Source organism: Drosophila takahashii, unplaced genomic scaffold, assembly GCF_030179915.1.
Source record: "Drosophila takahashii strain IR98-3 E-12201 unplaced genomic scaffold, DtakHiC1v2 scaffold_181, whole genome shotgun sequence".
NCBI lineage: Eukaryota > Metazoa > Arthropoda > Insecta > Diptera > Drosophilidae > Drosophila > Drosophila takahashii.
The window spans coordinates 702-65939 of record NW_027221679.1 but is presented as its reverse complement, the minus strand read 5'-3'; the positions used below and the strand labels follow the sequence as shown (position 1 = coordinate 65939).

The window sequence follows — 65238 nt, the reverse complement described above, 5'->3', positions numbered from 1 at the left end:
ACTCCTGTGGTGCCCTTCCGTCAATTCCTTAAGTTTCAGCTTTGGCACATACTTCCCCCAGCCCAAAAGCTTTGGGTTTCCCGGGAAGCGACTGAAGAGCGCATAAAAGTAGCTACACCCAATTGCTAGCTGGCATCGTTTATGGTTAGAACTAGGGCGGTATCTGATCGCCTTCGAACCTCTAACTTTCGTTCTTGATTAATGAAAACATCTTTGGCAAATGCTTTCGCTTAAGTTAGTCTTACGACGGTCCAAGAATTTCACCTCTCGCGTCGTAATACTAATGCCCCCAAACTGCTTCTATTAATCATTACCTCTTGATCTGAAACCAATGAAAGCAGAACAGGTCTTATTTCATTATCCCATGCCAGAATATTCAGGCATTTGAAGCCTGCTTTAAGCACTCTAATTTGTTCAAAGTAATTGTACCGGCCCACAATAACACTCGTTTAAGAGCACTAATGCAGGTTTTTAAATAGGAGGAACATATGAAAAAAACAAGTATTTAAACACATATAAGAACTCCACCGGTAATACGCTTACATACATAAAGGTATAGTACTAACCACAATTGTAAGTTGTACTACCCGTATGAAGCACAAGTTCAACTACGAACGTTTTAACGCGCAACAACTTTAATATACGCTATTGGAGCTGGAATTACCGCGGCTGCTGGCACCAGACTTGCCCTCCAATTGGTCCTTGTTAAAGGATTTAAAGTGTACTCATTCCAATTACAGGGCCTCGGATATGAGTCCTGTATTGTTATTTTTCGTCACTACCTCCCCGAGCTGGGAGTGGGTAATTTACGCGCCTGCTGCCTTCCTTAGATGTGGTAGCCGTTTCTCAGGCTCCCTCTCCGGAATCGAACCCTGATTCCCCGTTACCCGTTGCAACCATGGTAGTCCTAGATACTACCATCAAAAGTTGATAGGGCAGACATTTGAAAGATCTGTCGTCGGTACAAGACCATACGATCTGCATGTTATCTAGAGTTCAACCAATATAACGATCTTGCGATCGCTTGGTTTTAGCCTAATAAAAGCACATGTCCCATAAGGTTCATGTTTTAATTGCATGTATTAGCTCTAGAATTACCACAGTTATCCAAGTAACTGTTAACGATCTAAGGAACCATAACTGATATAATGAGCCTTTTGCGGTTTCACTTTTAATTCGTGTGTACTTAGACATGCATGGCTTAATCTTTGAGACAAGCATATAACTACTGGCAGGATCAACCAGAATAATGTTTTCGTTCATATTTCATTCATATTTTTTGAATAGAAATTAGTAATATAAATATAATAGATTTTATTTCCATTTTATATGTTCGGTTTTTCTTAATATTGATTTTAATTCAATATTTTTTTTTTGCTTTGTGAAATAATTCTATTTTAATTCGAATACGGCCATTTTTATATGGCATTCGTATACGTTCTTTATTTTTACTTGTTTCGCCACTAATATAACAAGTTTATAATTGATGTTAAAGAAAAAGTACAACTTTTTTATAACACAATTTTCAATATATATTGTTCTTTCTATAAGTTTTTTATATTATATATACATATTTCATTCTAAAATATCATTTTTGTTCAACATACATAATTATTGTATCCACACATGTACAATTTTTGTTTAACCAATATAAATATTGAGTTAAATCATTTGCATTTTGATGATAAATTTAAAATTTATCTTTTCCATATAACTCTCTGGTAATATATGATATAAAACCGAGCGCATATGAAATTATTTTGATCACTAATATTGCAATTATATTTTATTATAATGCTTTTTGTAAACACATTGTACCGGCAAGCGATACTCTGTGCCCAAACGACAGGGGATATAATAATTTAATATAAATTATCATATATACCTGCCACCAAAGATTAACGATAAAAGTCGGAAACAATTTGTTATTCTATATATAATAAACTTGACCTCTGTTTCACCTTATTATCATGGGTTTATAATATTAACCGCGTAGCCAAGTCTTAATTTCATTTAAGAAACAAATTTATACGGATAATATTTTGATTTTAATATATGTTGTTCTATTGATAACAAAAGTATATATTATAATTATTTTGTTCAATAGTAGATGGACTACTTACTGTACCATCCTTATTTTTTATTATTATTGATATACATTATATTGACAACAGCATATGATATTCATATGGTTTGTTCAATAATTATTGGTGGACAACCACTGACCATCCTATAGTAGTTTTTGGCCACGACGTCTAAATATCGAAATTATTTAATTCCGTTTGCCACCCATACGATAGATATTAACTATCTATAATAATAATGTGTACACATAAAATATTATATGTATATATATAGACCAACAGACAAGCACTTCACCCTATAGTAGTTTTTGGCCACGACGTCTATATATCGGGCATATTTAATTCTCTTTGCCACCCAACCAAAGATATTCACTTTTTTATATAAAGTATTATTTGATCATATTAATATAACCAATTATTTCTGCCATATTCATATAATTTCTTTATGAATTATTTTTTGGTCATATCCATATAATCTATATGCCGTATCCATATAATGAATACGGCATATCCATACAACTAGCCATATTTGTATGTCAATGTATATTTTATTATACATTTTTTTTCTTTATACATATAATATGGTATTTCCATATCGCTATAATTGAATTATATGTATAAGATATCATTTATATATAGCATTGCCAAAATAATATGATAAACATAAATTTTGAACAATACGGCCGGTCGGCGAGCACTGCCTCCCTATATATGTTTTTGGCCACGACGTCTAAATATTGGGTATTTTTCGTACTGCGGCCCCGGTGTATGTAAATTGGGCATATTTCGTACTGATGCCAACATATCTATATGACTCATTATTTTCTTCCATATCAATATAACTTCTTTTATTTCCATATTCAAGTAATTTCTTTATTTGCCATATCAATATAAAATATTTTTTGGTCATATTTATATAATCTATATGCCGTATCCATATAATGAATACGGCATATCCATACAACTAGCCATATTTGTATGTCAATGTATATTTTATTATACATTTTTTTTCTTTATACATATAATATGGTATTTCCATATCGCTATAATTGAATTATATGTATAAGATATCATTTATATATAGCATTGCCAAAATAATATGATAAACATAAATTTTGAACAATACGGCCGGTCGGCGAGCACTGCCTCCCTATATATGTTTTTGGCCACGACGTCTAAATATTGGGTATTTTTCGTACTGCGGCCCCGGTGTATGTAAATTGGGCATATTTCGTACTGATGCCAACATATCTATATGACTCATTATTTTCTTCCATATCAATATAACTTCTTTTATTTCCATATTCAAGTAATTTCTTTATTTGCCATATCAATATAAAATATTTTTTGGTCATATTTATATAATCTATATGCCGTATCCATATAATGAATACGGCATATCCATACAACTAGCCATATTTGTATGTCAATGTATATTTTATTATACATTTTTTTTTCTTTATACATATAATATGGTATTTCCATATCGCTATAATTGAATTATATGTATAAGATATCATTTATATATAGCATTGCCAAAATAATATGATAAACATAAATTTTGAACAATACGGCCGGTCGGCGAGCACTGCCTCCCTATATATGTTTTTGGCCACGACGTCTAAATATTGGGTATTTTTCGTACTGCGGCCCCGGTGTATGTAAATTGGGCATATTTCGTACTGATGCCAACATATCTATATGACTCATTATTTTCTTCCATATCAATATAACTTCTTTTATTTCCATATTCAAGTAATTTCTTTATTTGCCATATCAATATAAAATATTTTTTGGTCATATTTATATAATCTATATGCCGTATCCATATAATGAATACGGCATATCCATACAACTAGCCATATTTGTATGTCAATGTATATTTTATTATACATTTTTTTTCTTTATACATATAATATGGTATTTCCATATCGCTATAATTGAATTATATGTATAAGATATCATTTATATATAGCATTGCCAAAATAATATGAAAAACATAAATTTTGAACAATACGGCCGGTCGGCGAGCACTGCCTCCCTATATATGTTTTTGGCCACGACGTCTAAATATTGGGTATTTATCGTACTGCGGCTCCGGTGTATGTAAATTGGGCATATTTCGTACTGATGCCACCATATCCATATAACTTATTTTTTGTTCTATATCTATATATTAATTTTTTTCCATACCTATAACTATTAAACTAATTTTTTTCCATATCCATACTTGAACTTATTATTTTTCCCATATCCATATAACTCTTTTTTCCATATCCACACTAGAATTTAGTATTTATCCCATATCCATATAAATCATTATTTACCATATCAATATAAATAATATTTTTCCATATTCATACTAGAACTTATTATTTCTTTAATATTCATATAACTCAATATTTTTTTCATATCCATACTAGAACTTATTCTTTTTCCCATATCCATACTAGAACTTATAAATTTTCCCATATCATATAACTAATTTTTTTCATATCCATACTAGAACATTATATTTTTGCCATATCTATATAACTCATTTTATTCCATATCCATACTAGAACTTATTATTTCTTTAATATCCATATAACTTAATATTTTTCCATATCCATACCAGAACTTTTTATTTTCCCATATCCATAGAACTAATTTTTTTCATATCCATACTAGAACCTAATTTTCTTCCTATATCCATATAACTTATTATTTACTATTACAATATAATTAATTTTTTCCATATCCATACTAGAGCTTATTATCTCTTCAATATCCATAAAACTCAATATTTTTTTCATATCCATACTAGAACTGATTATTTTTCCCATATCCATACTAGAACTCAGTATTCTTCCCATATCCATACTACAACTTAGTATTTTTCCCATATGCATATAACTCATTATTTAGCATATCAATATAACTAATTTTTTTCCATATCCATACTAGAACTTATTATTTCTTTAATATCCATATAACTCAATATTTTTTTATATCCATACTAGAACTTATTATTTTTCCCATATCCATACTAGAACTTATAAATTTTCCCATATTCATATAACTAATTTTTTTCATATCCATACTAGAACATTAAATTTTTTCCCATATCTATATAACTCATTTTATTCAATATCAATACTAGAACTTATTATTTATTTAATATCCATATAACTCAATATTTTTTCATATCCATACTAGAACTTATCATTTTCCCATATTCATATAACTCATTTTTCCATATCCATACTAGAACTCTGTATTCTTTTCCATATCCATATAACTCATTTTTTTTTTCATATCCATACTAGAACTTATTATTTTTCCCATATCCACATAACTCATTTTTTTCATATCCATACTAGAACTTGTTATTTTTCCCATATCCATATAACTCATTTTTTTTCATATCCATACTAGAACTTAATATTATTTTCATATCCATATAACTCATGTTTGGACTTGGAATATTTTTATACACGTCACTAATAGGATGACGATTCAGTTGGCTACCTTAAGAGGTACATATACTTGCATATGTCTCTTACTTGTATGTTCGGACTTAGAATATTTTTATACACGTCACTAATAGGATGACGATTCAGTTGGCTACCTTAAGAGGTACATATACTTGCATATGTCTCTTACTTGTATGTTCGGACTTAGAATATTTTTATACACGTCACTAATAGGATGACGATTCAGTTGGCTACCTTAAGAGGTACATATACTTGCATATGTCTCTTATTTGCATGTTCGGACTTAGAATATTTTTATACGCGTCACTAATAGGATGACGATTCAGTTGGCTACCTTAAGAGGTACATATACTTGCATATGTCTCTTACTTGTATGTTCGGACTTAGAATATTTTTATACACGTCACTAATAGGATGACGATTCAGTTGGCTACCTTAAGAGGTACATATACTTGCATATGTCTCTTACTTGTATGTTCGGACTTAGAATATTTTATACACGTCACTAATAGGATGACGATTCAGTTGGCTACCTTAAGAGGTACATATACTTGCATATGTCTCTTACTTGTATGTTCGGACTTAGAATATTTGTATACACGTCACTAATAGGATGACGATTCAGTTGGCTACCTTAAGAAGTACATATACTTGCATATGTCTCTTATTTGCATGTTCGGACTTAGAATATTTTTATACGCGTCACTAATAGGATGACGATACATATGGCTACCATTGTTAAATATATTTAAATAAAATTTATTTAAATATAATTATTATTTTATATATATATTTTTATATATATATATATTCTGACTTAAAAAAGCCAAACAAAATAAACACAATTAAATTTATGTTTATTATCGAATCATCAAGCAAAGGATAAGCTTCAGTGGATCGCAGTATGGCAGCTGCTCAACCACTTACAACACCTTGCCTGTTACAAAAGTCGTTTACAATTGATTCTAGGCTTTGTCATTGTATTAAATAATGCTTTTATATGTAACTAGCGCGGCATCAGGTGATCGAAGATCCTCCCAATTTACTATGTTACAAATTACATTGGCATCACATCCATTGTCGTTTATAAAGTAAATTATAAACTTTAAATGGTTTAGAAGCCATACAATGCAAATTGCCCCTTATTTATCATTGCAGTCCAGCACGGATACGACCTTAGAGGCGTTCAGGCATAATCCAACGGACGTAGCGTCATACCACTGTTCGCTCGAACAAGTATTGTGCCATTGGTCCGTACCTGCGGTTCCTCTCGTACTACGCAGGAATGCTGTCGCAACAACGTTTTGTCATTAGTAGGGTAAAACTAACCTGTCTCACGACGGTCTAAACCCAGCTCACGTTCCCTTGCATGGGTGAACAATCCAACGCTTGGTGAATTTTGCTTCACAATGATAGGAAGAGCCGACATCGAAGGATCAAAAAGCGACGTCGCTATGAACGCTTGGCCGCCACAAGCCAGTTATCCCTATGGTAACTTTTCTGACACCTCTTGTTAAAAACTCTTTAAACCAAAAGGATCGATAGGCCGAGCTTTTGCTGTCCCTGTGTGTACTGAACACCGAGATCAAGTCAGCATTTGCCCTTTTGCTCTATGTGTGGTTTCTGTCCGCACTGAGCTGGCCTTGGGACACCTCCGTTATTATTTGAGAGATGTACCGCCCCAGTCAAACTCCCTACCTGGCAATGTCCTTGAATTGGATCATACCTGAGTAATTGGAGTTATACCAAATTTTCAAATCAAAATACATAAATGCACCGTTTTATTAAAGAATTTGTTTGCGATTATATAACAAACTCGTGATACTTTGATCAAGAAGCTTGCATCAAAACCCAATACCATAAGATATAATAAATATATCCGTATAATGGCTAGGAAATGATACACGTTCCATTTAATCAAGTAAGTAAGGAAACAATAAGAGTAGTGGTATTTCATTGACGATACCAAACCGAAGTCTAATATCTCCCACTTATTCTACACCTCTTATGTCTCCTTACACTGCCAGATTAGAGTCAAGCTCAAAAGGGTCTTCTTTCCCCGCTAATTATTCCAAGCCCGTTCCCTTGGCTGTGGTTTCGCTAGATAGTAGATAGGGACAGTAGGAATCTCGTTAATCCATTCATGCGCGTCACTAATTAGATGACGAGGCATTTGGCTACCTTAAGAGAGTCATAGTTACTCCCGCCGTTGACCCGCGCTTACTTGAATTTCTTCACTTTGACATTCAGAGCACTGGGCAGAAATCACATTGTGTCAACACCCGCTAGGGCCATCACAATGCTTTGTTTTAATTAGACAGTCGGATTCCCCAAGTCCGTGCCAGTTCTGAATTGATTGTTAATTGATAATCGTTATAATTAATAAGAACTAATTGGTTTGACCCAATTAGTATTCTTAAAAATTTTAGCAAGAAAGTTCCACAATTGGCTACGTAACTAACTATCCGGGGAACAAGTAACTAACATAAATGCTAGAAACTCTATTTACCCAGAACGAGCACATAAACCATGTTATTGTTTCCCAATCAAGCCCGACTATCTCAATCTTCAGAGCCAATCCTTATCCCGAAGTTACGGATCTAATTTGCCGACTTCCCTTACCTACATTATTCTATCGACTAGAGACTCTTCACCTTGGAGACCAGCTGCGGATATTGGTACGGCCTGTTGAGAAGTTTGCGTGTCCCCACCATAAATTTTCAAGGTCCGAGGAGAAAATATCGACACAACAGTATATGTCATGCTCTTCTAGCCCATCTACCATATCTCTCTGCGAAAGACTTCCATGGTAGTACGGCTATAAAACAGAAAAGAAAACTCTTCCGATATCTCTCGACGGCTTCTTTATGGTCGTTCCTGTTGCCAGGATGAGCACGAGGCCCATATTTAATAACAAACGGATACTCAACAGGTTACGGAATTGGAACCGTATTCCCTTTCGTTCAAAATTATTCAAGTATATTATATTAGCTTGATTTGTATATATTGCGTTTTTGGTTTTACTTGAAAATTTTCGGCTTTCGCCTTGAACTTAGGACCGACTAACTCGTGATCAACCACTGTTCACACGAAACCCTTCTCCACTTCAGTCCTCCAAGGTCTCATTCGATTATTTGCTACTACCACCAAGATCTGTACCAATGGCAGCTCCATGCAGGCTTACGCCAAACACTTCTACGCATACCATTGTACCTTCCTACTCACTAAAGTTTCAAAATTTATATCACAAGTAATATAAATCATCTACTTTAGCGGTAATGTATAGGTATACAACTTAAGCGCCATCCATTTTAAGGGCTAGTTGCTTCGGCAGGTGAGTTGTTACACACTCCTTAGCGGATTTCGACTTCCATGATCACCGTCCTGCTGTTTTAAGCAACCAACGCCTTTCATGGTATCTGCATGAGTTGTTAATTTGGGCACCGTAACATTACGTTTGGTTCATCCCACAGCGCCAGTTCTGCTTACCAAAAGTGGCCCACTGGGCACATTATATCATAACCTTAAACTTCATATCAAGAAAGTTAAGGTTCTTACCCATTTAAAGTTTGAGAATAGGTTAAGATCGTTTCGACCCTAAGGCCTCTAATCATTCGCTTTACCAGATAAGATTATTTTATATAATATTAAAATGCACCAGCTATCCTGAGGGAAACTTCGGAAGGAACCAGCTACTAGATGGTTCGATTGGTCTTTCGCCCCTATACTCAATTCTGACAATCGATTTGCACGTCAGAACTGTTTCGGTCTTCCATCAGGGTTTCCCCTGACTTCAACCTGATCAAGTATAGTTCACCATCTTTCGGGTCACAGCATATATGCTCAAGGTACGTTCCAGTTAGAGGCATAAATAATATAAATATCATTATACATAACTATATAGAACGCCCCGGGATTGTGTTAATTAGCTATAAATAGTTAAAAAACTAATCCCATTATTAGTCAAGTTAATTACGCTATTAGGTTTATATCCCAATAACTTGCACATATGTTAGACTCCTTGGTCCGTGTTTCAAGACGGGTCCCGAAGGTATCCTGAATCTTTCGCATTGTTAATCCTACAAGTGCATATAATAAACACAAAAATCAATGATAATCATGCCATTATATAATTCCGAAAAATTAACGCACTGTATTCATATAAATCTATCAGCACTTTATCAAATTAATAACATTTATTCTGTGTTAAAATGCAAGCAATTTAATTTGAATAAACTATAAGTTATATTTTATGATAAATTTGGTATGCTAATAGATTACAATGTCCTTATATGGAAAAAATGCACACTATTATCATAATATTGTTTAAATATTACAATTTTAATGATGAATTTTCCATAACGGATATTCAGGTTCATCGGGCTTAACCTCTAAGCAGTTTCACGTACTGTTTAACTCTCTATTCAGAGTTCTTTTCAACTTTCCCTCACGGTACTTGTTTACTATCGGTCTCATGGTTATATTTAGTTTTAGATGGAGTTTACCACCCACTTAGTGCTGCACTATCAAGCAACACGACTCTTTGGAAACATCATCTAGTAATCATTAACGTTATACGGGCCTGGCACCCTCTATGGGTAAATGGCCTCATTTAAGAAGGACTTAAATCGTTAATTTCTCATACTAGAATATTGACGCTCCATACACTGCATCTCACATTTGCCATATAGACAAAGTGACTTAGTGCTGAACTGATTTCTTTTCGCTCGCCGCTACTAAGAAAATCCTTGTTAGTTTCTTTTCCTCCCCTAATTAATATGCTTAAATTCAGGGGGTAGTCCCATATGAGTTGAGGTTGTATATAACTTTTATTTGCAATTAATTCTTTATATATAATGATAAAACATTTTATTAAATTCGTTTAAAGCTGACGTATATATATATTAATGGCATTTATTTGTAACGAATTAACGAAGAATAATAATATTGTCAACGTTTTTCATATTTCAAATCATTAATAAGAGACAATTCTAGATAATATTTTATGCTAGACATTTCTCAGTATTATTTGATTGAAAAAGAAAATATTCCTCTTCGTTTTTCTCAAAGTTTAATTACTATTGTGAGATAATGTTTTTCATATATTTGTTAATATTATGAATAAAATAATTAAATTATTTTTATCCAATAATATACCATATGCTTATAAAATTTTATTATAAAATTTGTATAAACAACTTAATTAGCATAGTCTTACAACCCTCAACCATATGTAGTCCAAGCAGCACTATAAAATTAATTAAAGTACATAACAGCATGGACTGCGATATGCGTTCAAAATGTCGATGTTCATGTGTCCTGCAGTTCACACGATGACGCACAGTTTGCTGCGTTCTTCATCGACCCATGAGCCGAGTGATCCACCGCTTAGAGTTTTATAATATTGGTTTTAAATTTGGTCAAATATGTTTTTATTGAAAGAAATTAAAAATACACCATTTTACTGGCATATATCAATTCCTTCAATAAATGTATTTATATACCTAAAATAAATGCTGCGAAATGTCTTAGTTTTATATAAACAATATATATCAAAGTATTATTTGTAATGGCATTTGTTTGTTAATATATATTGATAATTTTATATAAAACATTAACCTGAAACCAGGTACAACATTGTATATTTTAGGTTGTTGCATTATCCAATGTATGATCATCATCAAATTAGTTGGCCAATACATCTCGCAACGCGTGTATATTATGGTCCATATACACACAAAAGTTTATAATAAATATATAAAATATATTTTATTATATTAATAATTCGATTTGCTTGTTCGAATTTTATGTTTGTTTCTATTTAATTTATTTGTAATAATATTATATTATTACAATATTTCGATTTGCTTGTTCGAAATTTATTTGATCTTTTACTTTTAAGATCATATTTTTGGTATAATTATTATTATAATTATTATGTATATATATATATATATTGGTAATTTGTATTAAATTTGTATTAACAAATTTTTTTATTAACGGTAAGGATATTATACAATAATGATCCTTCCGCAGGTTCACCTACGGAAACCTTGTTACGACTTTTACTTCCTCTAAATAATCAAGTTCGGTCAACTTTTGCGAAACAACCGTAACACACAAGGCGTCACAGTGATCACGTCCGGAGACCTCACTAAATAATTCAATCGGTAGTAGCGACGGGCGGTGTGTACAAAGGGCAGGGACGTAATCAATGCGAGTTAATGACTCACACTTACTGGGAATTCCAAGTTCATGTGAACAGTTTCAGTTCACAATCCCAAGCATGAAAGTGGTTCAGCGGTTTACCCGGACCTCTCGGTCTAGGAAATACACGTTGATACTTTCATTGTAGCGCGCGTGCAGCCCAGGACATCTAAGGGCATCACAGACCTGTTATTGCTCAATCTCATTATTGCTAGACGCAATTTGTCCATTTAAGAAGCTAGTGTCCTTATAATGGGACAAACCAACAGGTACGGCTCCACTTATATAAACACATTCAAACACAATAAACATTTTACTGCCACCATGAATGAAGGCTATATAAGCTTCAACACCATAATCCTGAAGATATCTATTTAATATATTTGAGTCTCGTTCGTTATCGGAATTAACCAGACAAATCACTCCACGAACTAAGAACGGCCATGCACCACCACCCATAGATTCGAGAAAGAGCTATCAATCTGTCTTACACACTTATGTTCGGACCTGGTAAGTTTTCCCGTGTTGAGTCAAATTAAGCCGCAGGCTCCACTCCTGGTGGTGCCCTTCCGTCAATTCCTTTAAGTTTCAGCTTTGCAACCATACTTCCCCCGGAGCCCAAAAGCTTTGGTTTCCCGGGAAGCGACTGAGAGAGCCATAAAAGTAGCTACACCCAATTGCTAGCTGGCATCGTTTATGGTTAGAACTAGGGCGGTATCTGATCGCCTTCGAACCTCTAACTTTCGTTCTTGATTAATGAAAACATCTTTGGCAAATGCTTTCGCTTAAGTTAGTCTTACGACGGTCCAAGAATTTCACCTCTCGCGTCGTAATACTAATGCCCCCAAACTGCTTCTATTAATCATTACCTCTTGATCTGAAAACCAATGAAAGCAGAACAGAGGTCTTATTTCATTATCCCATGCACAGAATATTCAGGCATTTGAAGCCTGCTTTAAGCACTCTAATTTGTTCAAAGTAATTGTACCGGCCCACAATAACACTCGTTTAAGAGCACTAATGCAGGTTTTTAAATAGGAGGAACATATGAAAAAATACAAGTATTTAAACACATATAAGAACTCCACCGGTAATACGCTTACATACATAAAGGTATAGTACTAACCACAATTGTAAGTTGTACTACCCGTATGAAGCACAAGTTCAACTACGAACGTTTTAACCGCAACAACTTTAATATACGCTATTGGAGCTGGAATTACCGCGGCTGCTGGCACCAGACTTGCCCTCCAATTGGTCCTTGTTAAAGGATTTAAAGTGTACTCATTCCAATTACAGGGCCTCGGATATGAGTCCTGTATTGTTATTTTTCGTCACTACCTCCCCGAGCTGGGAGTGGGTAATTTACGCGCCTGCTGCCTTCCTTAGATGTGGTAGCCGTTTCTCAGGCTCCCTCTCCGGAATCGAACCCTGATTCCCCGTTACCCGTTGCAACCATGGTAGTCCTAGATACTACCATCAAAAGTTGATAGGGCAGACATTTGAAAGATCTGTCGTCGGTACAAGACCATACGATCTGCATGTTATCTAGAGTTCAACCAATATAACGATCTTGCGATCGCTTGGTTTTAGCCTAATAAAAGCACATGTCCCATAAGGTTCATGTTTTAATTGCATGTATTAGCTCTAGAATTACCACAGTTATCCAAGTAACTGTTAACGATCTAAGGAACCATAACTGATATAATGAGCCTTTTGCGGTTTCACTTTTAATTCGTGTGTACTTAGACATGCATGGCTTAATCTTTGAGACAAGCATATAACTACTGGCAGGATCAACCAGAATAATGTTTTCGTTCATATTTCATTCATATTTTTTGAATAGAAATTAGTAATATAAATATAATAGATTTTATTTCCATTTTATATGTTCGGTTTTTCTTAAATATTGATTTTAATTCAATATTTTTTTTTTGCTTTGTGAAATAATTCTATTTTAATTCGAATACGGCCATTTTTATATGGCATTCGTATACGTTCTTTAATTTTTACTTGTTTCGCCACTAATATAACAAGTTTATAATTGATGTTAAAGAAAAAGTACAACTTTTTTATAACACAATTTTCAATATATATTGTTCTTTCTATAAGTTTTTATTATATTATATATACATATTTCATTCTAAAATATCATTTTTGTTCAACATACATAATTATTGTATCCACACATGTACAATTTTTGTTTAACCAATATAAATATTGAGTTAAATCATTTGCATTTTGATGATAAATTTAAAATTTATCTTTTCCATATAACTCTCTGGTAATATATGATATAAAACCGAGCGCATATGAAATTATTTTGATCACTAATATTGCAATTATATTTTATTATAATGCTTTTTGTAAACACATTGTACCGGCAAGCGATACTCTGTGCCCAAACGACAGGGGATATAATAATTTAATATAAATTATCATATATACCTGCCACCAAAGATTAACGATAAAAGTCGGAAACAATTTGTTATTCTATATATAATAGAAACTTGACCTCTGTTTCACCTTATTATCATGGGTTTATAATATTAACCGCGTAGCCAAGTCTTAATTTCATTTAAGAAACAAATTTATACGGATAATATTTTGATTTTAATATATGTTGTTCTATTGATAACAAAAGTATATATTATAATATATTTTGTTCAATAGTAGATGGACTACTTACTGTACCATCCTTATTTTTTATTATTATTGATATACATTATATTGACAACAGCATATGATATTCATATGGTTTGTTCAATAATTAATTGGTGGACAACCACTGACCATCCTATAGTAGTTTTTGGCCACGACGTCTAAATATCGAAATTATTTAATTCCGTTTGCCACCCATACGATAGATATTAACTATCTATAATAATAATGTGTACGCATAAAATATTATATGTATATATATAGACCAACAGACAAGCACTTCACCCTATAGTAGTTTTTGGCCACGACGTCTATATATCGGGCATATTTAATTCTCTTTGCCACCCAACCAAAGATATTCACTTTTTTATATAAAGTATTATTTGATCATATTAATATAACCAATTATTTCTGCCATATTCATATAATTTCTTTATGAATTATTTTTTGGTCATATCCATATAATCTATATGCCGTATCCATATAATGAATACGGCATATCCATACAACTAGCCATATTTGTATGTCAATGTATATTTTATTATACATTTTTTTTCTTTATACATATAATATGGTATTTCCATATCGCTATAATTGAATTATATGTATAAGATATCATTTATATATAGCATTGCCAAAATAATATGATAAACATAAATTTTGAACAATACGGCCGGTCGGCGAGCACTGCCTCCCTATATATGTTTTTGGCCACGACGTCTAAATATTGGGTATTTTTCGTACTGCGGCCCCGGTGTATGTAAATTGGGCATATTTCGTACTGATGCCAACATATCTATATGACTCATTATTTTCTTCCATATCAATATAACTTCTTTTATTTCCATATTCAAGTAATTTCTTTATTTGCCATATCAATATAAAATATTTTTTGGTCATATTTATATAATCTATATGCCGTATCCATATAATGAATACGGCATATCCATACAACTAGCCATATTTGTATGTCAATGTATATTTTATTATACATTTTTTTTCTTTATACATATAATATGGTATTTCCATATCGCTATAATTGAATTATATGTATAAGATATCATTTATATATAGCATTGCCAAAATAATATGATAAACATAAATTTTGAACAATACGGCCGGTCGGCGAGCACTGCCTCCCTATATATGTTTTTGGCCACGACGTCTAAATATTGGGTATTTTTCGTACTGCGGCCCCGGTGTATGTAAATTGGGCATATTTCGTACTGATGCCAACATATCTATATGACTCATTATTTTCTTCCATATCAATATAACTTCTTTTATTTCCATATTCAAGTAATTTCTTTATTTGCCATATCAATATAAAATATTTTTTGGTCATATTTATATAATCTATATGCCGTATCCATATAATGAATACGGCATATCCATACAACTAGCCATATTTGTATGTCAATGTATATTTTATTATACATTTTTTTTCTTTATACATATAATATGGTATTTCCATATCGCTATAATTGAATTATATGTATAAGATATCATTTATATATAGCATTGCCAAAATAATATGATAAACATAAATTTTGAACAATACGGCCGGTCGGCGAGCACTGCCTCCCTATATATGTTTTTGGCCACGACGTCTAAATATTGGGTATTTTTCGTACTGCGGCCCCGGTGTATGTAAATTGGGCATATTTCGTACTGATGCCAACATATCTATATGACTCATTATTTTCTTCCATATCAATATAACTTCTTTTATTTCCATATTCAAGTAATTTCTTTATTTGCCATATCAATATAAAATATTTTTTGGTCATATTTATATAATCTATATGCCGTATCCATATAATGAATACGGCATATCCATACAACTAGCCATATTTGTATGTCAATGTATATTTTATTATACATTTTTTTTCTTTATACATATAATATGGTATTTCCATATCGCTATAATTGAATTATATGTATAAGATATCATTTATATATAGCATTGCCAAAATAATATGATAAACATAAATTTTGAACAATACGGCCGGTCGGCGAGCACTGCCTCCCTATATATGTTTTTGGCCACGACGTCTAAATATTGGGTATTTATCGTACTGCGGCTCCGGTGTATGTAAATTGGGCATATTTCGTACTGATGCCACCATATCCATATAACTTATTTTTTGTTCTATATCTATATAATTAATTTTTTTTCCATACCTATAACTATTAAACTAATTTTTTTCCATATCCATACTTGAACTTATTATTTTTCCCATATCCATATAACTCGTTTTTTCCATATCCACACTAGAATTTAGTATTTATCCCATATCCATATAAATCATTATTTACCATATCAATATAAATAATATTTTTCCATATTCATACTAGCACTTATTATTTCTTTAATATTCATATAACTCAATATTTTTTCATATCCATACTAGAACTTATTCTTTTTCCCATATCCATACTAGAACTTATAAATTTTCCCATATTCATATAACTAATTTTTTTCATATCCATACTAGAACATTATATTTTTGCCATATCTCTACAACTCATTTTATTCCATATCCATACTAGAACTTATTATTTCTTTAATATCCATATAACTTAATATTTTTCCATATCCATACCAGAACTTTTTATTTTTCCCATATCCATAGAACTAATTTTTTTCATATCCATACTAGAACCTAATTTTCTTCCTATATCCATATAACTTATTATTTACTATTACAATATAATTAATTTTTTCCATATCCATACTAGAGCTTATTATCTCTTCAATATCCATAAAACTCAATATTTTTTCATATCCATACTAGAACTGATTATTTTTCCCATATCCATACTAGAACTCAGTATTCTTCCCATATCCATACTACAACTTAGTATTTTTCCCATATGCATATAACTCATTATTTAGCATATCAATATAACTAATTTTTTTCCATATCCATACTAGAACTTATTATTTCTTTAATATCCATATAACTCAATATTTTTTTATATCCATACTAGAACTTATTATTTTTCCCATATCCATACTAGAACTTATAAATTTTCCCATATTCATATAACTAATTTTTTTCATATCCATACTAGAACATTAAATTTTTTGCCATATCTATATAACTCATTTTATTCCATATCCATACTAGAACTTATTATTTCTTTAATATCCATATAACTCAATATTTTTTCATATCCATACTAGAACTTATCATTTTTCCCATATTCATATAACTCATTTTTCCATATCCATACTAGAACTCTGTATTCTTTTCCATATCCATATAACTCATTTTTTTTTCATATCCATACTAGAACTTATTATTTTTCCCATATCCACATAACTCATTTTTTTCATATCCATACTAGAACTTGTTATTTTTCCCATATCCATATAACTCATTTTTTTCATATCCATACTAGAACTTAATATTATTTTCATATCCATATAACTCATGTTTGGACTTGGAATATTTTTATACACGTCACTAATAGGATGACGATTCAATCATCTATATTAAGAGGAACATATACTTGCATATGTCTCTTACTTGCATGTTCGGACTTAGAATATTTTTATACACGTCACTAATAGGATGACGATTCAGTTGGCTACCTTAAGAGGTACATATACTTGCATATGTCTCTTACTTGTATGTTCGGACTTAGAATATTTTTATACACGTCACTAATAGGATGACGATTCAGTTGGCTACCTTAAGAGGTACATATACTTGCATATGTCTCTTATTTGCATGTTCGGACTTAGAATATTTTTATACGCGTCACTAATAGGATGACGATTCAGTTGGCTACCTTAAGAGGTACATATACTTGCATATGTCTCTTATTTGCATGTTCGGACTTAGAATATTTTTATACGCGTCACTAATAGGATGACGATTCAGTTGGCTACCTTAAGAGGTACATATACTTGCATATGTCTCTTACTTGTATGTTCGGACTTAGAATATTTTTATACACGTCACTAATAGGATGACGATTCAGTTGGCTACCTTAAGAGGTACATATACTTGCATATGTCTCTTACTTGTATGTTCGGACTTAGAATATTTGTATACACGTCACTAATAGGATGACGATTCAGTTGGCTACCTTAAGAAGTACATATACTTGCATATGTCTCTTATTTGCATGTTCGGACTTAGAATATTTTTATACGCGTCACTAATAGGATGACGATACATATGGCTACCATTGTTAAATATATTTAAATAAAATTTATTTAAATATAATTATTATTTTATATATATATATTTTATATATATATATATTCTGACTTAAAAAAGCCAAACAAAATAAACACAATTAAATTTATGTTTATTATCGAATCATCAAGCAAAGGATAAGCTTCAGTGGATCGCAGTATGGCAGCTGCTCAACCACTTACAACACCTTGCCTGTTACAAAAGTCGTTTACAATTGATTCTAGGCTTTGTCATTGTATTAAATAATGCTTTTATATGTAACTAGCGCGGCATCAGGTGATCGAAGATCCTCCCAATTTACTATGTTACAAATTACATTGGCATCACATCCATTGTCGTTTATAAAGTAAATTATAAACTTTAAATGGTTTAGAAGCCATACAATGCAAATTGCCCCTTATTTATCATTGCAGTCCAGCACGGATACGACCTTAGAGGCGTTCAGGCATAATCCAACGGACGTAGCGTCATACCACTGTTCGCTCGAACAAGTATTGTGCCATTGGTCCGTACCTGCGGTTCCTCTCGTACTACGCAGGAATGCTGTCGCAACAACGTTTTGTCATTAGTAGGGTAAAACTAACCTGTCTCACGACGGTCTAAACCCAGCTCACGTTCCCTTGCATGGGTGAACAATCCAACGCTTGGTGAATTTTGCTTCACAATGATAGGAAGAGCCGACATCGAAGGATCAAAAAGCGACGTCGCTATGAACGCTTGGCCGCCACAAGCCAGTTATCCCTATGGTAACTTTTCTGACACCTCTTGTTAAAAACTCTTTAAACCAAAAGGATCGATAGGCCGAGCTTTTGCTGTCCCTGTGTGTACTGAACACCGAGATCAAGTCAGCATTTGCCCTTTTGCTCTATGTGTGGTTTCTGTCCGCACTGAGCTGGCCTTGGGACACCTCCGTTATTATTTGAGAGATGTACCGCCCCAGTCAAACTCCCTACCTGGCAATGTCCTTGAATTGGATCATACCTGAGTAATTGGAGTTATACCAAATTTTCAAATCAAAAATACATAAATGCACCGTTTTATTAAAGAATTTGTTTGCGATTATATAACAAACTCGTGATACTTTGATCAAGAAGCTTGCATCAAAACCCAATACCATAAGATATAATAAATATATCCGTATAATGGCTAGGAAATGATACACGTTCCATTTAATCAAGTAAGTAAGGAAACAATAAGAGTAGTGGTATTTCATTGACGATACCAAACCGAAGTCTAATATCTCCCACTTATTCTACACCTCTTATGTCTCCTTACACTGCCAGATTAGAGTCAAGCTCAAAAGGGTCTTCTTTCCCCGCTAATTATTCCAAGCCCGTTCCCTTGGCTGTGGTTTCGCTAGATAGTAGATAGGGACAGTAGGAATCTCGTTAATCCATTCATGCGCGTCACTAATTAGATGACGAGGCATTTGGCTACCTTAAGAGAGTCATAGTTACTCCCGCCGTTGACCCGCGCTTACTTGAATTTCTTCACTTTGACATTCAGAGCACTGGGCAGAAATCACATTGTGTCAACACCCGCTAGGGCCATCACAATGCTTTGTTTTAATTAGACAGTCGGATTCCCCAAGTCCGTGCCAGTTCTGAATTGATTGTTAATTGATAATCGTTATAATTAATAAGAACTAATTGGTTTGACCCAATTAGTATTCTTAAAAATTTTAGCAAGAAAGTTCCACAATTGGCTACGTAACTAACTATCCGGGGAACAAGTAACTAACATAAATGCTAGAAACTCTATTTACCCAGAACGAGCACATAAACCATGTTATTGTTTCCCAATCAAGCCCGACTATCTCAATCTTCAGAGCCAATCCTTATCCCGAAGTTACGGATCTAATTTGCCGACTTCCCTTACCTACATTATTCTATCGACTAGAGACTCTTCACCTTGGAGACCAGCTGCGGATATTGGTACGGCCTGTTGAGAAGTTTGCGTGTCCCCACCATAAATTTTCAAGGTCCGAGGAGAAAATATCGACACAACAGTATATGTCATGCTCTTCTAGCCCATCTACCATATCTCTCTGCGAAAGACTTCCATGGTAGTACGGCTATAAAACAGAAAAGAAAACTCTTCCGATATCTCTCGACGGCTTCTTTATGGTCGTTCCTGTTGCCAGGATGAGCACGAGGCCCATATTTAATAACAAACGGATACTCAACAGGTTACGGAATTGGAACCGTATTCCCTTTCGTTCAAAATTATTCAAGTATATTATATTAGCTTGATTTGTATATATTGCGTTTTTGGTTTTACTTGAAAATTTTCGGCTTTCGCCTTGAACTTAGGACCGACTAACTCGTGATCAACCACTGTTCACACGAAACCCTTCTCCACTTCAGTCCTCCAAGGTCTCATTCGATTATTTGCTACTACCACCAAGATCTGTACCAATGGCAGCTCCATGCAGGCTTACGCCAAACACTTCTACGCATACCATTGTACCTTCCTACTCACTAAAGTTTCAAAATTTATATCACAAGTAATATAAATCATCTACTTTAGCGGTAATGTATAGGTATACAACTTAAGCGCCATCCATTTTAAGGGCTAGTTGCTTCGGCAGGTGAGTTGTTACACACTCCTTAGCGGATTTCGACTTCCATGATCACCGTCCTGCTGTTTTAAGCAACCAACGCCTTTCATGGTATCTGCATGAGTTGTTAATTTGGGCACCGTAACATTACGTTTGGTTCATCCCACAGCGCCAGTTCTGCTTACCAAAAGTGGCCCACTGGGCACATTATATCATAACCTTAAACTTCATATCAAGAAAGTTAAGGTTCTTACCCATTTAAAGTTTGAGAATAGGTTAAGATCGTTTCGACCCTAAGGCCTCTAATCATTCGCTTTACCAGATAAGATTATTTTATATAATATTAAAATGCACCAGCTATCCTGAGGGAAACTTCGGAAGGAACCAGCTACTAGATGGTTCGATTGGTCTTTCGCCCCTATACTCAATTCTGACAATCGATTTGCACGTCAGAACTGTTTCGGTCTTCCATCAGGGTTTCCCCTGACTTCAACCTGATCAAGTATAGTTCACCATCTTTCGGGTCACAGCATATATGCTCAAGGTACGTTCCAGTTAGAGGCATAAATAATATAAATATCATTATACATAACTATATAGAACGCCCCGGGATTGTGTTAATTAGCTATAAATAGTTAAAAAACTAATCCCATTATTAGTCAAGTTAATTACGCTATTAGGTTTATATCCCAATAACTTGCACATATGTTAGACTCCTTGGTCCGTGTTTCAAGACGGGTCCCGAAGGTATCCTGAATCTTTCGCATTGTTAATCCTACAAGTGCATATAATAAACACAAAAATCAATGATAATCATGCCATTATATAATTCCGAAAAATTAACGCACTGTATTCATATAAATCTATCAGCACTTTATCAAATTAATAACATTTATTCTGTGTTAAAATGCAAGCAATTTAATTTGAATAAACTATAAGTTATATTTTATGATAAATTTGGTATGCTAATAGATTACAATGTCCTTATATGGAAAAAATGCACACTATTATCATAATATTGTTTAAATATTACAATTTTAATGATGAATTTTCCATAACGGATATTCAGGTTCATCGGGCTTAACCTCTAAGCAGTTTCACGTACTGTTTAACTCTCTATTCAGAGTTCTTTTCAACTTTCCCTCACGGTACTTGTTTACTATCGGTCTCATGGTTATATTTAGTTTTAGATGGAGTTTACCACCCACTTAGTGCTGCACTATCAAGCAACACGACTCTTTGGAAACATCATCTAGTAATCATTAACGTTATACGGGCCTGGCACCCTCTATGGGTAAATGGCCTCATTTAAGAAGGACTTAAATCGTTAATTTCTCATACTAGAATATTGACGCTCCATACACTGCATCTCACATTTGCCATATAGACAAAGTGACTTAGTGCTGAACTGATTTCTTTTCGCTCGCCGCTACTAAGAAAATCCTTGTTAGTTTCTTTTCCTCCCCTAATTAATATGCTTAAATTCAGGGGGTAGTCCCATATGAGTTGAGGTTGTATATAACTTTTATTTGCAATTAATTCTTTATATATAATGATAAAACATTTTATTAAATTCGTTTAAAGCTGACGTATATATATATTAATGGCATTTATTTGTAACGAATTAACGAAGAATAATAATATTGTCAACGTTTTTCATATTTCAAATCATTAATAAGAGACAATTCTAGATAATATTTTATGCTAGACATTTCTCAGTATTATTTGATTGAAAAAGAAAATATTCCTCTTCGTTTTTCTCAAAGTTTAATTACTATTGTGAGATAATGTTTTTCATATATTTGTTAATATTATGAATAAAATAATTAAATTATTTTTATCCAATAATATACCATATGCTTATAAAATTTTATTATAAAATTTGTATAAACAACTTAATTAGCATAGTCTTACAACCCTCAACCATATGTAGTCCAAGCAGCACTATAAAATTAATTAAAGTACATAACAGCATGGACTGCGATATGCGTTCAAAATGTCGATGTTCATGTGTCCTGCAGTTCACACGATGACGCACAGTTTGCTGCGTTCTTCATCGACCCATGAGCCGAGTGATCCACCGCTTAGAGTTTTATAATATTGGTTTTAAATTTGGTCAAATATGTTTTTATTGAAAGAAATTAAAAATACACCATTTTACTGGCATATATCAATTCCTTCAATAAATGTATTTATATACCTAAAATAAATGCTGCGAAATGTCTTAGTTTTATATAAACAATATATATCAAAGTATTATTTGTAATGGCATTTGTTTGTTAATATATATTGATAATTTTATATAAAACATTAACCTGAAACCAGGTACAACATTGTATATTTTAGGTTGTTGCATTATCCAATGTATGATCATCATCAAATTAGTTGGCCAATACATCTCGCAACGCGTGTATATTATGGTCCATATACACACAAAAGTTTATAATAAATATATAAAATATATTTTATTATATTAATAATTCGATTTGCTTGTTCGAATTTTATGTTTGTTTCTATTTAATTTATTTGTAATAATATTATATTATTACAATATTTCGATTTGCTTGTTCGAAATTTATTTGATCTTTTACTTTTAAGATCATATTTTTGGTATAATTATTATTATAATTATTATGTATATATATATATATATTGGTAATTTGTATTAAATTTGTATTAACAAATTTTTTTATTAACGGTAAGGATATTATACAATAATGATCCTTCCGCAGGTTCACCTACGGAAACCTTGTTACGACTTTTACTTCCTCTAAATAATCAAGTTCGGTCAACTTTTGCGAAACAACCGTAACACACAAGGCGTCACAGTGATCACGTCCGGAGACCTCACTAAATAATTCAATCGGTAGTAGCGACGGGCGGTGTGTACAAAGGGCAGGGACGTAATCAATGCGAGTTAATGACTCACACTTACTGGGAATTCCAAGTTCATGTGAACAGTTTCAGTTCACAATCCCAAGCATGAAAGTGGTTCAGCGGTTTACCCGGACCTCTCGGTCTAGGAAATACACGTTGATACTTTCATTGTAGCGCGCGTGCAGCCCAGGACATCTAAGGGCATCACAGACCTGTTATTGCTCAATCTCATTATTGCTAGACGCAATTTGTCCATTTAAGAAGCTAGTGTCCTTATAATGGGACAAACCAACAGGTACGGCTCCACTTATATAAACACATTCAAACACAATAAACATTTTACTGCCACCATGAATGAAGGCTATATAAGCTTCAACACCATAATCCTGAAGATATCTATTTAATATATTTGAGTCTCGTTCGTTATCGGAATTAACCAGACAAATCACTCCACGAACTAAGAACGGCCATGCACCACCACCCATAGATTCGAGAAAGAGCTATCAATCTGTCTTACACACTTATGTTCGGACCTGGTAAGTTTTCCCGTGTTGAGTCAAATTAAGCCGCAGGCTCCACTCCTGGTGGTGCCCTTCCGTCAATTCCTTTAAGTTTCAGCTTTGCAACCATACTTCCCCCGGAGCCCAAAAGCTTTGGTTTCCCGGGAAGCGACTGAGAGAGCCATAAAAGTAGCTACACCCAATTGCTAGCTGGCATCGTTTATGGTTAGAACTAGGGCGGTATCTGATCGCCTTCGAACCTCTAACTTTCGTTCTTGATTAATGAAAACATCTTTGGCAAATGCTTTCGCTTAAGTTAGTCTTACGACGGTCCAAGAATTTCACCTCTCGCGTCGTAATACTAATGCCCCCAAACTGCTTCTATTAATCATTACCTCTTGATCTGAAAACCAATGAAAGCAGAACAGAGGTCTTATTTCATTATCCCATGCACAGAATATTCAGGCATTTGAAGCCTGCTTTAAGCACTCTAATTTGTTCAAAGTAATTGTACCGGCCCACAATAACACTCGTTTAAGAGCACTAATGCAGGTTTTTAAATAGGAGGAACATATGAAAAAATACAAGTATTTAAACACATATAAGAACTCCACCGGTAATACGCTTACATACATAAAGGTATAGTACTAACCACAATTGTAAGTTGTACTACCCGTATGAAGCACAAGTTCAACTACGAACGTTTTAACCGCAACAACTTTAATATACGCTATTGGAGCTGGAATTACCGCGGCTGCTGGCACCAGACTTGCCCTCCAATTGGTCCTTGTTAAAGGATTTAAAGTGTACTCATTCCAATTACAGGGCCTCGGATATGAGTCCTGTATTGTTATTTTTCGTCACTACCTCCCCGAGCTGGGAGTGGGTAATTTACGCGCCTGCTGCCTTCCTTAGATGTGGTAGCCGTTTCTCAGGCTCCCTCTCCGGAATCGAACCCTGATTCCCCGTTACCCGTTGCAACCATGGTAGTCCTAGATACTACCATCAAAAGTTGATAGGGCAGACATTTGAAAGATCTGTCGTCGGTACAAGACCATACGATCTGCATGTTATCTAGAGTTCAACCAATATAACGATCTTGCGATCGCTTGGTTTTAGCCTAATAAAAGCACATGTCCCATAAGGTTCATGTTTTAATTGCATGTATTAGCTCTAGAATTACCACAGTTATCCAAGTAACTGTTAACGATCTAAGGAACCATAACTGATATAATGAGCCTTTTGCGGTTTCACTTTTAATTCGTGTGTACTTAGACATGCATGGCTTAATCTTTGAGACAAGCATATAACTACTGGCAGGATCAACCAGAATAATGTTTTCGTTCATATTTCATTCATATTTTTTGAATAGAAATTAGTAATATAAATATAATAGATTTTATTTCCATTTTATATGTTCGGTTTTTCTTAAATATTGATTTTAATTCAATATTTTTTTTTTGCTTTGTGAAATAATTCTATTTTAATTCGAATACGGCCATTTTTATATGGCATTCGTATACGTTCTTTAATTTTTACTTGTTTCGCCACTAATATAACAAGTTTATAATTGATGTTAAAGAAAAAGTACAACTTTTTTATAACACAATTTTCAATATATATTGTTCTTTCTATAAGTTTTTATTATATTATATATACATATTTCATTCTAAAATATCATTTTTGTTCAACATACATAATTATTGTATCCACACATGTACAATTTTTGTTTAACCAATATAAATATTGAGTTAAATCATTTGCATTTTGATGATAAATTTAAAATTTATCTTTTCCATATAACTCTCTGGTAATATATGATATAAAACCGAGCGCATATGAAATTATTTTGATCACTAATATTGCAATTATATTTTATTATAATGCTTTTTGTAAACACATTGTACCGGCAAGCGATACTCTGTGCCCAAACGACAGGGGATATAATAATTTAATATAAATTATCATATATACCTGCCACCAAAGATTAACGATAAAAGTCGGAAACAATTTGTTATTCTATATATAATAGAAACTTGACCTCTGTTTCACCTTATTATCATGGGTTTATAATATTAACCGCGTAGCCAAGTCTTAATTTCATTTAAGAAACAAATTTATACGGATAATATTTTGATTTTAATATATGTTGTTCTATTGATAACAAAAGTATATATTATAATATATTTTGTTCAATAGTAGATGGACTACTTACTGTACCATCCTTATTTTTTATTATTATTGATATACATTATATTGACAACAGCATATGATATTCATATGGTTTGTTCAATAATTAATTGGTGGACAACCACTGACCATCCTATAGTAGTTTTTGGCCACGACGTCTAAATATCGAAATTATTTAATTCCGTTTGCCACCCATACGATAGATATTAACTATCTATAATAATAATGTGTACGCATAAAATATTATATGTATATATATAGACCAACAGACAAGCACTTCACCCTATAGTAGTTTTTGGCCACGACGTCTATATATCGGGCATATTTAATTCTCTTTGCCACCCAACCAAAGATATTCACTTTTTTATATAAAGTATTATTTGATCATATTAATATAACCAATTATTTCTGCCATATTCATATAATTTCTTTATGAATTATTTTTTGGTCATATCCATATAATCTATATGCCGTATCCATATAATGAATACGGCATATCCATACAACTAGCCATATTTGTATGTCAATGTATATTTTATTATACATTTTTTTTCTTTATACATATAATATGGTATTTCCATATCGCTATAATTGAATTATATGTATAAGATATCATTTATATATAGCATTGCCAAAATAATATGATAAACATAAATTTTGAACAATACGGCCGGTCGGCGAGCACTGCCTCCCTATATATGTTTTTGGCCACGACGTCTAAATATTGGGTATTTTTCGTACTGCGGCCCCGGTGTATGTAAATTGGGCATATTTCGTACTGATGCCAACATATCTATATGACTCATTATTTTCTTCCATATCAATATAACTTCTTTTATTTCCATATTCAAGTAATTTCTTTATTTGCCATATCAATATAAAATATTTTTTGGTCATATTTATATAATCTATATGCCGTATCCATATAATGAATACGGCATATCCATACAACTAGCCATATTTGTATGTCAATGTATATTTTATTATACATTTTTTTTCTTTATACATATAATATGGTATTTCCATATCGCTATAATTGAATTATATGTATAAGATATCATTTATATATAGCATTGCCAAAATAATATGATAAACATAAATTTTGAACAATACGGCCGGTCGGCGAGCACTGCCTCCCTATATATGTTTTTGGCCACGACGTCTAAATATTGGGTATTTTTCGTACTGCGGCCCCGGTGTATGTAAATTGGGCATATTTCGTACTGATGCCAACATATCTATATGACTCATTATTTTCTTCCATATCAATATAACTTCTTTTATTTCCATATTCAAGTAATTTCTTTATTTGCCATATCAATATAAAATATTTTTTGGTCATATTTATATAATCTATATGCCGTATCCATATAATGAATACGGCATATCCATACAACTAGCCATATTTGTATGTCAATGTATATTTTTTTATACATTTTTTTTCTTTATACATATAATATGGTATTTCCATATCGCTATAATTGAATTATATGTATAAGATATCATTTATATATAGCATTGCCAAAATAATATGATAAACATAAATTTTGAACAATACGGCCGGTCGGCGAGCACTGCCTCCCTATATATGTTTTTGGCCACGACGTCTAAATATTGGGTATTTATCGTACTGCGGCCCCGGTGTATGTAAATTGGGCATATTTCGTACTGATGCCACCATATCCATATAACTTATTTTTTGTTCTATATCTATATAATTAATTTTTTTTCCATACCTATAACTATTAAACTAATTTTTTTCCATATCCATACTTGAACTTATTATTTTTCCCATATCCATATAACTCGTTTTTTCCATATCCACACTAGAATTTAGTATTTATCCCATATCCATATAAATCATTATTTACCATATCAATATAAATAATATTTTTCCATATTCATACTAGAACTTATTATTTCTTTAATATTCATATAACTCAATATTTTTTCATATCCATACTAGAACTTATTCTTTTTCCCATATCCATACTAGAACTTATAAATTTTCCCATATTCATATAACTAATTTTTTTCATATCCATACTAGAACATTATATTTTTGCCATATCTCTACAACTCATTTTATTCCATATCCATACTAGAACTTATTATTTCTTTAATATCCATATAACTTAATATTTTTCCATATCCATACCAGAACTTTTTATTTTTCCCATATCCATAGAACTAATTTTTTTCATATCCATACTAGAACCTAATTTTCTTCCTATATCCATATAACTTATTATTTACTATTACAATATAATTAATTTTTTCCATATCCATACTAGAGCTTATTATCTCTTCAATATCCATAAAACTCAATATTTTTTCATATCCATACTAGAACTGATTATTTTTCCCATATCCATACTAGAACTCAGTATTCTTCCCATATCCATACTACAACTTAGTATTTTTCCCATATGCATATAACTCATTATTTAGCATATCAATATAACTAATTTTTTTCCATATCCATACTAGAACTTATTATTTCTTTAATATCCATATAACTCAATATTTTTTTATATCCATACTAGAACTTATTATTTTTCCCATATCCATACTAGAACTTATAAATTTTCCCATATTCATATAACTAATTTTTTTCATATCCATACTAGAACATTAAATTTTTTGCCATATCTATATAACTCATTTTATTCCATATCCATACTAGAACTTATTATTTCTTTAATATCCATATAACTCAATATTTTTTCATATCCATACTAGAACTTATCATTTTTCCCATATTCATATAACTCATTTTTCCATATCCATACTAGAACTCTGTATTCTTTTCCATATCCATATAACTCATTTTTTTTTCATATCCATACTAGAACTTATTATTTTTCCCATATCCACATAACTCATTTTTTTCATATCCATACTAGAACTTGTTATTTTTCCCATATCCATATAACTCATTTTTTTCATATCCATACTAGAACTTAATATTATTTTCATATCCATATAACTCATGTTTGGACTTGGAATATTTTTATACACGTCACTAATAGGATGACGATTCAATCATCTATTTTAAGAGGAACATTGACTTGCATATGTCTCTTACTTGCATGTTCGGACTTAGAATATTTTTATACACGTCACTAATAGGATGACGATTCAGTTGGCTACCTTAAGAGGTACATATACTTGCATATGTCTCTTACTTGTATGTTCGGACTTAGAATATTTTTATACACGTCACTAATAGGATGACGATTCAGTTGGCTACCTTAAGAGGTACATATACTTGCATATGTCTCTTATTTGTATGTTCGGACTTAGAATATTTTTATACACGTCACTAATAGGATGACGATTCAGTTGGCTACCTTAAGAGGTACATATACTTGCATATGTCTCTTATTTGCATGTTCGGACTTAGAATATTTTTATACGCGTCACTAATAGGATGACGATTCAGTTGGCTACCTTAAGAGGTACATATACTTGCATATGTCTCTTATTTGCATGTTCGGACTTAGAATATTTGTATACGCGTCACTAATAGGATGACGATTCAGTTGGCTACCTTAAGAGGTACATATACTTGCATATGTCTCTTACTTGTATGTTCGGACTTAGAATATTTGTATACACGTCACTAATAGGATGACGATTCAGTTGGCTACCTTAAGAAGTACATATACTTGCATATGTCTCTTATTTGCATGTTCGGACTTAGAATATTTTTATACGCGTCACTAATAGGATGACGATACATATGGCTACCATTGTTAAATATATTTAAATAAAATTTATTTAAATATAATTATTATTTTATATATATATATTTTATATATATATATATATTCTGACTTAAAAAAGCCAAACAAAATAAACACAATTAAATTTATGTTTATTATCGAATCATCAAGCAAAGGATAAGCTTCAGTGGATCGCAGTATGGCAGCTGCTCAACCACTTACAACACCTTGCCTGTTACAAAAGTCGTTTACAATTGATTCTAGGCTTTGTCATTGTATTAAATAATGCTTTTATATGTAACTAGCGCGGCATCAGGTGATCGAAGATCCTCCCAATTTACTATGTTACAAATTACATTGGCATCACATCCATTGTCGTTTATAAAGTAAATTATAAACTTTAAATGGTTTAGAAGCCATACAATGCAAATTGCCCCTTATTTATCATTGCAGTCCAGCACGGATACGACCTTAGAGGCGTTCAGGCATAATCCAACGGACGTAGCGTCATACCACTGTTCGCTCGAACAAGTATTGTGCCATTGGTCCGTACCTGCGGTTCCTCTCGTACTACGCAGGAATGCTGTCGCAACAACGTTTTGTCATTAGTAGGGTAAAACTAACCTGTCTCACGACGGTCTAAACCCAGCTCACGTTCCCTTGCATGGGTGAACAATCCAACGCTTGGTGAATTTTGCTTCACAATGATAGGAAGAGCCGACATCGAAGGATCAAAAAGCGACGTCGCTATGAACGCTTGGCCGCCACAAGCCAGTTATCCCTATGGTAACTTTTCTGACACCTCTTGTTAAAAACTCTTTAAACCAAAAGGATCGATAGGCCGAGCTTTTGCTGTCCCTGTGTGTACTGAACACCGAGATCAAGTCAGCATTTGCCCTTTTGCTCTATGTGTGGTTTCTGTCCGCACTGAGCTGGCCTTGGGACACCTCCGTTATTATTTGAGAGATGTACCGCCCCAGTCAAACTCCCTACCTGGCAATGTCCTTGAATTGGATCATACCTGAGTAATTGGAGTTATACCAAATTTTCAAATCAAAAATACATAAATGCACCGTTTTATTAAAGAATTTGTTTGCGATTATATAACAAACTCGTGATACTTTGATCAAGAAGCTTGCATCAAAACCCAATACCATAAGATATAATAAATATATCCGTATAATGGCTAGGAAATGATACACGTTCCATTTAATCAAGTAAGTAAGGAAACAATAAGAGTAGTGGTATTTCATTGACGATACCAAACCGAAGTCTAATATCTCCCACTTATTCTACACCTCTTATGTCTCCTTACACTGCCAGATTAGAGTCAAGCTCAAAAGGGTCTTCTTTCCCCGCTAATTATTCCAAGCCCGTTCCCTTGGCTGTGGTTTCGCTAGATAGTAGATAGGGACAGTAGGAATCTCGTTAATCCATTCATGCGCGTCACTAATTAGATGACGAGGCATTTGGCTACCTTAAGAGAGTCATAGTTACTCCCGCCGTTGACCCGCGCTTACTTGAATTTCTTCACTTTGACATTCAGAGCACTGGGCAGAAATCACATTGTGTCAACACCCGCTAGGGCCATCACAATGCTTTGTTTTAATTAGACAGTCGGATTCCCCAAGTCCGTGCCAGTTCTGAATTGATTGTTAATTGATAATCGTTATAATTAATAAGAACTAATTGGTTTGACCCAATTAGTATTCTTAAAAATTTTAGCAAGAAAGTTCCACAATTGGCTACGTAACTAACTATCCGGGGAACAAGTAACTAACATAAATGCTAGAAACTCTATTTACCCAGAACGAGCACATAAACCATGTTATTGTTTCCCAATCAAGCCCGACTATCTCAATCTTCAGAGCCAATCCTTATCCCGAAGTTACGGATCTAATTTGCCGACTTCCCTTACCTACATTATTCTATCGACTAGAGACTCTTCACCTTGGAGACCAGCTGCGGATATTGGTACGGCCTGTTGAGAAGTTTGCGTGTCCCCACCATAAATTTTCAAGGTCCGAGGAGAAAATATCGACACAACAGTATATGTCATGCTCTTCTAGCCCATCTACCATATCTCTCTGCGAAAGACTTCCATGGTAGTACGGCTATAAAACAGAAAAGAAAACTCTTCCGATATCTCTCGACGGCTTCTTTATGGTCGTTCCTGTTGCCAGGATGAGCACGAGGCCCATATTTAATAACAAACGGATACTCAACAGGTTACGGAATTGGAACCGTATTCCCTTTCGTTCAAAATTATTCAAGTATATTATATTAGCTTGATTTGTATATATTGCGTTTTTGGTTTTACTTGAAAATTTTCGGCTTTCGCCTTGAACTTAGGACCGACTAACTCGTGATCAACCACTGTTCACACGAAACCCTTCTCCACTTCAGTCCTCCAAGGTCTCATTCGATTATTTGCTACTACCACCAAGATCTGTACCAATGGCAGCTCCATGCAGGCTTACGCCAAACACTTCTACGCATACCATTGTACCTTCCTACTCACTAAAGTTTCAAAATTTATATCACAAGTAATATAAATCATCTACTTTAGCGGTAATGTATAGGTATACAACTTAAGCGCCATCCATTTTAAGGGCTAGTTGCTTCGGCAGGTGAGTTGTTACACACTCCTTAGCGGATTTCGACTTCCATGATCACCGTCCTGCTGTTTTAAGCAACCAACGCCTTTCATGGTATCTGCATGAGTTGTTAATTTGGGCACCGTAACATTACGTTTGGTTCATCCCACAGCGCCAGTTCTGCTTACCAAAAGTGGCCCACTGGGCACATTATATCATAACCTTAAACTTCATATCAAGAAAGTTAAGGTTCTTACCCATTTAAAGTTTGAGAATAGGTTAAGATCGTTTCGACCCTAAGGCCTCTAATCATTCGCTTTACCAGATAAGATTATTTTATATAATATTAAAATGCACCAGCTATCCTGAGGGAAACTTCGGAAGGAACCAGCTACTAGATGGTTCGATTGGTCTTTCGCCCCTATACTCAATTCTGACAATCGATTTGCACGTCAGAACTGTTTCGGTCTTCCATCAGGGTTTCCCCTGACTTCAACCTGATCAAGTATAGTTCACCATCTTTCGGGTCACAGCATATATGCTCAAGGTACGTTCCAGTTAGAGGCATAAATAATATAAATATCATTATACATAACTATATAGAACGCCCCGGGATTGTGTTAATTAGCTATAAATAGTTAAAAAACTAATCCCATTATTAGTCAAGTTAATTACGCTATTAGGTTTATATCCCAATAACTTGCACATATGTTAGACTCCTTGGTCCGTGTTTCAAGACGGGTCCCGAAGGTATCCTGAATCTTTCGCATTGTTAATCCTACAAGTGCATATAATAAACACAAAAATCAATGATAATCATGCCATTATATAATTCCGAAAAATTAACGCACTGTATTCATATAAATCTATCAGCACTTTATCAAATTAATAACATTTATTCTGTGTTAAAATGCAAGCAATTTAATTTGAATAAACTATAAGTTATATTTTATGATAAATTTGGTATGCTAATAGATTACAATGTCCTTATATGGAAAAAATGCACACTATTATCATAATATTGTTTAAATATTACAATTTTAATGATGAATTTTCCATAACGGATATTCAGGTTCATCGGGCTTAACCTCTAAGCAGTTTCACGTACTGTTTAACTCTCTATTCAGAGTTCTTTTCAACTTTCCCTCACGGTACTTGTTTACTATCGGTCTCATGGTTATATTTAGTTTTAGATGGAGTTTACCACCCACTTAGTGCTGCACTATCAAGCAACACGACTCTTTGGAAACATCATCTAGTAATCATTAACGTTATACGGGCCTGGCACCCTCTATGGGTAAATGGCCTCATTTAAGAAGGACTTAAATCGTTAATTTCTCATACTAGAATATTGACGCTCCATACACTGCATCTCACATTTGCCATATAGACAAAGTGACTTAGTGCTGAACTGATTTCTTTTCGCTCGCCGCTACTAAGAAAATCCTTGTTAGTTTCTTTTCCTCCCCTAATTAATATGCTTAAATTCAGGGGGTAGTCCCATATGAGTTGAGGTTGTATATAACTTTTATTTGCAATTAATTCTTTATATATAATGATAAAACATTTTATTAAATTCGTTTAAAGCTGACGTATATATATATTAATGGCATTTATTTGTAACGAATTAACGAAGAATAATAATATTGTCAACGTTTTTCATATTTCAAATCATTAATAAGAGACAATTCTAGATAATATTTTATGCTAGACATTTCTCAGTATTATTTGATTGAAAAAGAAAATATTCCTCTTCGTTTTTCTCAAAGTTTAATTACTATTGTGAGATAATGTTTTTCATATATTTGTTAATATTATGAATAAAATAATTAAATTATTTTTATCCAATAATATACCATATGCTTATAAAATTTTATTATAAAATTTGTATAAACAACTTAATTAGCATAGTCTTACAACCCTCAACCATATGTAGTCCAAGCAGCACTATAAAATTAATTAAAGTACATAACAGCATGGACTGCGATATGCGTTCAAAATGTCGATGTTCATGTGTCCTGCAGTTCACACGATGACGCACAGTTTGCTGCGTTCTTCATCGACCCATGAGCCGAGTGATCCACCGCTTAGAGTTTTATAATATTGGTTTTAAATTTGGTCAAATATGTTTTTATTGAAAGAAATTAAAAATACACCATTTTACTGGCATATATCAATTCCTTCAATAAATGTATTTATATACCTAAAATAAATGCTGCGAAATGTCTTAGTTTTATATAAACAATATATATCAAAGTATTATTTGTAATGGCATTTGTTTGTTAATATATATTGATAATTTTATATAAAACATTAACCTGAAACCAGGTACAACATTGTATATTTTAGGTTGTTGCATTATCCAATGTATGATCATCATCAAATTAGTTGGCCAATACATCTCGCAACGCGTGTATATTATGGTCCATATACACACAAAAGTTTATAATAAATATATAAAATATATTTTATTATATTAATAATTCGATTTGCTTGTTCGAATTTTATGTTTGTTTCTATTTAATTTATTTGTAATAATATTATATTATTACAATATTTCGATTTGCTTGTTCGAAATTTATTTGATCTTTTACTTTTAAGATCATATTTTTGGTATAATTATTATTATAATTATTATGTATATATATATATATATTGGTAATTTGTATTAAATTTGTATTAACAAATTTTTTTATTAACGGTAAGGATATTATACAATAATGATCCTTCCGCAGGTTCACCTACGGAAACCTTGTTACGACTTTTACTTCCTCTAAATAATCAAGTTCGGTCAACTTTTGCGAAACAACCGTAACACACAAGGCGTCACAGTGATCACGTCCGGAGACCTCACTAAATAATTCAATCGGTAGTAGCGACGGGCGGTGTGTACAAAGGGCAGGGACGTAATCAATGCGAGTTAATGACTCACACTTACTGGGAATTCCAAGTTCATGTGAACAGTTTCAGTTCACAATCCCAAGCATGAAAGTGGTTCAGCGGTTTACCCGGACCTCTCGGTCTAGGAAATACACGTTGATACTTTCATTGTAGCGCGCGTGCAGCCCAGGACATCTAAGGGCATCACAGACCTGTTATTGCTCAATCTCATTATTGCTAGACGCAATTTGTCCATTTAAGAAGCTAGTGTCCTTATAATGGGACAAACCAACAGGTACGGCTCCACTTATATAAACACATTCAAACACAATAAACATTTTACTGCCACCATGAATGAAGGCTATATAAGCTTCAACACCATAATCCTGAAGATATCTATTTAATATATTTGAGTCTCGTTCGTTATCGGAATTAACCAGACAAATCACTCCACGAACTAAGAACGGCCATGCACCACCACCCATAGATTCGAGAAAGAGCTATCAATCTGTCTTACACACTTATGTTCGGACCTGGTAAGTTTTCCCGTGTTGAGTCAAATTAAGCCGCAGGCTCCACTCCTGGTGGTGCCCTTCCGTCAATTCCTTTAAGTTTCAGCTTTGCAACCATACTTCCCCCGGAGCCCAAAAGCTTTGGTTTCCCGGGAAGCGACTGAGAGAGCCATAAAAGTAGCTACACCCAATTGCTAGCTGGCATCGTTTATGGTTAGAACTAGGGCGGTATCTGATCGCCTTCGAACCTCTAACTTTCGTTCTTGATTAATGAAAACATCTTTGGCAAATGCTTTCGCTTAAGTTAGTCTTACGACGGTCCAAGAATTTCACCTCTCGCGTCGTAATACTAATGCCCCCAAACTGCTTCTATTAATCATTACCTCTTGATCTGAAAACCAATGAAAGCAGAACAGAGGTCTTATTTCATTATCCCATGCACAGAATATTCAGGCATTTGAAGCCTGCTTTAAGCACTCTAATTTGTTCAAAGTAATTGTACCGGCCCACAATAACACTCGTTTAAGAGCACTAATGCAGGTTTTTAAATAGGAGGAACATATGAAAAAATACAAGTATTTAAACACATATAAGAACTCCACCGGTAATACGCTTACATACATAAAGGTATAGTACTAACCACAATTGTAAGTTGTACTACCCGTATGAAGCACAAGTTCAACTACGAACGTTTTAACCGCAACAACTTTAATATACGCTATTGGAGCTGGAATTACCGCGGCTGCTGGCACCAGACTTGCCCTCCAATTGGTCCTTGTTAAAGGATTTAAAGTGTACTCATTCCAATTACAGGGCCTCGGATATGAGTCCTGTATTGTTATTTTTCGTCACTACCTCCCCGAGCTGGGAGTGGGTAATTTACGCGCCTGCTGCCTTCCTTAGATGTGGTAGCCGTTTCTCAGGCTCCCTCTCCGGAATCGAACCCTGATTCCCCGTTACCCGTTGCAACCATGGTAGTCCTAGATACTACCATCAAAAGTTGATAGGGCAGACATTTGAAAGATCTGTCGTCGGTACAAGACCATACGATCTGCATGTTATCTAGAGTTCAACCAATATAACGATCTTGCGATCGCTTGGTTTTAGCCTAATAAAAGCACATGTCCCATAAGGTTCATGTTTTAATTGCATGTATTAGCTCTAGAATTACCACAGTTATCCAAGTAACTGTTAACGATCTAAGGAACCATAACTGATATAATGAGCCTTTTGCGGTTTCACTTTTAATTCGTGTGTACTTAGACATGCATGGCTTAATCTTTGAGACAAGCATATAACTACTGGCAGGATCAACCAGAATAATGTTTTCGTTCATATTTCATTCATATTTTTTGAATAGAAATTAGTAATATAAATATAATAGATTTTATTTCCATTTTATATGTTCGGTTTTTCTTAAATATTGATTTTAATTCAATATTTTTTTTTTGCTTTGTGAAATAATTCTATTTTAATTCGAATACGGCCATTTTTATATGGCATTCGTATACGTTCTTTAATTTTTACTTGTTTCGCCACTAATATAACAAGTTTATAATTGATGTTAAAGAAAAAGTACAACTTTTTTATAACACAATTTTCAATATATATTGTTCTTTCTATAAGTTTTTATTATATTATATATACATATTTCATTCTAAAATATCATTTTTGTTCAACATACATAATTATTGTATCCACACATGTACAATTTTTGTTTAACCAATATAAATATTGAGTTAAATCATTTGCATTTTGATGATAAATTTAAAATTTATCTTTTCCATATAACTCTCTGGTAATATATGATATAAAACCGAGCGCATATGAAATTATTTTGATCACTAATATTGCAATTATATTTTATTATAATGCTTTTTGTAAACACATTGTACCGGCAAGCGATACTCTGTGCCCAAACGACAGGGGATATAATAATTTAATATAAATTATCATATATACCTGCCACCAAAGATTAACGATAAAAGTCGGAAACAATTTGTTATTCTATATATAATAGAAACTTGACCTCTGTTTCACCTTATTATCATGGGTTTATAATATTAACCGCGTAGCCAAGTCTTAATTTCATTTAAGAAACAAATTTATACGGATAATATTTTGATTTTAATATATGTTGTTCTATTGATAACAAAAGTATATATTATAATATATTTTGTTCAATAGTAGATGGACTACTTACTGTACCATCCTTATTTTTTATTATTATTGATATACATTATATTGACAACAGCATATGATATTCATATGGTTTGTTCAATAATTAATTGGTGGACAACCACTGACCATCCTATAGTAGTTTTTGGCCACGACGTCTAAATATCGAAATTATTTAATTCCGTTTGCCACCCATACGATAGATATTAACTATCTATAATAATAATGTGTACGCATAAAATATTATATGTATATATATAGACCAACAGACAAGCACTTCACCCTATAGTAGTTTTTGGCCACGACGTCTATATATCGGGCATATTTAATTCTCTTTGCCACCCAACCAAAGATATTCACTTTTTTATATAAAGTATTATTTGATCATATTAATATAACCAATTATTTCTGCCATATTCATATAATTTCTTTATGAATTATTTTTTGGTCATATCCATATAATCTATATGCCGTATCCATATAATGAATACGGCATATCCATACAACTAGCCATATTTGTATGTCAATGTATATTTTATTATACATTTTTTTTCTTTATACATATAATATGGTATTTCCATATCGCTATAATTGAATTATATGTATAAGATATCATTTATATATAGCATTGCCAAAATAATATGATAAACATAAATTTTGAACAATACGGCCGGTCGGCGAGCACTGCCTCCCTATATATGTTTTTGGCCACGACGTCTAAATATTGGGTATTTTTCGTACTGCGGCCCCGGTGTATGTAAATTGGGCATATTTCGTACTGATGCCAACATATCTATATGACTCATTATTTTCTTCCATATCAATATAACCTCTTATATTTCCATATTCAAGTAATTTCTTTATTTGCCATATCAATATAAAATATTTTTTGGTCATATTTATATAATCTATATGCCGTATCCATATAATGAATACGGCATATCCATACAACTAGCCATATTTGTATGTCAATGTATATTTTATTATACATTTTTTTTCTTTATACATATAATATGGTATTTCCATATCGCTATAATTGAATTATATGTATAAGATATCATTTATATATAGCATTGCCAAAATAATATGATAAACATAAATTTTGAACAATACGGCCGGTCGGCGAGCACTGCCTCCCTATATATGTTTTTGGCCACGACGTCTAAATATTGGGTATTTTTCGTACTGCGGCCCCGGTGTATGTAAATTGGGCATATTTCGTACTGATGCCAACATATCTATATGACTCATTATTTTCTTCCATATCAATATAACTTCTTTTATTTCCATATTCAAGTAATTTCTTTATTTGCCATATCAATATAAAATATTTTTTGGTCATATTTATATAATCTATATGCCGTATCCATATAATGAATACGGCATATCCATACAACTAGCCATATTTGTATGTCAATGTATATTTTATTATACATTTTTTTTCTTTATACATATAATATGGTATTTCCATATCGCTATAATTGAATTATATGTATAAGATATCATTTATATATAGCATTGCCAAAATAATATGATAAACATAAATTTTGAACAATACGGCCGGTCGGCGAGCACTGCCTCCCTATATATGTTTTTGGCCACGACGTCTAAATATTGGGTATTTTTCGTACTGCGGCTCCGGTGTATGTAAATTGGGCATATTTCGTACTGTTGCCATCATATCTATATAACTTATTTTTTGTTCTATATCTATATAATTAATTTTTTTTTCCATACCTATAACTATTAAACTAATTTTTTTCCATATCCATACTTGAACTTATTATTTTTCCCATATCCATATAACTCGTTTTTTCCATATCCAACACTAGAATTTTAGTATTTATCCCATATCCATATATCATTATTTACCATATCAATATAAATAATATTTTTCCATATTCATACTAGAACTTATTATTTCTTTAATATTCATATAACTCAATATTTTTTCATATCCATACTAGAACTTATTCTTTTTCCCATATCCATACTAGAACTTATAAATTTTCCCATATTCATATAACTAATTTTTTTCATATCCATACTAGAACATTATATTTTTGCCATATCTCTACAACTCATTTTATTCCATATCCATACTAGAACTTATTATTTCTTTAATATCCATATAACTTAATATTTTTCCATATCCATACCAGAACTTTTTATTTTTCCCATATCCATAGAACTAATTTTTTTCATATCCATACTAGAACCTAATTTTCTTCCTATATCCATATAACTTATTATTTACTATTACAATATAATTAATTTTTTCCATATCCATACTAGAGCTTATTATCTCTTCAATATCCATAAAACTCAATATTTTTTCATATCCATACTAGAACTGATTATTTTTCCCATATCCATACTAGAACTCAGTATTCTTCCCATATCCATACTACAACTTAGTATTTTTCCCATATGCATATAACTCATTATTTAGCATATCAATATAACTAATTTTTTTCCATATCCATACTAGAACTTATTATTTCTTTAATATCCATATAACTCAATATTTTTTTATATCCATACTAGAACTTATTATTTTTCCCATATCCATACTAGAACTTATAAATTTTCCCATATTCATATAACTAATTTTTTTCATATCCATACTAGAACATTAAATTTTTTGCCATATCTATATAACTCATTTTATTCCATATCCATACTAGAACTTATTATTTCTTTAATATCCATATAACTCAATATTTTTTCATATCCATACTAGAACTTATCATTTTTCCCATATTCATATAACTCATTTTTCCATATCCATACTAGAACTCTGTATTCTTTTCCATATCCATATAACTCATTTTTTTTTCATATCCATACTAGAACTTATTATTTTTCCCATATCCACATAACTCATTTTTTTCATATCCATACTAGAACTTGTTATTTTTCCCATATCCATATAACTCATTTTTTTCATATCCATACTAGAACTTAATATTATTTTCATATCCATATAACTCATGTTTGGACTTGGAATATTTTTATACACGTCACTAATAGGATGACGATTCAATCATCTATTTTAAGAGGAACATTGACTTGCATATGTCTCTTACTTGCATGTTCGGACTTAGAATATTTTTATACACGTCACTAATAGGATGACGATTCAGTTGGCTACCTTAAGAGGTACATATACTTGCATATGTCTCTTACTTGTATGTTCGGACTTAGAATATTTTTATACACGTCACTAATAGGATGACGATTCAGTTGGCTACCTTAAGAGGTACATATACTTGCATATGTCTCTTATTTGCATGTTCGGACTTAGAATATTTTTATACGCGTCACTAATAGGATGACGATTCAGTTGGCTACCTTAAGAGGTACATATACTTGCATATGTCTCTTATTTGCATGTTCGGACTTAGAATATTTGTATACGCGTCACTAATAGGATGACGATTCAGTTGGCTACCTTAAGAGGTACATATACTTGCATATGTCTCTTACTTGTATGTTCGGACTTAGAATATTTGTATACACGTCACTAATAGGATGACGATTCAGTTGGCTACCTTAAGAAGTACATATACTTGCATATGTCTCTTATTTGCATGTTCGGACTTAGAATATTTTTATACGCGTCACTAATAGGATGACGATACATATGGCTACCATTGTTAAATATATTTAAATAAAATTTATTTAAATATAATTATTATTTTATATATATATATTTTTATATATATATATATTCTGACTTAAAAAAGCCAAACAAAATAAACACAATTAAATTTATGTTTATTATCGAATCATCAAGCAAAGGATAAGCTTCAGTGGATCGCAGTATGGCAGCTGCTCAACCACTTACAACACCTTGCCTGTTACAAAAGTCGTTTACAATTGATTCTAGGCTTTGTCATTGTATTAAATAATGCTTTTATATGTAACTAGCGCGGCATCAGGTGATCGAAGATCCTCCCAATTTACTATGTTACAAATTACATTGGCATCACATCCATTGTCGTTTATAAAGTAAATTATAAACTTTAAATGGTTTAGAAGCCATACAATGCAAATTGCCCCTTATTTATCATTGCAGTCCAGCACGGATACGACCTTAGAGGCGTTCAGGCATAATCCAACGGACGTAGCGTCATACCACTGTTCGCTCGAACAAGTATTGTGCCATTGGTCCGTACCTGCGGTTCCTCTCGTACTACGCAGGAATGCTGTCGCAACAACGTTTTGTCATTAGTAGGGTAAAACTAACCTGTCTCACGACGGTCTAAACCCAGCTCACGTTCCCTTGCATGGGTGAACAATCCAACGCTTGGTGAATTTTGCTTCACAATGATAGGAAGAGCCGACATCGAAGGATCAAAAAGCGACGTCGCTATGAACGCTTGGCCGCCACAAGCCAGTTATCCCTATGGTAACTTTTCTGACACCTCTTGTTAAAAACTCTTTAAACCAAAAGGATCGATAGGCCGAGCTTTTGCTGTCCCTGTGTGTACTGAACACCGAGATCAAGTCAGCATTTGCCCTTTTGCTCTATGTGTGGTTTCTGTCCGCACTGAGCTGGCCTTGGGACACCTCCGTTATTATTTGAGAGATGTACCGCCCCAGTCAAACTCCCTACCTGGCAATGTCCTTGAATTGGATCATACCTGAGTAATTGGAGTTATACCAAATTTTCAAATCAAAAATACATAAATGCACCGTTTTATTAAAGAATTTGTTTGCGATTATATAACAAACTCGTGATACTTTGATCAAGAAGCTTGCATCAAAACCCAATACCATAAGATATAATAAATATATCCGTATAATGGCTAGGAAATGATACACGTTCCATTTAATCAAGTAAGTAAGGAAACAATAAGAGTAGTGGTATTTCATTGACGATACCAAACCGAAGTCTAATATCTCCCACTTATTCTACACCTCTTATGTCTCCTTACACTGCCAGATTAGAGTCAAGCTCAAAAGGGTCTTCTTTCCCCGCTAATTATTCCAAGCCCGTTCCCTTGGCTGTGGTTTCGCTAGATAGTAGATAGGGACAGTAGGAATCTCGTTAATCCATTCATGCGCGTCACTAATTAGATGACGAGGCATTTGGCTACCTTAAGAGAGTCATAGTTACTCCCGCCGTTGACCCGCGCTTACTTGAATTTCTTCACTTTGACATTCAGAGCACTGGGCAGAAATCACATTGTGTCAACACCCGCTAGGGCCATCACAATGCTTTGTTTTAATTAGACAGTCGGATTCCCCAAGTCCGTGCCAGTTCTGAATTGATTGTTAATTGATAATCGTTATAATTAATAAGAACTAATTGGTTTGACCCAATTAGTATTCTTAAAAATTTTAGCAAGAAAGTTCCACAATTGGCTACGTAACTAACTATCCGGGGAACAAGTAACTAACATAAATGCTAGAAACTCTATTTACCCAGAACGAGCACATAAACCATGTTATTGTTTCCCAATCAAGCCCGACTATCTCAATCTTCAGAGCCAATCCTTATCCCGAAGTTACGGATCTAATTTGCCGACTTCCCTTACCTACATTATTCTATCGACTAGAGACTCTTCACCTTGGAGACCAGCTGCGGATATTGGTACGGCCTGTTGAGAAGTTTGCGTGTCCCCACCATAAATTTTCAAGGTCCGAGGAGAAAATATCGACACAACAGTATATGTCATGCTCTTCTAGCCCATCTACCATATCTCTCTGCGAAAGACTTCCATGGTAGTACGGCTATAAAACAGAAAAGAAAACTCTTCCGATATCTCTCGACGGCTTCTTTATGGTCGTTCCTGTTGCCAGGATGAGCACGAGGCCCATATTTAATAACAAACGGATACTCAACAGGTTACGGAATTGGAACCGTATTCCCTTTCGTTCAAAATTATTCAAGTATATTATATTAGCTTGATTTGTATATATTGCGTTTTTGGTTTTACTTGAAAATTTTCGGCTTTCGCCTTGAACTTAGGACCGACTAACTCGTGATCAACCACTGTTCACACGAAACCCTTCTCCACTTCAGTCCTCCAAGGTCTCATTCGATTATTTGCTACTACCACCAAGATCTGTACCAATGGCAGCTCCATGCAGGCTTACGCCAAACACTTCTACGCATACCATTGTACCTTCCTACTCACTAAAGTTTCAAAATTTATATCACAAGTAATATAAATCATCTACTTTAGCGGTAATGTATAGGTATACAACTTAAGCGCCATCCATTTTAAGGGCTAGTTGCTTCGGCAGGTGAGTTGTTACACACTCCTTAGCGGATTTCGACTTCCATGATCACCGTCCTGCTGTTTTAAGCAACCAACGCCTTTCATGGTATCTGCATGAGTTGTTAATTTGGGCACCGTAACATTACGTTTGGTTCATCCCACAGCGCCAGTTCTGCTTACCAAAAGTGGCCCACTGGGCACATTATATCATAACCTTAAACTTCATATCAAGAAAGTTAAGGTTCTTACCCATTTAAAGTTTGAGAATAGGTTAAGATCGTTTCGACCCTAAGGCCTCTAATCATTCGCTTTACCAGATAAGATTATTTTATATAATATTAAAATGCACCAGCTATCCTGAGGGAAACTTCGGAAGGAACCAGCTACTAGATGGTTCGATTGGTCTTTCGCCCCTATACTCAATTCTGACAATCGATTTGCACGTCAGAACTGTTTCGGTCTTCCATCAGGGTTTCCCCTGACTTCAACCTGATCAAGTATAGTTCACCATCTTTCGGGTCACAGCATATATGCTCAAGGTACGTTCCAGTTAGAGGCATAAATAATATAAATATCATTATACATAACTATATAGAACGCCCCGGGATTGTGTTAATTAGCTATAAATAGTTAAAAAACTAATCCCATTATTAGTCAAGTTAATTACGCTATTAGGTTTATATCCCAATAACTTGCACATATGTTAGACTCCTTGGTCCGTGTTTCAAGACGGGTCCCGAAGGTATCCTGAATCTTTCGCATTGTTAATCCTACAAGTGCATATAATAAACACAAAAATCAATGATAATCATGCCATTATATAATTCCGAAAAATTAACGCACTGTATTCATATAAATCTATCAGCACTTTATCAAATTAATAACATTTATTCTGTGTTAAAATGCAAGCAATTTAATTTGAATAAACTATAAGTTATATTTTATGATAAATTTGGTATGCTAATAGATTACAATGTCCTTATATGGAAAAAATGCACACTATTATCATAATATTGTTTAAATATTACAATTTTAATGATGAATTTTCCATAACGGATATTCAGGTTCATCGGGCTTAACCTCTAAGCAGTTTCACGTACTGTTTAACTCTCTATTCAGAGTTCTTTTCAACTTTCCCTCACGGTACTTGTTTACTATCGGTCTCATGGTTATATTTAGTTTTAGATGGAGTTTACCACCCACTTAGTGCTGCACTATCAAGCAACACGACTCTTTGGAAACATCATCTAGTAATCATTAACGTTATACGGGCCTGGCACCCTCTATGGGTAAATGGCCTCATTTAAGAAGGACTTAAATCGTTAATTTCTCATACTAGAATATTGACGCTCCATACACTGCATCTCACATTTGCCATATAGACAAAGTGACTTAGTGCTGAACTGATTTCTTTTCGCTCGCCGCTACTAAGAAAATCCTTGTTAGTTTCTTTTCCTCCCCTAATTAATATGCTTAAATTCAGGGGGTAGTCCCATATGAGTTGAGGTTGTATATAACTTTTATTTGCAATTAATTCTTTATATATAATGATAAAACATTTTATTAAATTCGTTTAAAGCTGACGTATATATATATTAATGGCATTTATTTGTAACGAATTAACGAAGAATAATAATATTGTCAACGTTTTTCATATTTCAAATCATTAATAAGAGACAATTCTAGATAATATTTTATGCTAGACATTTCTCAGTATTATTTGATTGAAAAAGAAAATATTCCTCTTCGTTTTTCTCAAAGTTTAATTACTATTGTGAGATAATGTTTTTCATATATTTGTTAATATTATGAATAAAATAATTAAATTATTTTTATCCAATAATATACCATATGCTTATAAAATTTTATTATAAAATTTGTATAAACAACTTAATTAGCATAGTCTTACAACCCTCAACCATATGTAGTCCAAGCAGCACTATAAAATTAATTAAAGTACATAACAGCATGGACTGCGATATGCGTTCAAAATGTCGATGTTCATGTGTCCTGCAGTTCACACGATGACGCACAGTTTGCTGCGTTCTTCATCGACCCATGAGCCGAGTGATCCACCGCTTAGAGTTTTATAATATTGGTTTTAAATTTGGTCAAATATGTTTTTATTGAAAGAAATTAAAAATACACCATTTTACTGGCATATATCAATTCCTTCAATAAATGTATTTATATACCTAAAATAAATGCTGCGAAATGTCTTAGTTTTATATAAACAATATATATCAAAGTATTATTTGTAATGGCATTTGTTTGTTAATATATATTGATAATTTTATATAAAACATTAACCTGAAACCAGGTACAACATTGTATATTTTAGGTTGTTGCATTATCCAATGTATGATCATCATCAAATTAGTTGGCCAATACATCTCGCAACGCGTGTATATTATGGTCCATATACACACAAAAGTTTATAATAAATATATAAAATATATTTTATTATATTAATAATTCGATTTGCTTGTTCGAATTTTATGTTTGTTTCTATTTAATTTATTTGTAATAATATTATATTATTACAATATTTCGATTTGCTTGTTCGAAATTTATTTGATCTTTTACTTTTAAGATCATATTTTTGGTATAATTATTATTATAATTATTATGTATATATATATATATATTGGTAATTTGTATTAAATTTGTATTAACAAATTTTTTTATTAACGGTAAGGATATTATACAATAATGATCCTTCCGCAGGTTCACCTACGGAAACCTTGTTACGACTTTTACTTCCTCTAAATAATCAAGTTCGGTCAACTTTTGCGAAACAACCGTAACACACAAGGCGTCACAGTGATCACGTCCGGAGACCTCACTAAATAATTCAATCGGTAGTAGCGACGGGCGGTGTGTACAAAGGGCAGGGACGTAATCAATGCGAGTTAATGACTCACACTTACTGGGAATTCCAAGTTCATGTGAACAGTTTCAGTTCACAATCCCAAGCATGAAAGTGGTTCAGCGGTTTACCCGGACCTCTCGGTCTAGGAAATACACGTTGATACTTTCATTGTAGCGCGCGTGCAGCCCAGGACATCTAAGGGCATCACAGACCTGTTATTGCTCAATCTCATTATTGCTAGACGCAATTTGTCCATTTAAGAAGCTAGTGTCCTTATAATGGGACAAACCAACAGGTACGGCTCCACTTATATAAACACATTCAAACACAATAAACATTTTACTGCCACCATGAATGAAGGCTATATAAGCTTCAACACCATAATCCTGAAGATATCTATTTAATATATTTGAGTCTCGTTCGTTATCGGAATTAACCAGACAAATCACTCCACGAACTAAGAACGGCCATGCACCACCACCCATAGATTCGAGAAAGAGCTATCAATCTGTCTTACACACTTATGTTCGGACCTGGTAAGTTTTCCCGTGTTGAGTCAAATTAAGCCGCAGGCTCCACTCCTGGTGGTGCCCTTCCGTCAATTCCTTTAAGTTTCAGCTTTGCAACCATACTTCCCCCGGAGCCCAAAAGCTTTGGTTTCCCCGGAAGCGACTGAGAGAGCCATAAAAGTAGCTACACCCAATTGCTAGCTGGCATCGTTTATGGTTAGAACTAGGGCGGTATCTGATCGCCTTCGAACCTCTAACTTTCGTTCTTGATTAATGAAAACATCTTTGGCAAATGCTTTCGCTTAAGTTAGTCTTACGACGGTCCAAGAATTTCACCTCTCGCGTCGTAATACTAATGCCCCCAAACTGCTTCTATTAATCATTACCTCTTGATCTGAAAACCAATGAAAGCAGAACAGAGGTCTTATTTCATTATCCCATGCACAGAATATTCAGGCATTTGAAGCCTGCTTTAAGCACTCTAATTTGTTCAAAGTAATTGTACCGGCCCACAATAACACTCGTTTAAGAGCACTAATGCAGGTTTTTAAATAGGAGGAACATATGAAAAAATACAAGTATTTAAACACATATAAGAACTCCACCGGTAATACGCTTACATACATAAAGGTATAGTACTAACCACAATTGTAAGTTGTACTACCCGTATGAAGCACAAGTTCAACTACGAACGTTTTAACCGCAACAACTTTAATATACGCTATTGGAGCTGGAATTACCGCGGCTGCTGGCACCAGACTTGCCCTCCAATTGGTCCTTGTTAAAGGATTTAAAGTGTACTCATTCCAATTACAGGGCCTCGGATATGAGTCCTGTATTGTTATTTTTCGTCACTACCTCCCCGAGCTGGGAGTGGGTAATTTACGCGCCTGCTGCCTTCCTTAGATGTGGTAGCCGTTTCTCAGGCTCCCTCTCCGGAATCGAACCCTGATTCCCCGTTACCCGTTGCAACCATGGTAGTCCTAGATACTACCATCAAAAGTTGATAGGGCAGACATTTGAAAGATCTGTCGTCGGTACAAGACCATACGATCTGCATGTTATCTAGAGTTCAACCAATATAACGATCTTGCGATCGCTTGGTTTTAGCCTAATAAAAGCACATGTCCCATAAGGTTCATGTTTTAATTGCATGTATTAGCTCTAGAATTACCACAGTTATCCAAGTAACTGTTAACGATCTAAGGAACCATAACTGATATAATGAGCCTTTTGCGGTTTCACTTTTAATTCGTGTGTACTTAGACATGCATGGCTTAATCTTTGAGACAAGCATATAACTACTGGCAGGATCAACCAGAATAATGTTTTCGTTCATATTTCATTCATATTTTTTGAATAGAAATTAGTAATATAAATATAATAGATTTTATTTCCATTTTATATGTTCGGTTTTTCTTAAATATTGATTTTAATTCAATATTTTTTTTTTGCTTTGTGAAATAATTCTATTTTAATTCGAATACGGCCATTTTTATATGGCATTCGTATACGTTCTTTAATTTTTACTTGTTTCGCCACTAATATAACAAGTTTATAATTGATGTTAAAGAAAAAGTACAACTTTTTTATAACACAATTTTCAATATATATTGTTCTTTCTATAAGTTTTTATTATATTATATATACATATTTCATTCTAAAATATCATTTTTGTTCAACATACATAATTATTGTATCCACACATGTACAATTTTTGTTTAACCAATATAAATATTGAGTTAAATCATTTGCATTTTGATGATAAATTTAAAATTTATCTTTTCCATATAACTCTCTGGTAATATATGATATAAAACCGAGCGCATATGAAATTATTTTGATCACTAATATTGCAATTATATTTTATTATAATGCTTTTTGTAAACACATTGTACCGGCAAGCGATACTCTGTGCCCAAACGACAGGGGATATAATAATTTAATATAAATTATCATATATACCTGCCACCAAAGATTAACGATAAAAGTCGGAAACAATTTGTTATTCTATATATAATAGAAACTTGACCTCTGTTTCACCTTATTATCATGGGTTTATAATATTAACCGCGTAGCCAAGTCTTAATTTCATTTAAGAAACAAATTTATACGGATAATATTTTGATTTTAATATATGTTGTTCTATTGATAACAAAAGTATATATTATAATATATTTTGTTCAATAGTAGATGGACTACTTACTGTACCATCCTTATTTTTTATTATTATTGATATACATTATATTGACAACAGCATATGATATTCATATGGTTTGTTCAATAATTAATTGGTGGACAACCACTGACCATCCTATAGTAGTTTTTGGCCACGACGTCTAAATATCGAAATTATTTAATTCCGTTTGCCACCCATACGATAGATATTAACTATCTATAATAATAATGTGTACGCATAAAATATTATATGTATATATATAGACCAACAGACAAGCACTTCACCCTATAGTAGTTTTTGGCCACGACGTCTATATATCGGGCATATTTAATTCTCTTTGCCACCCAACCAAAGATATTCACTTTTTATATAAAGTATTATTTGATCATATTAATATAACCAATTATTTCTGCCATATTCATATAATTTCTTTATGAATTATTTTTTGGTCATATCCATATAATCTATATGCCGTATCCATATAATGAATACGGCATATCCATACAACTAGCCATATTTGTATGTCAATGTATATTTTATTATACATTTTTTTTCTTTATACATATAATATGGTATTTCCATATCGCTATAATTGAATTATATGTATAAGATATCATTTATATATAGCATTGCCAAAATAATATGATAAACATAAATTTTGAACAATACGGCCGGTCGGCGAGCACTGCCTCCCTATATATGTTTTTGGCCACGACGTCTAAATATTGGGTATTTTTCGTACTGCGGCCCCGGTGTATGTAAATTGGGCATATTTCGTACTGATGCCAACATATCTATATGACTCATTATTTTCTTCCATATCAATATAACTTCTTTTATTTCCATATTCAAGTAATTTCTTTATTTGCCATATCAATATAAAATATTTTTTGGTCATATTTATATAATCTATATGCCGTATCCATATAATGAATACGGCATATCCATACAACTAGCCATATTTGTATGTCAATGTATATTTTATTATACATTTTTTTTCTTTATACATATAATATGGTATTTCCATATCGCTATAATTGAATTATATGTATAAGATATCATTTATATATAGCATTGCCAAAATAATATGATAAACATAAATTTTGAACAATACGGCCGGTCGGCGAGCACTGCCTCCCTATATATGTTTTTGGCCACGACGTCTAAATATTGGGTATTTTTCGTACTGCGGCCCCGGTGTATGTAAATTGGGCATATTTCGTACTGATGCCAACATATCTATATGACTCATTATTTTCTTCCATATCAATATAACTTCTTTTATTTCCATATTCAAGTAATTTCTTTATTTGCCATATCAATATAAAATATTTTTTGGTCATATTTATATAATCTATATGCCGTATCCATATAATGAATACGGCATATCCATACAACTAGCCATATTTGTATGTCAATGTATATTTTATTATACATTTTTTTTCTTTATACATATAAGATGGTATTTCCATATCGCTATAATTGAATTATATGTATAAGATATCATTTATATATAGCATTGCCAAAATAATATGATAAACATAAATTTTGAACAATACGGCCGGTCGGCGAGCACTGCCTCCCTATATATGTTTTTGGCCACGACGTCTAAATATTGGGTATTTTTCGTACTGCGGCCCCGGTGTATGTAAATTGGGCATATTTCGTACTGATGCCAACATATCTATATGACTCATTATTTTCTTCCATATCAATATAACTTCTTTTATTTCCATATTCAAGTAATTTCTTTATTTGCCATATCAATATAAAATTTTTTTGGTCATATTTATATAATCTATATGCCGTATCCATATAATGAATACGGCATATCCATACAACTAGCCATATTTGTATGTCAATGTATATTTTATTATACATTTTTTTTCTTTATACATATAATATGGTATTTCCATATCGCTATAATTGAATTATATGTATAAGATATCATTTATATATAGCATTGCCAAATAATATGATAAACATAAATTTTGAACAATACGGCCGGTCGGCGAGCACTGCCTCCCTATATATGTTTTTGGCCACGACGTCTAAATATTGGGTATTTATCGTACTGCGGCTCCGGTGTATGTAAATTGGGCATATATTTCGTACTGATGCCACCATATCCATATAACTTATTTTTTGTTCTATATCTATATAATTAATTTTTTTTCCATACCTATAACTATAAACTAATTTTTTTCCATATCCATACTTGAACTTATTATTTTTCCCATATCATATAACTCGTTTTTTTCCATATCCACACTAGAATTTAGTATTTATCCATATCCATATAAATCATTATTTACCATATCAATATAAATAATATTTTTCCATATTCATACTAGAACTTATTATTTCTTTAATATTCATATACTCAATATTTTTTCATATCCATACTAGAACTTATTCTTTTTCCCATATCCATACTAGAACTTATAAATTTTCCCATATTCATATAACTAATTTTTTTCATATCCATACTAGAACATTATATTTTTGCCATATCTATACAACTCATTTTATTCCATATCCATACTAGAACTTATTATTTCTTTAATATCCATATAACTTAATATTTTTCCATATCCATACCAGAACTTTTTATTTTTCCCATATCCATAGAACTAATTTTTTTCATATCCAGACTAGAACCTAATTTTCTTCCTATATCCATATAACTTATTATTTACTATTACAATATAATTAATTTTTTCCATATCCATACTAGAGCTTATTATCTCTTCAATATCCATAAAACTCAATATTTTTTCATATCCATACTAGAACTGATTATTTTTCCCATATCCATACTAGAACTCAGTATTCTTCCCATATCCATACTACAACTTAGTATTTTTCCATATGCATATAACTCATTATTTAGCATATCAATATAACTAATTTTTTTCCATATCCATACTAGAACTTATTATTTCTTTAATATCCATATAACTCAATATTTTTTTATATCCATACTAGAACTTATTATTTTTCCATATCCATACTAGAACTTATAAATTTTCCCATATTCATATAACTAATTTTTTTCATATCCATACTAGAACATTAAATTTTTTGCCATATCTATATAACTCATTTTATTCCATATCCATACTAGAACTTATTATTTCTTTAATATCCATATAACTCAATATTTTTTCATATCCATACTAGAACTTATCATTTTTCCCATATTCATATAACTCATTTTTCCATATCCATACTAGAACTCTGTATTCTTTTCCATATCCATATAACTCATTTTTTTTTTCATATCCATACTAGAACTTATTATTTTTCCCATATCCACATAACTCATTTTTTCATATCCATACTAGAACTTGTTATTTTTCCCATATCCATATAACTCATTTTTTTCATATCCATACTAGAACTTAATATTATTTTCATATCCATATAACTCATGTTTGGACTTTGAATATTTTTATACACGTCACTAATAGGATGACGATTCAGTGTTCTATGTTAAGAGGAACATTGACTTGCATATGTCTCTTACTTGCATGTTCGGACTTAGAATATTTTTATACACGTCACTAATAGGATGACGATTCAGTTGGCTACCTTAAGAGGTACATATACTTGCATATGTCTCTTACTTGTATGTTCGGACTTAGAATATTTTTATACACGTCACTAATAGGATGACGATTCAGTTGGCTACCTTAAGAGGTACATATACTTGCATATGTCTCTTATTTGCATGTTCGGACTTAGAATATTTTTATACGCGTCACTAATAGGATGACGATTCAGTTGGCTACCTTAAGAGGTACATATACTTGCATATGTCTCTTATTTGCATGTTCGGACTTAGAATATTTGTATACAAGTCACTAATAGGATGACGATTCAGTTGGCTACCTTAAGAGGTACATATACTTGCATATGTCTCTTACTTGTATGTTCGGACTTAGAATATTTGTATACACGTCACTAATAGGATGACGATTCAGTTGGCTACCTTAAGAAGTACATATACTTGCATATGTCTCTTATTTGCATGTTCGGACTTAGAATATTTTTTATACGCGTCACTAATAGGATGACGATACATATGGCTACCATTTTAAATATATTTAAATAAAATTTATTTAAATATAATTATTATTTTATATATATATATTTTATATATATATATATTCTGACTTAAAAAAGCCAAACAAAATAAACACAATTAAATTTATGTTTATTATCGAATCATCAAGCAAAGGATAAGCTTCAGTGGATCGCAGTATGGCAGCTGCTCAACCACTTACAACACCTTGCCTGTTACAAAAGTCGTTTACAATTGATTCTAGGCTTTGTCATTGTATTAAATAATGCTTTTATATGTAACTAGCGCGGCATCAGGTGATCGAAGATCCTCCCAATTTACTATGTTACAAATTACATTGGCATCACATCCATTGTCGTTTATAAAGTAAATTATAAACTTTAAATGGTTTAGAAGCCATACAATGCAAATTGCCCCTTATTTATCATTGCAGTCCAGCACGGATACGACCTTAGAGGCGTTCAGGCATAATCCAACGGACGTAGCGTCATACCACTGTTCGCTCGAACAAGTATTGTGCCATTGGTCCGTACCTGCGGTTCCTCTCGTACTACGCAGGAATGCTGTCGCAACAACGTTTTGTCATTAGTAGGGTAAAACTAACCTGTCTCACGACGGTCTAAACCCAGCTCACGTTCCCTTGCATGGGTGAACAATCCAACGCTTGGTGAATTTTGCTTCACAATGATAGGAAGAGCCGACATCGAAGGATCAAAAAGCGACGTCGCTATGAACGCTTGGCCGCCACAAGCCAGTTATCCCTATGGTAACTTTTCTGACACCTCTTGTTAAAAACTCTTTAAACCAAAAGGATCGATAGGCCGAGCTTTTGCTGTCCCTGTGTGTACTGAACACCGAGATCAAGTCAGCATTTGCCCTTTTGCTCTATGTGTGGTTTCTGTCCGCACTGAGCTGGCCTTGGGACACCTCCGTTATTATTTGAGAGATGTACCGCCCCAGTCAAACTCCCTACCTGGCAATGTCCTTGAATTGGATCATACCTGAGTAATTGGAGTTATACCAAATTTTCAAATCAAAAATACATAAATGCACCGTTTTATTAAAGAATTTGTTTGCGATTATATAACAAACTCGTGATACTTTGATCAAGAAGCTTGCATCAAAACCCAATACCATAAGATATAATAAATATATCCGTATAATGGCTAGGAAATGATACACGTTCCATTTAATCAAGTAAGTAAGGAAACAATAAGAGTAGTGGTATTTCATTGACGATACCAAACCGAAGTCTAATATCTCCCACTTATTCTACACCTCTTATGTCTCCTTACACTGCCAGATTAGAGTCAAGCTCAAAAGGGTCTTCTTTCCCCGCTAATTATTCCAAGCCCGTTCCCTTGGCTGTGGTTTCGCTAGATAGTAGATAGGGACAGTAGGAATCTCGTTAATCCATTCATGCGCGTCACTAATTAGATGACGAGGCATTTGGCTACCTTAAGAGAGTCATAGTTACTCCCGCCGTTGACCCGCGCTTACTTGAATTTCTTCACTTTGACATTCAGAGCACTGGGCAGAAATCACATTGTGTCAACACCCGCTAGGGCCATCACAATGCTTTGTTTTAATTAGACAGTCGGATTCCCCAAGTCCGTGCCAGTTCTGAATTGATTGTTAATTGATAATCGTTATAATTAATAAGAACTAATTGGTTTGACCAAATTAGTATTCTTAAAAATTTTAGCAAGAAAGTTCCACAATTGGCTACGTAACTAACTATCCGGGGAACAAGTAACTAACATAAATGCTAGAAACTCTATTTACCCAGAACGAGCACATAAACCATGTTATTGTTTCCCAATCAAGCCCGACTATCTCAATCTTCAGAGCCAATCCTTATCCCGAAGTTACGGATCTAATTTGCCGACTTCCCTTACCTACATTATTCTATCGACTAGAGACTCTTCACCTTGGAGACCAGCTGCGGATATTGGTACGGCCTGTTGAGAAGTTTGCGTGTCCCCACCATAAATTTTCAAGGTCCGAGGAGAAAATATCGACACAACAGTATATGTCATGCTCTTCTAGCCCATCTACCATATCTCTCTGCGAAAGACTTCCATGGTAGTACGGCTATAAAACAGAAAAGAAAACTCTTCCGATATCTCTCGACGGCTTCTTTATGGTCGTTCCTGTTGCCAGGATGAGCACGAGGCCCATATTTAATAACAAACGGATACTCAACAGGTTACGGAATTGGAACCGTATTCCCTTTCGTTCAAAATTATTCAAGTATATTATATTAGCTTGATTTGTATATATTGCGTTTTTGGTTTTACTTGAAAATTTCGGCTTTCGCCTTGAACTTAGGACCGACTAACTCGTGATCAACCACTGTTCACACGAAACCCTTCTCCACTTCAGTCCTCCAAGGTCTCATTCGATTATTTGCTACTACCACCAAGATCTGTACCAATGGCAGCTCCATGCAGGCTTACGCCAAACACTTCTACGCATACCATTGTACCTTCCTACTCACTAAAGTTTCAAAATTTATATCACAAGTAATATAAATCATCTACTTTAGCGGTAATGTATAGGTATACAACTTAAGCGCCATCCATTTTAAGGGCTAGTTGCTTCGGCAGGTGAGTTGTTACACACTCCTTAGCGGATTTCGACTTCCATGATCACCGTCCTGCTGTTTTAAGCAACCAACGCCTTTCATGGTATCTGCATGAGTTGTTAATTTGGGCACCGTAACATTACGTTTGGTTCATCCCACAGCGCCAGTTCTGCTTACCAAAGTGGCCCACTGGGCACATTATATCATAACCTTAAACTTCATATCAAGAAAGTTAAGGTTCTTACCCATTTAAAGTTTGAGAATAGGTTAAGATCGTTTCGACCCTAAGGCCTCTAATCATTCGCTTTACCAGATAAGATTATTTTATATAATATTAAAATGCACCAGCTATCCTGAGGGAAACTTCGGAAGGAACCAGCTACTAGATGGTTCGATTGGTCTTTCGCCCCTATACTCAATTCTGACAATCGATTTGCACGTCAGAACTGTTTCGGTCTTCCATCAGGGTTTCCCCTGACTTCAACCTGATCAAGTATAGTTCACCATCTTTCGGGTCACAGCATATATGCTCAAGGTACGTTCCAGTTAGAGGCATAAATAATATAAATATCATTATACATAACTATATAGAACGCCCCGGATTGTGTTAATTAGCTATAAATAGTTAAAAAACTAATCCCATTATTAGTCAAGTTAATTACGCTATTAGGTTTATATCCCAATAACTTGCACATATGTTAGACTCCTTGGTCCGTGTTTCAAGACGGGTCCGAAGGTATCCTGAATCTTTCGCATTGTTAATCCTACAAGTGCATATAATAAACACAAAAATCAATGATAATCATGCCATTATATAATTCCGAAAAATTAACGCACTGTATTCATATAAATCTATCAGCACTTTATCAAATTAATAACATTTATTCTGTGTTAAAATGCAAGCAATTTAATTTGAATAAACTATAAGTTATATTTTATGATAAATTTGGTATGCTAATAGATTACAATGTCCTTATATGGAAAAAATGCACACTATTATCATAATATTGTTTAAATATTACAATTTTAATGATGAATTTTCCATAACGGATATTCAGGTTCATCGGGCTTAACCTCTAAGCAGTTTCACGTACTGTTTAACTCTCTATTCAGAGTTCTTTTCAACTTTCCCTCACGGTACTTGTTTACTATCGGTCTCATGGTTATATTTAGTTTTAGATCGAGTTTACCACCCACTTAGTGCTGCACTATCAAGCAACACGACTCTTTGGAAACATCATCTAGTAATCATTAACGTTATACGGGCCTGGCACCCTCTATGGGTAAATGGCCTCATTTAAGAAGGACTTAAATCGTTAATTTCTCATACTAGAATATTGACGCTCCATACACTGCATCTCACATTTGCCATATAGACAAAGTGACTTAGTGCTGAACTGATTTCTTTTCGCTCGCCGCTACTAAGAAAATCCTTGTTAGTTTCTTTTCCTCCCCTAATTAATATGCTTAAATTCAGGGGTAGTCCCATATGAGTTGAGGTTGTATATAACTTTTATTTGCAATTAATTCTTTATATATAATGATAAAACATTTTATTAAATTCGTTTAAAGCTGACGTATATATATATTAATGGCATTTATTTGTAACGAATTAACGAAGAATAATAATATTGTCAACGTTTTTCATATTTCAAATCATTAATAAGAGACAATTCTAGATAATATTTTATGCTAGACATTTCTCAGTATTATTTGATTGAAAAAGAAAATATTCCTCTTCGTTTTTCTCAAAGTTTAATTACTATTGTGAGATAATGTTTTTCATATATTTGTTAATATTATGAATAAAATAATTAAATTATTTTTATCCAATAATATACCATATGCTTATAAAATTTTATTATAAAATTTGTATAAACAACTTAATTAGCATAGTCTTACAACCCTCAACCATATGTAGTCCAAGCAGCACTATAAAATTAATTAAAGTACATAACAGCATGGACTGCGATATGCGTTCAAAATGTCGATGTTCATGTGTCCTGCAGTTCACACGATGACGCACAGTTTGCTGCGTTCTTCATCGACCCATGAGCCGAGTGATCCACCGCTTAGAGTTTTATAATATTGGTTTTAAATTTGGTCAAATATGTTTTTATTGAAAGAAATTAAAAATACACCATTTTACTGGCATATATCAATTCCTTCAATAAATGTATTTATATACCTAAAATAAATGCTGCGAAATGTCTTAGTTTTATATAAACAATATATATCAAAGTATTATTTGTAATGGCATTTGTTTGTTAATATATATTGATAATTTTATATAAAACATTAACCTGAAACCAGGTACAACATTGTATATTTTAGGTTGTTGCATTATCCAATGTATGATCATCATCAAATTAGTTGGCCAATACATCTCGCAACGCGTGTATATTATGGTCCATATACACACAAAAGTTTATAATAAATATATAAAATATATTTTATTATATTAATAATTCGATTTGCATGTTCGAATTTTATGTTTGTTTCTATTTAATTTATTTGTAATAATATTATATTATTACAATATTTCGATTTGCTTGTTCGAACTTTATTTGATCTTTTACTTTTAAGATCATATTTTGGTATAATTATTATTATAATTATTATGTATATATATATATATATTGGTAATTTGTATTAAATTTGTATTAACAAATTTTTTTTTAACGGTAAGGATATTATACAATAATGATCCTTCCGCAGGTTCACCTACGGAAACCTTGTTACGACTTTTACTTCCTCTAAATAATCAAGTTCGGTCAACTTTTGCGAAACAACCGTAACACACAAGGCGTCACAGTGATCACGTCCGGAGACCTCACTAAATAATTCAATCGGTAGTAGCGACGGGCGGTGTGTACAAAGGGCAGGGACGTAATCAATGCGAGTTAATGACTCACACTTACTGGGAATTCCAAGTTCATGTGAACAGTTTCAGTTCACAATCCCAAGCATGAAAGTGGTTCAGCGGTTTACCCGGACCTCTCGGTCTAGGAAATACACGTTGATACTTTCATTGTAGCGCGCGTGCAGCCCAGGACATCTAAGGGCATCACAGACCTGTTATTGCTCAATCTCATTATTGCTAGACGCAATTTGTCCATTTAAGAAGCTAGTGTCCTTATAATGGGACAAACCAACAGGTACGGCTCCACTTATATAAACACATTCAAACACAATAAACATTTTACTGCCACCATGAATGAAGGCTATATAAGCTTCAACACCATAATCCTGAAGATATCTATTTAATATATTTGAGTCTCGTTCGTTATCGGAATTAACCAGACAAATCACTCCACGAACTAAGAACGGCCATGCACCACCACCCATAGATTCGAGAAAGAGCTATCAATCTGTCTTACACACTTATGTTCGGACCTGGTAAGTTTTCCCGTGTTGAGTCAAATTAAGCCGCAGGCTCCACTCCTGGTGGTGCCCTTCCGTCAATTCCTTTAAGTTTCAGCTTTGCAACCATACTTCCCCCGAGCCCAAAAGCTTTGGTTCCCGGGAAGCGACTGAGAGAGCCAAAAAAGTAGCTACACCCAATTGCTAGCTGGCATCGTTTATGGTTAGAACTAGGGCGGTATCTGATCGCCTTCGAACCTCTAACTTTCGTTCTTGATTAATGAAAACATCTTTGGCAAATGCTTTCGCTTAAGTTAGTCTTACGACGGTCCAAGAATTTCACCTCTCGCGTCGTAATACTAATGCCCCCAAACTGCTTCTATTAATCATTACCTCTTGATCTGAAAACCAATGAAAGCAGAACAGAGGTCTTATTTCATTATCCCATGCACAGAATATTCAGGCATTTGAAGCCTGCTTTAAGCACTCTAATTTGTTCAAAGTAATTGTACCGGCCACAATAACACTCGTTTAAGAGCACTAATGCAGGTTTTTAAATAGGAGGAACATATGAAAAAATACAAGTATTTAAACACATATAAGAACTCCACCGGTAATACGCTTACATACATAAAGGTATAGTACTAACCACAATTGTAAGTTGTACTACCCGTATGAAGCACAAGTTCAACTACGAACGTTTTAACCGCAACAACTTTAATATACGCTATTGGAGCTGGAATTACCGCGGCTGCTGGCACCAGACTTGCCCTCCAATTGGTCCTTGTTAAAGGATTAAAGTGTACTCATTCCAATTACAGGGCCTCGGATATGAGTCCTGTATTGTTATTTTTCGTCACTACCTCCCCGAGCTGGGAGTGGGTAATTTACGCGCCTGCTGCCTTCCTTAGATGTGGTAGCCGTTTCTCAGGCTCCCTCTCCGGAATCGAACCCTGATTCCCCGTTACCCGTTGCAACCATGGTAGTCCTAGATACTACCATCAAAAGTTGATAGGGCAGACATTTGAAAGATCTGTCGTCGGTACAAGACCATACGATCTGCATGTTATCTAGAGTTCAACCAATATAACGATCTTGCGATCGCTTGGTTTTAGCCTAATAAAAGCACATGTCCCATAAGGTTCATGTTTAATTGCATGTATTAGCTCTAGAATTACCACAGTTATCCAAGTAACTGTTAACGATCTAAGGAACCATAACTGATATAATGAGCCTTTTGCGGTTTCACTTTTAATTCGTGTGTACTTAGACATGCATGGCTTAATCTTTGAGACAAGCATATAACTACTGGCAGGATCAACCAGAATAATGTTTTCGTTCATATTTCATTCATATTTTTTGAATAGAAATTAGTAATATAAATATAATAGATTTTATTTCCATTTTATATGTTCGGTTTTTCTTAAATATTGATTTTAATTCAATATTTTTTTTTGCTTTGTGAAATAATTCTATTTTAATTCGAATACGGCCATTTTTATATGGCATTCGTATACGTTCTTTAATTTTTACTTGTTTCGCCACTAATATAACAAGTTTATAATTGATGTTAAAGAAAAAGTACAACTTTTTTATAACACAATTTTCAATATATATTGTTCTTTCTATAAGTTTTTATTATATTATATATACATATTTCATTCTAAAATATCATTTTTGTTCAACATACATAATTATTGTATCCACACATGTACAATTTTTGTTTAACCAATATAAATATTGAGTTAAATCATTTGCATTTTGATGATAAATTTAAAATTTATCTTTTCCATATAACTCTCTGGTAATATATGATATAAACCCGAGCGCATATGAAATTATTTTGATCACTAATATTGCAATTATATTTTATTATAATGCTTTTTGTAAACACATTGTACCGGCAAGCGATACTCTGTGCCCAAACGACAGGGGATATAATAATTTAATATAAATTATCATATATACCTGCCACCAAAGATTAACGATAAAAGTCGGAAACAATTTGTTATTCTATATATAATAGAAACTTGACCTCTGTTTCACTTATTATCATGGGTTTATAATATTAACCGCGTAGCCAAGGCTTAATTTCATTTAAGAAACAAATTTATACGGATAATATTTTGATTTTAATATATGTTGTTCTATTGATAACAAAAGTATATATTATAATATATTTTGTTCAATAGTAGATGGACTACTTACTGTACCATCCTTATTTTTTATTATTATTGATATACATTATATTGACAACAGCATATGATATTCATATGGTTTGTTCAATAATTAATTGGTGGACAACCACTGACCATCCTATAGTAGTTTTTGGCCACGACGTCTAAATATCGAAATTATTTAATTCCGTTTGCCACCCATACGATAGATATTAACTATCTATAATAATAATGTGTACGCATAAAATATTATATGTATATATATAGACCAACAGACAAGCACTTCACCCTATAGTAGTTTTTGGCCACGACGTCTATATATCGGGCATATTTAATTCTCTTTGCCACCCAACCAAAGATATTCACTTTTTTATATAAAGTATTATTTGATCATATTAATATAACCAATTATTTCTGCCATATTCATATAATTTCTTTATGAATTATTTTTTGGTCATATCCATATAATCTATATGCCGTATCCATATAATGAATACGGCATATCCATACAACTAGCCATATTTGTATGTCAATGTATATTTTATTATACATTTTTTTCTTTATACATATAATATGGTATTTCCATATCGCTATAATTGAATTATATGTATAAGATATCATTTATATATAGCATTGCCAAAATAATATGATAAACATAAATTTTGAACAATACGGCCGGTCGGCGAGCACTGCCTCCCTATATATGTTTTTGGCCACGACGTCTAAATATTGGGTATTTTTCGTACTGCGGCCCCGGTGTATGTAAATTGGGCATATTTCGTACTGATGCCAACATATCTATATGACTCATTATTTTCTTCCATATCAATATAACTTCTTTTATTTCCATATTCTAGTAATTTCTTTATTTGCCATATCAATATAAAATAATTTTTGGTCATATTTATATAATATATATGAATTATCCATATAATGAATACGGCATATCCATACAACTAGCCATATTTGTATGTCAATGTATATTTTATTATACATTTTTTTTCTTTATACATATAATATGGTATTTCCATATCGCTATAATTGAATTATATGTATAAGATATCATTTATATATAGCATTGCCAAAATAATATGATAAACATAAATTTTGAACAATACGGCCGGTCGGCGAGCACTGCCTCCCTATATATGTTTTTGGCCACGACGTCTAAATATTGGGTATTTTTCGTACTGCGGCCCCGGTGTATGTAAATTGGGCATATTTCGTACTGATGCCAACATATCTATATGACTCATTATTTTCTTCCATATCAATATAACTTCTTTTATTTCCATATTCAAGTAATTTCTTTATTTGCCATATCAATATAAAATATTTTTTGGTCATATTTATATAATCTATATGCCGTATCCATATAATGAATACGGCATATCCATACAACTAGCCATATTTGTATGTCAATGTATATTTTATTATACATTTTTTTTCTTTATACATATAATATGGTATTTCCATATCGCTATAATTGAATTATATGTATAAGATATCATTTATATATAGCATTGCCAAAATAATATGATAAACATAAATTTTGAACAATACGGCCGGTCGGCGAGCACTGCCTCCCTATATATGTTTTTGGCCACGACGTCTAAATATTGGGTATTTTTCGTACTGCGGCCCCGGTGTATGTAAATTGGGCATATTTCGTACTGATGCCAACATATCTATATGACTCATTATTTTCTTCCATATCAATATAACTTCTTTTATTTCCATATTCAAGTAATTTCTTTATTTGCCATATCAATATAAAATATTTTTTGGTCATATTTATATAATCTATATGCCGTATCCATATAATGAATACGGCATATCCATACAACTACTAGCCATATTTGTATGTCAATGTATATTTTATTATACATTTTTTTTCTTTATACATATAATATGGTATTTCCATATCGCTATAATTGAATTATATGTATAAGATATCATTTATATATAGCATTGCCAAAATAATATGATAAACATAAATTTTGAACAATACGGCCGGTCGGCGAGCACTGCCTCCCTATATATGTTTTTGGCCACGACGTCCTAAATATTGGGTATTTTTCGTACTGCGGCCCCGGTGTATGTAATTGGGCATATTTCGTACTGATGCCAACATATCTATATGACTCATTATTTTCTTCATATCAATATAACTTCTTTTATTTCCATATTCAAGTATTTCTTTTTTGCCATATCAATATAAAATATTTTTTGGTCATATTTATATAATCTATATGCCGTATCCATATATGATACGGCATATCCATACAACTAGCCATATTTGTATGTCAATGTATATTTTATATATACATTTTTTTTCTTTATACATATAATATGGTATTTCCATATCGCTATAATTGAATTATATGTATAAGATATCATTTATATATAGCATTGCCAAAATAATATGATAAACATAAATTTGAACAATACGGGCCGTCGGCGAGCACTGCCTCCCTATATATGTTTTGGCCACGACGTCTAATATTGGGTTTTTTCGTACTGCGGCCACCGGTGTATGTAAATTGGGCATATTTCGTACTGATGCC

At 33.0% G+C, this 65238-nt stretch overlaps 15 non-coding genes across 15 annotated transcripts; all 15 read right to left on the bottom strand.

Annotated features, from left to right (window-relative positions):
- Positions 1 to 6423: 6423 nt before the first annotated feature.
- LOC138914335 (large subunit ribosomal RNA) lies at positions 6424 to 10379 on the bottom strand. The gene has a single exon (XR_011420191.1). It is a non-coding gene; the product is annotated as a large subunit ribosomal RNA (ribosomal RNA).
- Positions 10380 to 10777: 398 nt separating this feature from the next.
- Positions 10778 to 10956, bottom strand: LOC138914343 (5.8S ribosomal RNA). The gene has a single exon (XR_011420199.1). It is a non-coding gene; the product is annotated as a 5.8S ribosomal RNA (ribosomal RNA).
- A 623-nt stretch (positions 10957 to 11579) lies between these two features.
- Positions 11580 to 13574, bottom strand: LOC138914332 (small subunit ribosomal RNA). The gene has a single exon (XR_011420188.1). It is a non-coding gene; the product is annotated as a small subunit ribosomal RNA (ribosomal RNA).
- Positions 13575 to 18760: 5186 nt separating this feature from the next.
- Positions 18761 to 22717, bottom strand: LOC138914338 (large subunit ribosomal RNA). The gene has a single exon (XR_011420194.1). It is a non-coding gene; the product is annotated as a large subunit ribosomal RNA (ribosomal RNA).
- Positions 22718 to 23115: 398 nt separating this feature from the next.
- On the bottom strand, positions 23116 to 23294 carry LOC138914342 (5.8S ribosomal RNA). Its single transcript, XR_011420198.1, has one exon. It is a non-coding gene; the product is annotated as a 5.8S ribosomal RNA (ribosomal RNA).
- A 623-nt stretch (positions 23295 to 23917) lies between these two features.
- Positions 23918 to 25912, bottom strand: LOC138914331 (small subunit ribosomal RNA). Its single transcript, XR_011420187.1, has one exon. It is a non-coding gene; the product is annotated as a small subunit ribosomal RNA (ribosomal RNA).
- A 4743-nt stretch (positions 25913 to 30655) lies between these two features.
- On the bottom strand, positions 30656 to 34612 carry LOC138914337 (large subunit ribosomal RNA). The gene has a single exon (XR_011420193.1). It is a non-coding gene; the product is annotated as a large subunit ribosomal RNA (ribosomal RNA).
- Positions 34613 to 35010: 398 nt separating this feature from the next.
- Positions 35011 to 35189, bottom strand: LOC138914341 (5.8S ribosomal RNA). Its single transcript, XR_011420197.1, has one exon. It is a non-coding gene; the product is annotated as a 5.8S ribosomal RNA (ribosomal RNA).
- Positions 35190 to 35812: 623 nt separating this feature from the next.
- Positions 35813 to 37807, bottom strand: LOC138914330 (small subunit ribosomal RNA). Its single transcript, XR_011420186.1, has one exon. It is a non-coding gene; the product is annotated as a small subunit ribosomal RNA (ribosomal RNA).
- Positions 37808 to 42450: 4643 nt separating this feature from the next.
- Positions 42451 to 46407, bottom strand: LOC138914336 (large subunit ribosomal RNA). Its single transcript, XR_011420192.1, has one exon. It is a non-coding gene; the product is annotated as a large subunit ribosomal RNA (ribosomal RNA).
- A 398-nt stretch (positions 46408 to 46805) lies between these two features.
- On the bottom strand, positions 46806 to 46984 carry LOC138914339 (5.8S ribosomal RNA). Its single transcript, XR_011420195.1, has one exon. It is a non-coding gene; the product is annotated as a 5.8S ribosomal RNA (ribosomal RNA).
- A 623-nt stretch (positions 46985 to 47607) lies between these two features.
- LOC138914333 (small subunit ribosomal RNA) lies at positions 47608 to 49602 on the bottom strand. The gene has a single exon (XR_011420189.1). It is a non-coding gene; the product is annotated as a small subunit ribosomal RNA (ribosomal RNA).
- Positions 49603 to 54682: 5080 nt separating this feature from the next.
- LOC138914340 (large subunit ribosomal RNA) lies at positions 54683 to 58634 on the bottom strand. The gene has a single exon (XR_011420196.1). It is a non-coding gene; the product is annotated as a large subunit ribosomal RNA (ribosomal RNA).
- A 398-nt stretch (positions 58635 to 59032) lies between these two features.
- Positions 59033 to 59211, bottom strand: LOC138914329 (5.8S ribosomal RNA). The gene has a single exon (XR_011420185.1). It is a non-coding gene; the product is annotated as a 5.8S ribosomal RNA (ribosomal RNA).
- A 621-nt stretch (positions 59212 to 59832) lies between these two features.
- Positions 59833 to 61822, bottom strand: LOC138914334 (small subunit ribosomal RNA). Its single transcript, XR_011420190.1, has one exon. It is a non-coding gene; the product is annotated as a small subunit ribosomal RNA (ribosomal RNA).
- Positions 61823 to 65238: the final 3416 nt, after the last annotated feature.